We start from the raw sequence: 72,089 nt of genomic DNA, 5'->3' as shown, positions 1-72,089 counted from the left end.
CAGAAACTTGCATTGTTCTTCAAAGCCACTATCTTCCATGTCCTCTCTTCTATGCCTTCTCTCTTCCATTCATCCTTACTGAGTTGTTGGATTTTCAATCAGGAGGTGTCCAGACGTCCACGGCGTAGAGGGCTCCATAACTGACTGATCAGTTTCTTCGTTATAGTCGGGTAAGCTGTTTTCCCTTTTCTTCGCATGTTCTTGAGCTGGATCATGTGATTTGTACTGGTTGCATGTAACTAGTAGCGTTATTCCTATACTTTCTGTCAAACTCTAGCTCTAAGCTTTTTCTATCACCAATTTGGTGGTTTATAGGATTTGGTTGAGTTCATTTCTGTGTGAGGTATTGTTGGGGCATTCCTGTGAGTTGGGTTGTGTGACCTCCTAGGTAAGGGGAGCTAGAATATTTCTTTAAATTGGTTGCATGAGGTGTATGTATACTGAATTGGTGTACTATTTGGAGTTGTATTTTACATTTTTGAGTATATTGTGTGGTATGTGTTGAAATGTGAAATCTGTGAATTGTGCTGTGATGTTATGAACTGAGTGGATGAGTTTAATTTACTGTAATTGATTAAGTTGGGAGTGATTTGGGGTGTGAAATCTGTTACAACATTGTTTAGATAGAAAGCAGGGTGAATTGGTAGTGTTTTAAGTTATTTTGGAGGAAGTGAGATAGTGAATTTGAGAGTTAGGAGTCTAGGGCTCTTGTAGTCTGTTGGGACAGTATAGGGAGGTTATATGTGACTTGTTAGAGTCATCAAACTGGTCAAAAATAGGTGCAAAGTAGTAGAATTGGATTTGGGTCCCTAAGTTGTGGAAATTGGTGTTTTAGAGTTGAATTTGAGTCTTAATCACTCTAGATTTGTAGTAAGGAGGGTTGAGATCATCTAGATAAGTTTAATTAAGTATAAAACACGAACTAGGGGTGTTAGAAGTTGGAAAAAATGACTAGAAATGGTAAAGAGTGTGTGAGTTGCATAATTCTGCAGAATTTGCGTTCTGCAGATTATGCAGACTCGCTAAGCGAATTGTTTCGCACAGCGAGTCACCCTGGCGAGATGCTCTCTGTCAGGGCATTTGCACAACAACTTGTTGTGGTATGCGAATGACTAGAGAGGGTTGCTCTCTATTTGGTGATTCACATAGCGAATCTGAGCGTTGTGCGACTGGTGGTTGCTTGGGAAAATGCTAGTTTAATTCGAATAGCGAATTTGGGGCGCTAAGCGAGGGTTTAGGGTCTGATAATGTGTAGCAAAATTTTCAGTTTAGCATAGCGCACAGACTTGGTATGCTGAGCGAATGGACTTTAGCTGAGCGCACAAGCTTGGTGCGCTGAGCGAATGTGAGTGAGTAAAATCCATTGTTTCTGTTATTCGCACAGCGAGTTTGGTGCGCTGAGCGACTTGCCCATAACCTTTTTTTATTCTTTTTATTCTTGTTTTCTGATAACCTTGAACTATGTTTTGATTATTAGAATGGTGTAGAAGTATCTATGATAGTGTATGATCAGTGAGGTTATATGTTTGGATTCAATGTGATAGTATTATGGTACTTGGTTATTCATGTCTTGAGTTAAGTTTCAAAGTGACAGTATGGTAGATGGACATAATTCCATGGATCTCAACGGGAGGTTACATGGTGGTGCCCTATGTTATGGACGTAATTCCATGGATCTCAAAGGGAGGTTACATGGTGGTGCCCTATGCTATGGACGTAATTCCATGAACCTCACAGGGAGGTTACATGGTGGTGCCACAGTGAATTCTCTTGTTGAGATTCAAGTATGTTTAGAATGAATGCAAGAGCTCAGTCTTAGGGGTTATCCTGAAACTCCAATGGTCTTTCTTCTCATGTAGAGAGGATTGATCCATGTCGTGAGGAGTAGCAGGAGGTCTTAGTCTTGGAGGCTTCCAGTATGCTCCAAGGCACGGTACAGACTAACCTCGTGAGTGTGGTAGGGTGAAACCCATTGGCAATGGCTTTGCAAAGCAGTAGAAGCCACCACGAGTGCATGACCCGCCATAGCTCGGCAATCATTCTAAGTCCGAACGAGTCAAGTTTAAAGTATAACAAGTTATGATGTGTGATCTAGTTTACTTGATATAAGCATGTATGTTGTGTGTTATTGTAATAGTATGATTTCTTGTATATCTAGCTCACCCTTGCTTCTGTGTTTGTCTGTCTGTGTACTGTTTTCTCTTTTGCGATGATCACCTTAATGGTGTGAACTTAGGGATGCAATCTTTTCAGTCGGCTAAACGGGAAGTTAGATGAGAAGTTTGAAGTGTAGGTTGTGCTTTTGGTCCTTCAAGTGAAGAATTTTATTCTTTGCAAATCTATAGTTTATTGTATCATTATCTATGTAATGTTCATTTTAGTAGTTTCATATTACTAATTTGGGATGTTACATATATACAAAAAACTTCATTTAAATTTTAAATAATTATATTTATAAAAAATAAAATATTATCTTTAATAATTCATTTTAAAAGTTTAAAATATATATTTATAATAAAAAAATTACACTTTTTAATATTATAAATTTTGTTTTAAGTTCATTGAATTTATTTTTCATTACTTTCTAGTTCAAATTGACAGAGCTTATGACTTTAATTAGAGTAAAATAAAAAATAAAAAATATATTATTTTAAAATATATTTTTAATGTATTTTTTATTATTAGATGAGCCTACGAATGTATATTATGTCTATATTGATTAACAAAAATAACAACAAAACGAGTATAACAAAAAACCATGAATAGAAAAAATATATATAAAGTATTATATTTTTTATATCATTTTTTTCATTTTTAAATTCTATTCTTGTTTGCTTTTTAATTGCCTTTTCATTTAATAAAATAAAACATAGAAAAATATATTTAACTGTCTTAAAATAATATTATTTAGAAAATAATATAAACTTATTGATAATACAAATTGTTTACATTCATATAAAAAAATTGTCATATAATAATTTTGTTGTAACATCCCTTTAATACTATAAAACTATTAAATAAAAGTTATATAAGTAATAATAAATAAAGAGATTAGATAGAAATATAACTACTATATTACAGTCATTCATAAATCATGTACTACATATATCCAATTATATACACATATTACCAAGAAAACAAAATTTTCAAAAGAAAAAGGTTTATATGCAGTAGAACAACCTAATTATGTTGTTGCACCTCCCTCACCCTGCACTGAACCAACTAGAATATCTTCATCTGCTCACACTGTCAACACCCAATTTCGTCCGGATTGACCAATAAATTTATTTTTATCAAGTGTAAAATAAAAACAAAAATTAAAAAAAATAAATATAAAAACAAAAGAGAAGAGCGTTCGTCCTCGCCCTTGCGCGACCATTCGTCCTCTGCCGTTCAGACCGTTCGTCCTCGCCCTTGCCTTACCGTTCGTCCACTACTTTGCGCGACCGTTCGTCCTCACCCTTTCGCTGATCGTTCGTCCTCTATCCTAAGCAGACCATTCGTCCTTTACCGATCGTTCTTCATGACCAATATCACAGACGTTCGTCTCAGTCCTTTAGGACGTTCATCCTTGACCACAATCGTTCGGCAATTCTCAACCACAACCGTTCGGTTTCTCTACACTGAGCTACCGTTCGATTCCTTCCCCTGCATGCGAACGTTCGTTCTTTATTGAATAATAACACGGACGTTCGTCTCAGTTCATTGTACGTTCGTCCTCGACCTTAACCGTTCGGTCATGCTTAAGCGTTCACTATTCGCCCGTTCGGCAATTCGTTCATTTAGGGCGTTCAGTGTTTCCTAGCCTCAACGTTCGGTGTGTGCGTTCGGCCCAGCAGAAAACAACGTTCGGCAAATAGCTTATTCCGGCGCTCGTCCAAACAGTAATGTTTTTTTTTAAAACGCTCGCTCATCTACAGCTCGCTCGTGCAGATCACTCCTCTTTATTTACCGTTCGTCCAGGTCGCTCCCCTTCTCAACCGCTCGCTCATCCGGATGGTATTTTGTTTTAAAAACGTGTTCGTCCAATTTGAGTTTTGGGCGTTCGGTGCTGGCTTTGTTTTAAAGGGACCCTACCCTTAATTATTCCCATTATCTTTGTTTCCCACTTCACCAACCCTCCAACTAATGATTCCATTATCAACAGTCTGCCGACACCTATGAGCCAATGAAAGCTGCCGACAAAGTTTGCTCCTTCTGCCAATTTAAGGAGCCCATCAACTTCACTGCAAGGGGGGATACCCACGGCTACTTGAGGCCATCATCATCTGACTCTCATCATTTTCCAACTTCTATTCCCCTCCATCAACCTAACATCATCACCTTCACCTTACCTCATTGCCCTTCCCCTTCAACAACATTCACCTTCCTCGGCTCATCACTACCAACACCTCACGGACAACCAATACCCATCATCTTCATCCTAACCCCTTATCCCACAACCATCGGGAACACCCATCATTATCCATCCTCTACTGCACCTACCCAGATACTACGACCATTATCATTCACACACACCCAATCATCAATCTTCACCCTTACCTCACGGCCATTTCCCAGACCTTCATCTCCATTATCTCCAACCCATCATCCATATTCGTCTCCAACACCATCATCTTCACTTTACCTCACGGTCACTACCGACATCCTTCAACCACGTTTCTCATCACCGTCTCATTTTTTTCCATTACCAAGCCAAGTTCTCAAATTGAAACAAGAACCTCTTCTTTTTGTTTACCTCCGCAAACAGTTATCCTTTGGCTTCATCCATCCAAACTCTTGCAGCACCGAACCCTCTCTTACAGCTTATCACACATACCATAAAATACATACATCAATCAAAAATAAAAGTAAACACAATCAACTTCATCGTCTCCATTGCTAACACCAAGTCAGAGCAGAGAAGAGAAGATGGGAGGAAGCAGTGGTGGCTGGATCGGGGCTCGGCAGTGGCGTGGTGACCAGCTCTGGCTATGATGCGCGGTTATCGGACGGTTGGAAGTTTGGGCGTGCGTGGAGAACTAAAGGAGAGGACGAGCTGGAGCGACGGCTGACAACGATCCCAGCGGTGTACTACGATCCACGGCGGGCGGTTAGAAGGAGGAGGCTTGAATCCGTGACCAGAGAAGAGTTGATGGAAGGCGGTGGCGCGGCGGCCTATGTGCGGGAGCCGGCGGACGGCGACAGTTGTCCCTGGCAACGCCGTGGCTTGCGGTGGCCGGAATCGTGGTCTGGGATTGACGGAGGAGTACTCTGGATCAGAGAGGGAAGGAAACCGTGTCAGATAGTTGGATTGGAGAAATGCTGAACTCCAAGTTCTCCTGAGCAAGAACGAAAAAGGCCTTAGGGCCTGCTCTTTGTCCAACTCTCAGAAAAAATAAAAAAAATAATAACAAAAAAATATAAAATGAAATAGAAACAAAACAAAAAAGAAGGAACTTTTTCACGCACCCCTTTGCTTTCCATTCACACCTCCATTTCGTGTGGGCTTTAAAACCCAGCCTGTTTTTGCCAATAAAATAAAAAAAAAGAGAGAAAAGCGTGGGCCTCAGAACACGTTTCAGGATGTACTCCCAAATTTTATTTCTACACCACTCGGCCAGATACAAAGTTGAAGAAAAGGAGCTCCAATTTTATTCTGCACGCACCTCTGGTTTTTATCTTTGTACCCCTATACCTCTTAGGCTTTCTCTCATGCTTTATTTTTATGTTTTTCCTTTCTTTTATTGTTTTTTATTGCATGTAACCCCTTGTAAGATAACCCCCACCCCTTTGTTTTAGTGAATTTGTTCGTTTCGTTTTATTTCAAAAAAAAAAAGGACAAAAAAAAAATAAATAATAATAATAATAATAATAAATATATAAAAATTTAAAAAAACATTTAATGTAATAAATATCGGTATGAGTACTCGTGCGATCGTACGCATCAGCCTAGTACTTATTGCCCAAATATAAAATAAATAAAAAGTCGTGTGAGTGCTCGTGCGATCGTACGCATCAGCCTAGTACTCATTACGCAAAACAATAAGAGGAAAAAGTCGTGTGAGTGCTCGTGCGATCGTACGTATCAGCCTAGTACTCATTACGCAAAACAATAAGAGGAAAAAGCCGTGTGAGTGCTCATGCGATCGTACGCATCAGCCTTGTACTCATTACGCAAAAATCTAAATATTTTATAAAAATACCAAAAAAAATACAAAATCTTCCAAAACCCAAAAAGCATCTACCTTTCAAACTACAAACAATATCGCTCTGCCAGAACTACGTGATCCTTGATTCTCCATCAAAAGTGGAGATACGTAGGAGCAAGGCTAGTCCTTGTCAGGTTCACTTTCCCAAAAATCCAAATTTATCCATAATCATTTTCCAAGCAAAATTCTCAAACAATTTTCAAACAAATTTTCAAGCAGTTTTCTAAAAGAACTACGTACCCCTGATTTCTCACATGAGAATACGTAGGAGCAAGGTCAATCCTTGTCGGGTTTCCTAAAAAATAAAAAATATATTTTTCTTTGCATTGTCATGTAATCTTATTTTCGGGGAATAATAATCATTTTGAAAACCACATCGACTTTGCATATTTAATTAAAGGTACTGCCTTCAGGCAGGCGTTGTAGGGTGCTAATACCTTCCCTACGCGTAACCGACTCCCGAACCAAGAATCTGGTTCTAATAGACCATGCCTTATCATTTTATGGTTTTTCCGTAGTTTTCCAGAATAAACTATGGTGGCGACTCCAATCTCTTTTTCAAAATTCTTTATATTTTTCGGATCGTCGTCCCGTCGCGATTCCGGTTGCGACACACACCATTATGATGATTTGCAAATAAGAAGAAAAAAACAAACGACAAACACATATCAGAAATGGTAAGCTAATGTACCAAAAGAGTTTTCATAATTAAACATAAAATTTAAACATCATACAACAACCTTGTCACATGTAATAACTCATTCTAAACTCAATTATCTCGATACATGCCTTTGATATTAGGTTTCACTGTAGGCATGCACTTTTATAGTAATATTTATACTCTGCAAAGTCATAAACAAAGGGGTTATCACCCTACTACTTACGAAGTTAGTCCTATTCGCGCCTAGAACCTAACCAGTGTCCATAAAGACTAGGATCTCCTGCGAGTCTTACCACATAACTCATTCTACTATGTTTGTGTGTGAATAATTATTAGAGTTTATGATACCTCCTTGTTGACCCCCCACTGTCAAGCATACGCTAAATAACCATACTAATCATACATGGATGAATACCATACACACTCACAATCATGTTACCAACCCATGAAGCATTAGAATTTCCATGATAACATACATATAACTCATGATAAATTACTTCAAACAATTAAAGGATCAGAAATTCACCAAAAACATATATTGACGTTCAGAGTGATGCTCAATGCAAGACTTCTTGCAGAAGGCGACACTTAATGGTATAAACCTAATGCCTAGTGCCAAATCTCTCGCAAAAGGTGACGCTCAGTTACAGTTCTGGCGCTCCACTATTCTTCTCACAAAATGTCTCGCCTAACAACATAATTATGACTCTCAACAACTTGGAATTAAAAAGGTTTAATGTCTCGGTAGGTCCCTATTTTTGACGTGAATTTCAAATAGGTCCTTTTTCTTTTCGGCGTCTCAATTGGGTCCTTTTTTGTGTAAAATTGCAGCAATTAGGGGTCTGCCGTCAAATTGAACAAACGGCCGTTAAGTTTGGCCTACGTGGTATGGTGAGTGTATTCATCATTATTTGACGTGGCATTTAAAATGGATTGAGCAAACAGATATCTAAGGGCAAAAAAGGCAATTTCAATTGCTTATGTAGCATCGCATCACACTATTTACTCGTTTAAAATGAACAAAAAGATAAAACCTGTGAATGCCCTACTTCTTCTTTCTTTTAATCTTTCCATTACAGAACAGGGAACCAAATCCAAAAAATCTGGCTGTGGCTTTCGGAATATATGCTTGTGGTAGATTCAAAACAGGACTTATTCTAACACCATTACCCGAATATCCACCGTTTTTCTTTAACGAAGCTTTTTGAGACGAACTATAAAAGTAATATGTACTTGAACTCGAAGAGGAAGACGATGACCTTCTGCTTGAAACGGAGGATTGTTTCTGCAGTTTCTGCTTGTGAGTTTCCCTTGGAACCTCTGTTTGCTTCGGATTCAGGGCCGAACCGGTTGAGTGGCTTCGTTCTCTGCGGCCGGAGTAGGGATGGCAAATGGCGGGGCTGGCGGTGTGGATGAGGTCGGCGGCCGCGATGGGGCGCGTGGCGAAGACGGCGCGGCCGACGGACTCGGTGAGCGCGACTCGGATCGGAGGCGGAGATGGCGAAACTGTGGAGAATGAGAAATAGAAGGAGAAGAGGGGAAACTGTTTTCTGAATAAGCTGGCTAAGTGAGGCCATATTGCTAGAGGTTCGGGATCGGAAGCGGATCGGAGGTTCGTACCTGAAATCCGATTTGGTCTACTGCGATCCGAAGCTGGCTAAGGAGCGGATTTGCAACCTCGGTGAAGTGATAATCCAGAAGAACCCCGACAACCTCGAGTTGTCGAAGCGCATCAAAACCTTCTTCCATGGAACCGATGAACAGCTCCAGATGGATACGACGGTGTCGGAAGCAAGGTGGGAAATTTCCTCTTCCTGGGCACTCCCCATTACCATCTCCAACTGCTCAAGCTTCTGTGCGACGTCTCCCCATTACCTCTCCCTGCTGATGGCGATCTTCCTCCCACATCTTGACCTTGCCGTTGGGCATTGAGGAGCACTCTACAATTAAAGTTTTAGATTTTGCCCACTTTGCCCGTCTGAATTCACAGCAGTGCAGTCCAAATTTTTAATACAAAATTCGTTTTAAATGCCACGTCATATAATGAATACACTCACCATACCACGTAGGCCAAACTTAACGGCCGTTTGTTTAATTTGACGGCAGACCCCTAATTGCTGCAATTTTACACAAAAAAGGACCCAATTGAGACGCCGAAAAGAAAAAGGACCTATTTGAAATTCACGTCAAAAATAGGGACCTACCGAGACATTAAACCAATTAAAAAATTCCAAATCTGTAGTGGTAATTGGCACTCAGCGGTACCCGATCACCACTTAGTGCCAGACCATTCACACATTGGTCGTCCAATGGTGGAAATTGGTGTTGAGTGCCATACTAGAAACCTGCAACTGCATAAACTTTGATACAATAGATTAAAAACCTAATCAGATGACCAAATTGATATTCTTGACTCAGTGTTTTATTCAAAAACATGTTTCAATGTTATAATGAACACTAATTTTCTCAACTAGCTAGATATTCAGTCCATCAACTCAACATAAATTTCAACCATCACATAAACATATTATCCAAACAAATTTCAACACTAATTTGACCAACCAAAATAGAAATTCCATCAATCACAGATCATAAAAAACTAGTAAAATTCAACAAGCGATCACAACATGATTTCTACATACTAAACTACCAATTTTAGACCTATTCAAACACGCAACACAAATTATCAATGCATCAAAAACTTTGAAACATGGTAATTAGCTTCCCTTACCTAATATATGACCAAACTACTCTAGGAGACCTAAAATAGCTCCAAACACACAGGAAGTCATATATGCTCCTACGAACAACACAAATGTGATCAGGGTACAATTTTAGGACCACTGATCAGTAGAGAGTCTTATAAAATACTCAAATTCACATGAAAAGAACAAAGGGCTAGCAAGCAAGGAAAACGGAACTGACCAAAGACAGGAGCAGAAAACTAATTTACTCTATCTAAGAAACAGATCGGTTCAAATTGAAGAGCTCATCGTTAGAATCAATCCTACAATTTCGGTTTTTCAATTAGACGAATAGAGGATGAGAACTCCTAGTGAGAACTCAAAGAACTCTAGAAAAGTGATTTCTAGAGAGATAATGTGTTTTGAAATAATTAAACTCATTTATAGTGAAAGTATTTATATTAAAATTATTTAATATTAAAATAATTGAGTCTCACTATTTGTAAACCATTATCACTTCTAAAATACCATTTTCCACGTCTTTACATTTGTCTTACAAAATATTATTAACAAAAAATTACACTTATCTTTTTAATATTAAATTATAATTAAATATTTTTATTGTTGAAAAAGAAATTAAACGAGTTTATCGATTTTTTATTAGATAAGTTTAACAATATACATTAGACGAATCTGTCCATACAATCACTAGACGAGTATAGTAAACAACATTAGACGAATCATTTCACACATTGATTGGACGAGCACAAGAAAACCCATTAGATGTGTTTGTTTATACACTAATTAGATGAGTCTAGCAACAAATACTAGATGAGTTTGTCCATACATTGATTACATGAATATGACAATATACATTGCACAAGCCTATCCATACATAAATTATACAAATTTATTAATACACATTAGACGAGTTTGTCCATTCATTGATTAAACGAGTTTTGCAATATACATTAAATGAGTCTGCACATACATTGACTAGACGACTCTCTCCATACACTAGTTAAAAGAATCTAGCAACAAACATTACATGAGTATGCCTATAAATTGATTAAACAAGTTTATAATATACATTAAACAAGTTTATCCATATAAAAATTAGACGAGTCTATTAAAACACATTATACAAGTTTGTCCACTCACCGACTAGACGAGTCTTGCAATACACATTACACGAGTCTAGCAATACATGATATACGAGTATGTCCGATTAGACAAGTCTAACAATACATATTAGACAAGTCTATCGATGTATTGATTAAACGAATTTAGCATTACACATTAAACAAGTTTTTTTACACACTAATTAGACAAATATAGTAAAAAAAGTACATGAGTCTAACAATACACATTTCACAAGACTGTCTATATACTAATTAGACAAGTATAACAAAATCATATTCGACAACTAATTTCATACGTTGATTAGACGAGTATAACACAAACTATTAGACAAGTCAAGGAATACATTGATTAGATGAGTAAAGAAAAATCATCAAACAAGTCTCTCATATTAATTAGATAGGTCTCACAATACATATTAGATGGGTCATTCATATATTGATTAGACATTTCTAGCAATATACATTAGACAAGTTTTTTCATACACAAATTAAATGAGTCTATTAGTACACATTAGACAAGTTTATTCATTCACCAATTAAATGAATCTTACAATACACATTAGACGAGTTTGGTCGTACACTGATTAAATGAGTATAATGAAAAACAGTAGATGAGTCTAACAATACACACTATATGAGTCTATTCATACACTGATTAAATGAGTATAATTGAAAAACATTAGATGATTCATTCTATACATTGATTAAATGAGTATAATAATACACATTGGACAAGAATGTCCATAAACTGATAAGAAAAGTCTTGCAACACACATTAGATGAGTTTTTTCATACACTGATTAGATGATTCTTGTAATATACATTAGATGAATATGTTCATATACATATTAAATTAGTCTATTAATACACATTAGACGAATTTATTCATTCTATTATTAGATGAATCTTGTACTATATATTAGACGAATTTGTCCATATACAGAATAGAGGAGTCTAACAATACACATTAGACGAATGTATCCATATACTGATTACACGAGTTTGACAACACATATTAGACGTATTTGTCAATGCATTGATTAAATGAGTATAACAATACACATTATATCAATATGTTTATACACTCATTTGTATTTTTAGTGAGTACTTTACATAATTTTATATATCATTTTATTTTTAGATACCTTACTCTATATTTTTGTGTGTTTTTATCTTTTTACAAAGTCTACTGATATTTTGATAAACATATTAACTTTCTAAATTTATACATCATTTTTTTACATTAATTCTATTCAAAACTTAATTATAAACTTAAAAATATATTTTTTCTCAATCTCTACATATATTTTAATAAACACACAGACACATATTAACTCATGTAAATAAAAGTTTAAAACTACTATTTACGGAAACATTTTCACTGCAGATGCTGTCGCCTACTATTAGTCTCTTCTATTTTACGCTAATTTCCATATCTGTACTATTTATTTTAATAAAATGTATAGTTTATTATTTCAATATTTTTGCTTTAATTATTACACTATTCATATATTTGATTTGATTTTTTTTTGTTAACAAAAGTAATTTTTTTTACTTTTAAAAATTTAAGAGTTTCAAATTAAAATTATAAATAACTACAATTAGTTAAAAAACTTGGATTTTTATTAGCCAATACTACATGATCTCTTAAAAAAATTGATACGCAATAGACGACCAAGTCTTAAATTAAATATATAGATAAATTAAATATTATTATAATAATTCACACTTATTATGTATACCTTTTTTTTCAATTTTATCCTTAAGTAAATAATTAATCTTTAAATTAAAATAATTATGTTATTAATTTTATTTTTGAAATATAACTGTTTGTTAAATATTATCAATTTGACCATTTTCTAAATTAAAATAATTTTTTATAATGAAAAAATTACCTACAAAATAAATAAATTTTATATACAAATAATTTGTAAAAATGGTTTTTATGAATTTTCACTAATAATATACTAAAAAGAATTAATTATTTAAACTAATTTTGAATTTAAAAAAAAAAAAACTTACTAAGGGGGCTACTTGAGGAGGGAGAGAGCACACTGAGGGATTGAAAGCACCATTCCCACCCAGAGGCCAATGGCAGCCTGCAATGTTTCTACCTTTGTCTTCACTCTCTAAAATAACTGTATCATAATTGGGAGAATCTTTTGCCATGAATAGGTTAGTATTAGTTTACACTTACAGCATTTCCTATGTATAATCTGATTCATCATCTAAAGCACACCCAAACTAAAAGGCAAAGTGATGAACATAAACTAGACAAAAGGGAACATTAATTTCATTCTTGTAAACAAAGAAACATTGAACTAAATAAATGTTATCTTTGTGAATAAAAAGGGTAGGTGGAAGATTTGATCCAACTTCAATTGACAACAGTGACACCTCATATATGGCTTAATGATCTGATATTTGACTCACCCGTTTTAGTTCAAATTTCAAGGCTTCAAATACACTTAGTCCCTTTCTTGATGTTGAACAACTACATCTCACAATTATGAGATACCCTTTTCGGCTTCTGATCATGTGTGTGCTGAAAAGCTCAATTTACTCTCTTGCTTTGTGGTAATTTTTGCCATGAAAATGGTGCATAGCTTTATGCTTAAGTAGTCTTCTCAGGTTCATTTAGAAAGCAAAAGTTTCCGTGTGTCAAGGCCTCCAAGCCTTTCCTTATGTGCATCAAGATGCAATGACAGCTTTACATATTAAAAAATTTTCATTTTTTTTCTCATTCAAAGTGCCAGCAGAAGTTGCCATCTTCAGATAGATGATGTCATAGACTAAGAAGCTTCTTGTTCTTGTTACAGAATCACTTGCTTATGAAATGAAATGCAAGTAAACAGGCCATTCTTGCTGGCAAAATAATATTAATATTGCTTTTTCATGAGATTTATACTCAGATCATTTCATTCTTTGGATTCTTTCTGTTTACATGAAAGAGGTTTACCAAACTCATTTTGGTGTTACTAATGAGCTTTAGAGTAGAGTAAGATGAAACAAACAGGGCCATCTTTCAGGGTTGAGACAATCTTCAAAGAAGAAAAGGGCAAAATATAAACTATAGACAGTGCCTAAAAAATGAGAGTATAATTGCAAGGAGACAAAAACATCTTCACAGGTTATAAAAATGACTTAAAAATAATGCAGATATTGGAGAAGTATATCTTCATTCTTCGGTACTTGATTCCTACCTACCAAACAGCTTCCGTTCATTTTGTATGTAGGACATGGCTATTGATCACAACATGTAAAAGATTTTCAAACAATTGGTTGTTAGTGGAAAGAAATAGTCATTATCACCCCCATATTCTAAGACTAGGCCTATAGGAATAGGATTACCAAAGTTAGTTGTCTGCAATAACATTGTAAGGCCAATTTTCATATTAAAATTTAAAACTTCCACACGTTATTTCATTTACGTTCATGGAACAAAATCTAATCCACTTTGAGACATGTTGAACCAATTCTTTGTCAATCTCATATTTACCAAAATCTCTTTGTCAATATCTTGATACTAGTTTTCCAACTTGCACTTTCAAAGCGCATTGATATTTTGAGAAGCATAGTATATGTGTAAAGGTTATTAAAAATAGTTTCATGGAGATTTCTACCAACATTGTCTTTTATGACAATTGCGACCATGTAAAATTTGCACTCATTTATGTATTATGAAATTGTCTTATATCTGATTGATGTGGGATCTCCAACATACTCCTTCAAGCCAAAGCATATACATATTGAATGTGAGACTAGACATTAATAGGTGGTCCGATAACAAATGATAGGCCCTACAAACAACAAATTTCGCTAGAATAAATTCTAACTCATAACTCTGATACTATGTTACGAAGTGGACTTTAAGTCTAACTCAATCTTACAAAACTAATTTGTAAATTAAGATTTACATCCACTTATATATTATGAAATTGGTCTGTAATTTATTACCACATGAAGAACATAGTGGAATTGCATCGGCCATCACAAACTACAACCTTGTGTGTACTAGTTTTTCATTTTTATTGAATGAGTATTGACTCTTGGTTCTGGGAAACTAAGACCAACTCATGTGCAGTCACATGGAAGAGAGTTAAAGAAAGAGCAGGAAAAGTTTGAATGAAATCAATGTGGTTAATGCAGAATCTTGGCTCAAAGTGAAACAAAAATAGATGGGAAAGACACATGTCAAGAGAGCACAGAAAGAGGGGAGGATCCTTTTTCATTGGTCTATTTCTTTTGCTGTCATTCAGGAAAAGACAAATCCTAAGATGACTCATTACCTTCTCTACGTGTCTTTGTGGAAACTTCCTCTCCCTTCCACAATGGAAGTTTTTTCTGCACTTTCATTTTCATCTAGGACAGAGAGAGGGCTTGGAGAGGTAGGAGTGTCAATAAAAGAGAAAACAACACATGAAACAAACAAGTTACATTAGTCATTCTGCAAAGTTCCATAGAACTTTGGGCCACTGCAACCCTATGGAGAAGTTTGTCAGTGAGAAATAATGTTCATGCAAACAGGAAAAAATTATCATAAACCCTCTTCTGAAGGGTGTGGCTGTAATTTGACACCCTACACAAGGCTTCAAAATATTAAACTCTCCACATCCTTAACGTCAATGTTGGAGTGCTTTCCGGCAATGAAAACCACCTTAAGTACCCCATTCCACAAATCATTAAAGTAAGATGATGATTGATTTATGAGTGTCCATCTTCAACTATAAATGCTTCCTTGTCCCAAAAGAGCCACACCTTCATCTCTCTATCTCTTCTTTCTCTTCCTCTCTGATATACACTCACAAATTCAGACACATACACACTAATGTCAACACTGAACCATCTTTTTGATCTTCCTGAACAGATATGTTACGTACAATGTGGATTCTGCACCACTATATTAATGGTAATGGACTCTTTTGTCACTTCAACTGCACCTCTCAAGTTCATGTGGCTGTATTTTCTAACTTCACTTGTTGAGTTCATTTTCTTTATGTTTTCAATTCAACTGAGATGCAGGTAAGTGTCCCATGCAGCAGTTTGTCAATGGTGGTGACAGTAAGATGTGGGCACTGCACAAGCCTCCTTTCTGTTAACATGATGAAAGCTTCTTTTGTCCCTTTCCACCTTTTAGCATCTCTTAGTCATCTTGAGGTGATAGCTTACCTTTCCAATTCTATGTTTGTTTCCTTTGTGTGTTGCTGTAGTGAATCCAATGACCCACATACTCATCTTTAATTATTTGCATCATTTATTGGATTTTCTTTTCTGAAAAAACATTTGTGACTGTCTTCACTCTTCTCCAGCCAAAAGAAAGTAGTCCAGAACAAGATGCTAACAAGACTTTGAACAGCCACAGTGCATCCCTGATGACCTATTCTGATTGTGAGGAAGAGGATCTCATTCCAATGAGTAATATTGTGAATAAACGTACGTAAGATAGTTACTTCAATAGTAAGATGAGTTATTGAGTTTAAAGCAAGGTTTTTTGCACTCATACTTCACTGAAAATTGTTTTTTTTCTTCTTATCCATGGATTGTATGCAGCTCCGGAGAAGAGACAGCGAACGCCATCAGCTTATAACTGCTTCATCAAGTAATGATTCAATGAACAAAGTTGTATAGCAGTCATAGTTCAAACTTTGAATTCTAATGAGAGTACTAGTTTAATGCAGAGAAGAGATTAAAAGGCTAAAGGCTGAGAACCCTGACATGGCTCACAAAGAAGCATTTAGTACTGCTGCAAAAAATGTAAGGTCTAATTTCTTAAGCTGCTTTTTAGTTAAACTCGTTTGCAAATTTGGAAGTCTTATAAAGTTGGTGCTTTTGTTAAGCTTTATCTTGAAAATGTTCGTCATTTTCAGTGGGCCAATTTCCCCCCAACTCAGTGCAAAGGAGATGATCAAGAGAGCTGTAGCCAGACAGATCAACTTGTGGATCTTGACTCCCAAGTGGACCCTCCTGATGCTGAGGTAAAAGCATAACCGTTTTGAAAAACTCACCAATTTCTTCATTGAAAACAAATGCTTCTCTCATATCTGAAACAGATTGCTTTAGCTGATTAAAAGGAGTTATTAGGAGGAGATTCTTTGGTAGGACACTGCATCTATCTTTAGAAATTGCATGTCCCTTTCTTTCATATCACAGGAACAGTAGAAGTAGGCTCCATTCATTCAATACCAAAGACTTATCCTCATGGTGGTTGCCAATTTCTTTGACACTGATACATTGAACCGTTTACTAGAACTTTTTGTAGATTCTCTATAAATTATGATCAGTATAAGATGTTGATTAACATGGTATTCTAAAAGTATGCAGAATGCATTAAAACTTTAGCTAAATGGAGTTATTCTAGATGGCAATAACACTGAAGTAAATAAGACAACACAGTAACTTTAACAATGGAGTTATTATTCTAATGTGATGTCTGTAGCCAGTCAATTGCTGACACTGTCCTTGATATGTGTTAACTTTTCTAGAGTAATGCAGATGCAGTTCACTCCACATGCACCTTTAAGCCTACTTAATACTTCAACATTCTATGAAACTTTCAGGTGAACGAAGAAGATGGTCAAGGTTTCCGTGGAAGAAAGGTCCAAAGGAACTCCATCTTTGAAAGGACACCATTTGAGTGAAGAAAGTTCAGTTTTTATGACATGACAAGAGAGTTGTTTTGTGTCTTAACATTAAGGTTGCCTCTAAATCATTTTCCAAATGAAGAAAAGATGCTCTTTCTTGGTAATGAGAATGAATTAAGTAGGATTAAGAGCTCACAATTTGAAACTTTGAGAAGTGCTTAAATTGATAGTTTTATCTGACAGCAGCATACTGGTTCCATTAATTAGTCTTCTTGACCACAAATGTGTTGTTGTTTTTTGCTCAGGTAAATGTTCATTTGTTCAAGTGTTGTTTGAAAAGACCATTAACACTCTTTTTTAAATTATTAATTTTATTAAAAAGACTTTTTTTTAAATGCATAGCTGTTTATAATTTTTTTTTATAAAGGTTGTATATTTAAAAGTTTTATTATTCCTATACATAACGCTCTCCTTCTTAAAAAAATACAATTTCTTCTTATAAAATTCATATTCAAATCAAATTATGCAAAAAATAAATTATGAACTTGACAGTTACAATAAAACTAAAAATTAGAAATTGTATTCAAGACTTTTTTAATTCCAAACTCGTGTTAAACATAACTTTTTTTTAATATTTACCAGTTTTAGTATGTTTAGAAAAATCACACCATTCAGATGAAAAAGCCTCCCTTGTGCTACAGCAATGACAATTGGATTTTTAAAAATCATTATTCTGACTATATACAAATGCTTAACCATATAAAAATCCGCACATTATACCTGTTGTAAATTTCTAGATTTAATTAGTTTTAAATCTAATTTTGATTCCAACAACTTAAGAAAATCATTTTCTCCACAATAATTATTTTAATATCTTGTTTCTCATTTTATTTTTAGTCTAGAAAAATTATCTAAATTACTTCACTGCTTAAATGTTATCTAAAGTGCTTATTACATGACAGCAACACAATAAAAAAATACATAAATATCTATTAAGAAAATAATAAAAACAAAAAATTAAAATTCACTAATATATGAAGAAATCGACAACTACTTTATGTCATTTAATTGTTGATAAAAAAAATATTAATTATAACAAACTAACAAGAATAAGGAAAACACGGAACTTTATAATTAATATAGTTAGCTATAAAATCTCATTCAATTTTTGTTTTAATAATAAACAACAGTTTAAAATTTCAAGTAAATTTTTTTAGATCCAAGATGATTTTTTATAATAAAGAGAATTTAAAATATAATACTTTTTTTTATCATTATTGAGATATTGAAAATTCTTGTAGAAAATCTCATTCTCTATAATGAAAATCATATCTCTAGTGAAAAATCTTGAACATAATAGATTTTGTGCTTAAAATCTTTGTTGAAAATCTACAATATAGACGGTCTAACAAATTAGAAACTATCAATTTAAACATAATTGGTGTTAGTGCTTGTGTTAACAAGAGTCATTCTCATATTCTGTTATCATTTGGGTTGTTTCAAGGTTAGTTTTTACATAAACGCATTATATATATGCAGAGCAAGTCATGTGTAGCAATATTCATAAACATAAATTTAGGACATGCATTGGAATCCATTGCGACATTCTTCAATAATCAGATTTTTTAAAAATAAAGTGAATCTTCTAAAGTTTGGTCAGTCATGTCATTGTATGAACTATTAACATCAAAATACAGTTTTTCCTTACAGTGACTAAAAGCAAGTGCTTAACATAAGTAGCGGCCTATAATAGAACAGATAACCCTGAACAAGAACACAACCATGACTGGTTTGTAGCAAAACAATTAAAAAAAACTGATACATGGCCAGAGAAAATGGAGTGCAACTGAAACATCTTGTTCATCCGTTATTCCTCAAGTCTTCTTAACTGGGATCAGACTTGTCCAGAGCTACAAACAAATGTATGATCAATACAAACTGAATGATATAAGAAAATTAAAACACCAAAAAGATTAATCGAGGGAACAGGAATTACAGTTGTAATTTAGCAACTTCTCAATGAGATCAACATGGGTCATAAGCATGCGCCTACAACAATATCGAACCAGTCCCAATGCATCCAGTGCATCTCTGCAATACATCACTATTGAAACATCAAAAGCAATCTTTGTGGAGACACTAAAACTCCATTAAGGAATCAAGTATCCCAAAACTTCAGTAAGATAAATATTATACAATACAGTAATACTTTTTTATAAGTTATGCCAAATGCAAATACATTCTTAATGTATGACCTTTTCTTATCTTGAAAATAGGGCAATGAGAGCTGGGTCTACATCTGTGCTTATCACTTAAATTTCTTAACAGTTTCTTTTATTTTTGAGATGTGTACCACATACGACGTTATTTTTTGTGTATCTCTCTCATCATTGTGACATCTAATAAATGAAGCACGGGAGAGAGATAGATACACTAAAATATTGTTGGACATACAAATAACATTTCTCTAAATTTTTTGGGGGGAAGGGGTACGAGAATATGGAACATGAGCTATCAGCTCATTAAGAAGTCTCAACAAGTTTATTTGCAGCTAAGCCAGACATGTTACATGAATATAAATGCATGTTGAACTGGAAAAAAGATAGAAAAGAAAATGAAATGAGTATCAATTATGTCCTTTAAATACCCAGCAATTAAAGCTACGGCAACAGAATCAGAACCTACATATACAAAACATGTATTTACCCTCCAAGCCTACACTTTATTTGCATAAACACAAGGTGAAAAAGACATGTTTTTACACAGCACCAAGCTCATCCACAATTTTTACGGCACAAAGTGAAAATTTAAGGTACAATACCAACAATACAGATTATTTATGTTCATACTTCTTACCTACGACCTCGACCCAGAGACGAATCATGCTTCTATATAAAAATTCTTACCCAAATATTCCAGCCACAATGAAATTCAAAATACAAGATAGAAAACATAAATATTCACAAACACAGATTCTGAGAAACTAACAAGTTGAACAACAACTTCACAAGTAGCACAAGGTCTTAGCACACCTCTATCCATCCAACAGATACCAGATACAGAACAAATTTCAAAGAAGTATAATCCTTACAAATTAGATAAAACCATATAATCAGATAAGTAAACACATAAAAATTTGATAAAAAAATGAGAGCAATTAGGGTACTGACCCTTCACTGTAATCTGCCTGCAAAAGGTCCAAATAGGTGTCCCATTTGTTTCCAATGACCTAAATAGGAGAAAACGGTACAAATTGAGCATTAATAAACAAAAACCCTAAAACCTAAAGTCAATGTCAAGACATTTTGATTATAAAAAGTCGAGCTTTTGGGGTGAGAAGAGACCTTTCCGCAGGTGAAACAACGAACGGGGATAATCATCTTCCTTCTTCTGTGAGTGCTCTTCTCTACTATGTGTGCTCAAACCAAAACCAGGCTTAAACCCTTTTATCCATGTTTATACTGATTTTTAAGGTATGAAAAAAAAGATAAAACAATAAAGAAAAAAAAATGGTTTAGGGGAAATTTTCACTTTACATAAAATTCAATTTATTTTTGCACGAAATTTTTTTTTTCTTTCAATAGTCTAAGGAACAATATTTCACTATATATAATGTGAAATGGTATATCCTAAAAAAATTAAAAGGATTTTATAAGTTATAATTAAGTACTTATTTAACTAAAACTCATTACATATGAGTTTATACTTATTTTTTTTTATGAAATTTCACTCACAATTAAAACTTATTAAGATAAATTAAAAAGAAACTAGAAGTGATAAGAAAAATTTAAATAAAATAAAAATAAAGCAAAAGTGATTTAATAATTTGTTAAATAATTAGTACTTAAGCAAAAAAAAATTATCCGTGTTACACTGGATCATGTTCTTTAAAATACTTATTCTAACAAACATATACTATTATTATAAATCTAGAACCCCAATCCAAAAGTTATGGTTAGGGTTTATGTTAGACCGGTTGAGTATTAATAATTTTAAAGTAGTTTGATTTCTAATTTTTTTCTCTCTTCATCTGTAAATCATTTGTTCTTTTCGGTTTAATGTAGTCTTCATTCACTACATAACTCTTGAGATGTGGTACCTACAAAAAGTACTATAACACTTAAGTCAAAAAGGGTTTGGTCACTCAAGTATTAAATGCAACAGTCAATTATCACAACTACCTCATGCTTCGCTTGTAAATCCTCTCAATTTGATTTAATGTAATATTAACTCGTTTCACAACTGTTTGGAAGGTACTTGCAAAAGCTATTCTAATACTTAAGTAAAAAATGGTTTGATTATTCCAGTATTAAATGCAACAATCAATCATCATAACTACTTTACATGTGTCACCTCTAAATCCTCTTCTCCATTCGGTTTAATGCAGTCTTTGATTAGTTCACAACAGTTTGGATGATACCTACAAAAGATACTATGATGCTTATGTCATAAAGGGTTTGGTCACTCTAGTATTAAATGCAACAATGAATGATCATAATTACCTCACATGGATTCTCTATTTATATAAATTATAATTGGCTTTTATTTACCATCCACCTAATTAGACCCAATCACCTCGTAATCGCAATTATCATACTGATTTATGTTAATCTTTGCAAATGTTCTTAATTACGTTAGACGTACATTCTACAGTAACTCAAATGATCAATTAGATTATTTGTTATAAGACAATATGACTTTATTTGTTTCACTAATCATTTTGTTAAATCGAATTGATAACTCTATGTTGACATTAACCTAACCGATCTACATTGAACCAGTCGAACTCATACTATACAAATAACAATTTGATAACTATGAATAAAACTCTTATAGAACATGTGTTATGTAATTGGTGATTAATTTTGAATTACAAATTCTAAAATTTGTCATATTTATGTTTTCATTATAAAAAGACCCTTTTAAAACACTAAGTTATGGATTATCTATTTTAGAAGAGTACTATGATTGTTTTTATTGTAATATGTAATATCTTGTTTTATAGAACTATAATGAGTAAGGGATCTGGGAGAAATTTATCACAAAAAATGAGTATATTTTTTTGTATGATAATGTTGATGGAGGTGAACGTTATGTAAATTATGATTCAGTCTAGGATTGAAAAATAAAAAGGAGATTATAGTAATATCTTTCTTATGATGTGATAAAATATATTTGTTTTTCATTGTTTTCATACTTAAAAAAATCATATAATTATGTTGAAATGTATCTTTGAAAATTTGTGTACTGACTCCACCCTTGCCCGTGCTAGGTTATAATTGGGCTCTTCATGAAGCAGGACTTTATCTTCCCTACTTTTGCACCAGTTTGTATTTGGAGGGGGTTCAAGGATCGAGTGCATTTAGTGGCGAGGGTTGACGATATTGTGTGCTTTAACTTGGCCATTTGCAAAAGGAATGAGCGTGCTTGCCATGGAAGGGAGGGCTATGCCACTCACTTTTTCAACGCGTACTCTACCCTTTCGCGTGACTTGGGCGTTAGGTTACCCTTTTCAAACTTTCAAATGGGCGTTCTACGGGAACTGAACATAGCTCCCACCCAACTTCATCCGAACGGTTGGACATTTATACGAGTATTTACTGTTGTCTGCACGGTCCTTGCTCTTACCTTGACACCCGCCTTTTTCTTGTATTTTTTTCGCGCAAAGCTGCACCTGAACAAGTCATGGGTATTGGTAGTTTCGATGAAAGACTGACAATTACTTACTTTATTGGTTTAATTGCTTGCATTGTCCACAGTTTGGCTGCAACGTGTCAAGTTAGTCCATCTTTTTAAAAAAGTTTCAATTACGTCCAGACTTGGTTTAAAAGTGTCAATTTTGTCCAAACGTATGTAAAATTTGCTTCAATCAAGTCCCTTCCGTTAAATCCACATAAACGGACGTTAATTTTTTTTCTCTCTCCTCTGCTTCTCTGCTTCCCACTACAGGAACTGATCTCAGGAATATGTCCTCCAAACCCATTATACGATAAATTGAGATAGGTAAGATTTTGCATTTCAAGGACACTGAACGGTGCCAAATCAGTGAACCTATTACTTCCAAAATCCAAATGTTCCAGACTTTGGCATGAGGAAATGAGCTCCTGCACGCTCCCTGACAAGGCATTGTTTCTCAGCGACACATAAGACAACCTTGGAATGCCACAAAGCTCGGAAGGGACAACCCCACTAAGGTTGTTGAAGGAGAAATCAAACCCTTCAAGGTTAAAGCAGTTCACCAAGGAGGCAGGTATTGAACCGGCGAGGTTGTTATGAGAAAGAGAAACGAACCTTGTTTTGTAGCAGTACCGAAACAAAACCGAAGGTATCTCCCAGTGAAGCCATTCTTGGATAAATCTAGAAACCGAATGCTAGGCAAATCACCAATGAACTCGGGGATAGAACCAGATAAAGCATTGGAACTCAAATTGATCTTCCACAATGAGTGAAGCAGAGGAGCAGAGGAGCAGAGGAGAGAGAACTAAAAAATTAACGTCCGTTTATGTGGATTTAACGGAAGGGACTTGATTGAAGCAAATTTTACATACGTTTGGACAAAATTGACACTTTTAAACCAAGTTTGGACGTAATTGAAACTTTTTTAAAAAGATGGACTAACTTGACACGTTGCAGCCAAACTGTGGACAATGCAAGCAATTAAACCTACTTTATTTAACACGTCATACAAAGACTTCAAAAAGAACTTCTTTAAAGTAACAATGACTTAGGCTAGTCGGTCACGGTTTTATACGAATGACGCTCAACCCAAATTTCCATTTTATTGGACTGAACATCCTAAGAGAGTAATCTCCTAGGAAAAATCTACGATGACTCCGTTGTAAATAGAGACGATCAGCCAAATCAATCAGCTACCCCGAAAGGCTTCCTCTTGCTCACTCATCGGTTACCTGAGCTTTGACGCTCTATGTACTAGGGTGTTCGGTAAGCTTTTTGTTACATTCTATGTAGAAATGCCCTTTGTAACTTATCTAAATTTCATTTTGCATTGCAGATCTCTTAGCTAAAATGGACAAGAGGAAGTCAAGCGTCTTTTCCATGATGATTGCTCGACGCAAGGAAGAATTGAAGAAATCTGGCGAAGGCAGCTCGACCCGTCCTCCTCTTCCCAAATCCACCACTCCTTCTCGAATGGTCCCTACTCCCCGAACAGTCTAAGAGTCTTGACCCATTTAACCTTCTCCCTGTGATTCCGAGCCAATTCCCCTTTCAGTGGTTCCTAAACCACCAAAGGATAAGTGAAAAAGAAAATCTTCGAAGGAAAAGTCAGTGTCTTCTCACAAGAGGAGTAGCAGGAGTGCTCCGGAGGGACCCCTACGTACTGGACCGCTCGATTTGAACGTTCGGATCGCTCACTACACTCAATTCAACCTTTCCCCCGAGGAGAAAAAATACTTCAACGTGATGACTTTTGAAGAGGCTACAGATATAGCCTATGAACTGAGCATTCGACCGAATGTGTGCATGACATATGTAGTAGGTACGCCCAAAGGTGCAGCCTCAATTGAAGAGCTACAAACTGCTCATCCGGACCTAGAGGTGGCCTTAAAGGAAAATGAGGAGCTTAATCGTCATCTAGAGGAGGCCCAAGAAGTTTCGATCAGCCATTCGGGTTATGATGTGATGAAGATGGTGGTCGATGGTCAGCTTCTTGATGTTCCCTTGTCGCTTGCCCCAGTAGAAGAAGTCTCGCCCGTCCTTGCTAAAGAGCCTCAATGCATTGAGGTAGTTGTGGAAGATATTGAAGAGGAAGCATAGATGGGGGATGAATGAAGGGTTTTATTGTGCTATTTGTATTTTTCTTCTTTAGACAATGTGATGGGTCGTTCAGAAAATATGTCTTTTGATGTTAGGCTTATCTTGTTCTTTATGCAGCCTCTTTTATATATGTCACAACTTTAATGAAATAGTTACCTCTATGTTCCTCCATGCACGCTTTACATTTTGTCTTTTTATGCCTTTAAGCATGGTACTTCAATGAAACAAGAGTTTGTTCATCATCGTTCAATCGTTTCTAGAAGCTCACTAAGAAAATTTCTTAGGCTCGAAGAAGTTGCGATACGATGAGAATTCATGGGGAACGTTCCTCACCAATTGGCCAACGCTAGGAGTTCACTTAGAACGGTTCCTAGGCTGAAGAGGTTGTGATACAATGAGAGTTCACGTAAAACGTTCCTCACCAATCGATCAGAGCTAGAGGTTCACATAGAACGTTCTTGTCAATACCAAATTTCATTCGGGTAGATAAATAAAAGGTTTCAGACTAATAAAGAAAATATATAACAAAGATAAAGTAGTAGAAACACAAAATAAACATATACGAAATGGATAGACCTTTTGATTTTAAGAAAAGAAGTCTATTTGTTTTAACTTTTCTTTTGTTGCATTTTCTATTTTTATATTTATTTTTATTTTTATTTATTTATTTTTATTGTTATTTTTATTTTCAGTTACCTTTTATTGGATTTCATTTTATTAACTTCTTTTCTTAATTGTTTTTGCGTTAAAAAGAAAAAAAAAGGAAAAAAGGAAAAATGGGAAATATAGGTCAACTATGCTTTTTAGAGTCTTTTCTCAATATAGCAGCTAGGTGCTTTCTCTCGATTCAGTCTAGGTAAGCACTATCTTATCATTCACCCTACAACTTGTACCAGTCATGCTTACAACGATAATGCCTATACGCAATCATCTTTGTTCGTATTGCCTTTGTTCCTCCTCCTATGCATATAGGTGCTCATACATCAAAGGAAAAATGGTTTTGACAATGAATAGGATTTGACCAAATTGATCTAAGCTGATCCTGGCAGGGCAAAGTCACGAGATAATGCACAAAAGGAAAAAGACAGATAAAAAAGAGGGGGAAGATCTTAAGTCAAAGGTATTGCTTCTTTTCCTTGATCTTCCCCAAGCATAGCTTTAGAGAAGGGCCTTTTCTTTGCATCAAATCCCTTCATCACCATCCGGTCTTTTTCTTCCATCTACTAGACCCCATAACCATGGCTTAACCACACCACTCTTGACTTCCCCTCACCTTCAACACCAACCATCATTTGTCCTGCAACAATTTATCATTTACAACAAAAACATCCACATTTTCAAACAAACAAACAATCTTTCAGCCAAAACTACGTGATCCTTGATTCTCCATCAAGAGTGGAGATACGTAGGAGTAAGGCTAGTCCTTGTTAGGTTCACTTCCTAAAGAATCCAAAATTATTCATAACCATTTCCAAACAAATTTTCCAAGCAATTTCTCAAACAAACTTTCCAAACAGATTTTCAAAAAGAACTACGTAAGATTGATTTCTCATTTTGAATCAGAACATGTAGGAGCAAGGTCAATCCTTGTCGGATCCAAAAAACTTAAAAATATCTTTTGCTTCTTTAGAGTGTCATTTTTGGGGACAATCAAATATCTTTTGCACGACAGTTCCCTGAGTTGAAGAAGTTGCGATACGATGAGAGTTCACATAGAACCTTCCTCACCAAATGGTCAACGCTAGGAGTTCACTTAGAACGTTTCCTAGGCTGAAGAATTTGTGATACGATGAGAGTTCATGTAGAATATTCCTTCCCGTTCAGTCAGTACTAGGAGTTCACTTAGAACATTTTCTAGGCTGAAGAAGTTGTGATACAATGAGAGTTCATGTAGAATAATCTTATCCAATCGGTCAACATTAGGAGTTCACTTAAAACGTTCTCTTGGCTAAAGAGTTTCTCTAAAATTGCTATGTTGTTTCAAGCAATTGATTTGTACAAATTCTTGTGTCTGAAAACTCCTGATTTTATTAATTATCAAAAGGTATTACATAAGATATTCAACTGAAATTAAACATTGAGATGTGATGCATTCTACGTGTTCAGGATGACTTTTCTATCTGGATACTCAAGTCGTATGCGCGGTTCTTAAAGTCTTCAACAATTCTGAACGGACCTTTCCAATTTAGTGCTAACTTTTCGTGGACACAATTTTTCCGAACATTGCAAGTCTTTTGCCAAACTAAATTTACTGCTAACCTTTGAAGAATTGTAGAAGTTTTACCTTTGTTATACCCACTACCCTTTTTTGATCTTCAACTTGCATGGCGACCGCTTCTCTTCTCTCGGATATATGCATGAAGAAAAGCTTTTACAAACTCTAATTTTACAACTTCAGAAAAGATTGACAAGGACCCTTTTGCATTAATTACGTTGATAAATGTGTCCTTAACCACATACATATATACTCTTAAATTTGATTAAGTTAAAGTTTATGATTCATCAAAGAATACAAAATAGTCATTTACTAGATAAAATTCGCTTTTTAACATGTAGTTTCAATTTTGATAATTTATCCCTTTTAAATTGACAATAACTATATTCACATGTAAATTTTGACCAGATTTGTACAAAATTTTCAACCAATCAACTTTCATGATTCCAATTTAAAACAAAATAAATAAATCAAAATTCAAACCTAACCGATTAGGAACAAATTGATTTTGATTCAGTTTAGATTAATTGAATTCAATAAGAAAACACATGTTTCACTTCTTTTTATAATAATAAAACATTTTTAATTTATTTCGTAAGTAATTTTTTTTATTATAAATGATTATTTACTTTTAAGAAAATAATTAAGTTAAAAAAAGACAACAGATAAATTTAAAAAAAATCACTTGAAAGAAAAGTTAATTATTTTATTTTAAACTAATTATTTATTAAAAGATCAAATTGGAAAACCAACATATGAAGACAAAAAAAACGGTAAACTTTCTTTATATGATAGTATAGAATAATATATATATATATATATATATATATATATATATATATATATATATATATATATTTGTGTTTGAAGTATATCTTTTTTAATATACGAAGATATTTTTGTTAATTAAATTTTAGTATATTTTAAGAAGTTACTAAATTAAAAAATTCATATATATATATATATATATATATATATATATATATATATATATATATATATATATATATTAACAATTAATGAAAAGTTCAAAATTATTGATATGATAAAAAATTTGGTAAAATTTAAAACGTTTTATTAACATTGAAAAATATAATAAAATGTGACAATCATAAAATAAATGTATAATGCAATGTATGTATAAGAGAGTACCAAAATGTAACATATTCAACCGTAATTCCCTATTACTAGATAATAAATTTTTAGAATATTATATATATATATATATATATATATATATATATATATATATATATATATATATATATATATATATATATATATATATATATATATATATATATATATATATATATATATATAAAGTAACAATCTAGAGTAGCTTTCCAAATTATCTAATTTGTAATAAGGTTTTGCAAATATCCAAAACTTTCAGGTTTTTCTATCCTTATCCGAATAGACACATTTGAAATACATTTTAATGATTTTTTTTTCTCACATAACATAGTTTTCTTTTCTTTTTTTTACGAGCATAGCACAGTATAATAATATTTATGGTTTTATAAGTTAGAATTTGATTCCTAGAAAATTAAATTTTAACTTTTTTTTCAATACATATACACACACAAAATTTGTTTTATACACACAATTTGTTTAACATAGCACAATATATATACACACTCACAAAATTTGTTTAATAAAAAAGAAAAAAAAAACTATAAATTTAATAAAAAAATTCGAAACAGAAAGATTAATCAGGCCTTTTTTTTTATTTAATTGACATAAATAAACTAAATCTTATAATTTTTTTTATAACTGTACTACACAACTTCACATATAATAATTAATAACAAGTAAAATATATCGTTGGTTTATTAGGGTTAACTGAATTTTTACATGATAAATAGATATTCGAACCAAAGATCATTGGATTTAATTGGTTTGGTTGAGTATAGGATTGGTTAGATCGATCTAAACTACTGAACACCCTAACCGGCAAACATCACAGTTAGAGTTATTTACATTACATATACATCGAACTGTAGACTAAGACTGGGTAAGAGGGCTTCTTTACAAATGACAATTAATTTGACCTAAATGAACATTAGTTTGGTACGATAAGCATTTTATAACTTAACGCTGCCGCCTTGATACAACCATGACCAGAAGAATGAAAGAGAACTACTTTTATTTACATTGTTGCCAACAATATCACTACCTTCAGAATAATTGGTTTAGAAATTACAAGTGCGTATATACATCTGCAGTCAGGGCATTGTGGAATTCCAAACCATACATTATTTCAGCTGCTTAGAAGCCTTAAAGGTAGCATCAGGTTCTGGAAACAGGAGATACAATGTGAAAAAAAAAAACCTAAAGTAACTGTAATTGAATTTGTCTAGCATGCACATGTTTTCAGTAGTTGAGATCTTTTTGTTTGACAGAAAGAACCTTGAAGAATTGAAAATTCTTCGGATTCACCAAATGCGAATGAAAATTGCATTGCAGCTACTATGATGTTCCAATCATGTACTGATAATCATATGTCAGAGTTGCAATTTCAGAGCTAAGGGAAGCTGCTTTGGCATGATTATGATTTAAATTGAGAGCTTAAAGACATACATCAAAACAAGCAGTTGTATACTAATACCTAGGTCAGTTAAAGAAAAAATTTGGGTTCTACCTGTCTTACTGAGAATAGCAATAAAAATTACCTGATTAATTACACAGTGAAATAACACCCAATAAATACTGGGGTTACCGCCAATATTGAGCCCAACGATGGATAGTCTCAACCATCTGAGGGAATAATGCACTCACACTCTCATTGATAAGGTCCTGGAAGAAATGTATACTAGCTTCGTCGTCCAAGTCCAACCGAAACTTCTCCTGAAGCTGTACATCCATAATGTCATCGAATAAGAGCAAGTTAACAGATTATTTACATGATTATTAAAACATAAGGGGTCTCACCTTAAGAATCCCCTTTTCAGGATCAGAGGCTATGTCAGGAATATTGGAACCCGCCATTAAGTAAAATAGATTTAAAATTAGGTTACTGGATTTGCGAAGAATGTTGTATGCTTCACAACAATAGGACTTGAACCTTGTATAATATTGGCTGCATGGGAGACAAAGAAATGAATCACTATCTCAAAATTTAAGCTACAAATCACAACTACCTTGAATCTAAAGTGAATCATCAATGGAACTGTACCTTTCAGCTCCACCCATAGCCTCAACCATTTCCTTGCAAAGCTTCATTGGTGGTGGAAATGGCTTAGGATCTCGCCCAAGAATAAAACCAAAATCAACATGGAAAAGACCTCCATCATTTCTAAGGAGGAGATTGTCCAAATGCCTGCCCAAAAAATTAAAGTTCAGTCAAAATAGGGACAAAATATAAATTCAGTGAACAATGCAACAAACTTAAAATTTAGAATAATGTGATGTTAATGTATCTTATCCTTCTTCACTTGAAAATGGGGAAACAATCTTGGAATCATTTGTGAGTTATGTATAAAGATAGACAAATGGCAGCAGCACTTGAGAGCCTGGTTCATTTATTTTCAACCTCTTTTCTCCATTTTAGACTCCATCTTCTTTAATTGATAGAATGAGTGTGGCCGTTGTTTAGATTGTCAAAAAGCCAATTGAAAGAAAAATAAATAGAAAAGATTCTGAAAACGATTGTATGAAGTGAGTTCATCTTATAAAGTTGATTACAATAAATAAAAATAATTATAGGATATTTTATTCTTATATACACCTCTAGATATTTATTATGTTTCTAACAAAGCCAAAGCAACCTATCTGGTGTAAGGGCAAAAGACAAGGACCTCTTGTATATGTTAAAGTCATAGAACCAAGAGAAGCAGATAATTTCATAATAACACGTTCAGCCTTTCCAAATCCTAGTTGTGAACTTTCTGATAGCTAACAGAACATGAAACACCCAAAAGAACAACTATCCTTGTTCACATTCACACCCACCCAACTCTATCAACCAATTACCCCATTTTATTGGAGGTGAGGGCCGTGGGGAGGTTGCATACGTGATCTCATCGGCACATCACAGTAACAAAATTAGAAGTATCGAAACAACATATCAATGCTTAAATAGTTGGATGGAAAATGGTGTGTGATGAATAAAATTAGGGATCACCTATCTCCGATACCAAGTATATATGTGATAACAGAGTAGCCAGCACAGCTTTTTATAAAAGTTTCAAGGCAGGTGGCTGTGATTCCAAAAGGTCCATGGTCATCAGGATGAAATTTCTGCAAATAGCTTATGATGCTACGATGCTCCGATAAAATCTAGTCACAAAAAGATTATATATTAGTATAGCAATTGCAAGATTGTGCAACCTAAAACAACCATGATCATTTATTAAATATCAAAAACTAAAGAGCTAAGCGTATATATGTAATTAATACATTTCAATATCCAATATCAATTAGTAATTAACAACCTGACAGGTACTTGAATTCCTATTCCCAAAGTGATCTTTTTTAGAACACTATAAAATAAAATCTTTCACGGAAATATTACCAAGTAAACATATAAACTTATACATAGATCAAGTGACCAGGCTAAAACACAGCTACAAAAATTCCAGATATTTTTAATATTTTCTGCAATGTCATAATGTCTAAGTCAATGAATCATTTTCAACTCCTTGAATTGATAATATCAAATAATTCAGTGTAGAGGCAGATATGAAAATAAAGACAAGATTCATAAAACTTAGACCAAAAGCATTAAATTAACAAGCCTTTTTCTTATAACTTGAATTTGAACATACCTCAACACTATAAAAGTGACTTAAAAGGAAATTGACATTCCACTTATACATTTTATTTTAGGCAAGTCACTAGTCAGTGTAAAATCTCCAACATCTCTGTTAGTCAAAAAAAGGTAAATATGCTACAAATTACTACTAAGTGTTAGGAAATTAACACTTAACTATCAAACTTAAACCCTATATATTTCAATGCAAGAAATCTTCAGTTACAAAAAGAAGCAGTGACTACATTGCTAATATAAGAAACAACTTTTAAAATGTATAAATCGCCATACCAGGGCCAATGAACGAGAAGGAATAAATTCCAACATGCCTTCATCTTGTCCAGTTGCTAGCACCTTGTATGGTGTTAGATGCAAGTCAAGATTTTCTAGCTTAAGCAATCGGTCCATTAGTGATACCATTTGAACAACCTACATAAAACCAACATTTATACAATTGAACTCGTGTTTTCTAAATATCTATCATGTGAGCATAGGGAAAAACATGTATATTTGGTGAGTCAACACACACATGATTGCATTTGCATACATAACAGGGAGACAGAAAAAGGATAAGTAGGAATACCAACTGGTCCTGCCGAATATCATCTCCCTTTTTGAATATAATTTTACTAGTTCCACCATTTGTTGTTCTAAAAGTAAGGCGCAGAGGATGCAGTGCACTTTTAAATATTGATGACTCTGAAGGTACAATGCCAATGATGAGGACACCAGGTGCCAAAGGTGATCGTATTGGCTACAAGTGAAACATAGCAACAATAAACATACATTTTAACGACTTTAACAAATTCACTATATACAACTATTGGAAATAAAATAAATAGTGGAAATTAATAGTTTGTTCAACATTCATGATTAATTAATGTAAGAAAGTAAAAAAGATGAAAACAATAAACGATCATATAGCTTCATGTTAGATTATTTATACCTACCTCATCAAAATAGGTAAGTTCACTGAGAAGACCTGTAAGTAGTTGTCTAAGCTTTTCAATCTTCTTTTGTGTATTACCACGAACATTCCTTAGATCTCTAGTGACCGTACACAACTGAGCAGTCAACTCAGTCTGGCGTACCAAACTCTGCCACTGTTTAAACCCATCTTCCTCCCCATTCACACCAGCTGCCTTCTAAGACAAATGAGAATAATTGTCATGTTTGAGAATGAATTACTCCAAAATTAAGCCACACAAATGAAATTATGATGACATATTTAAGAAATCTATTTATTCATAGAGTGATACAAATTTCAAATGTGGTCAAATATGAAAATATTTTCTGATGTAGGTATTAGAAAATGGGCTTATAGCACAACCCAACAAAACCAACTTGTAAGACACACCCCTTCATACCAAGGACTTAACATCTCGAGCGTCCAACAAACTTCATTTAGATAAGCATACTATAATATCATAACAGAAAGAAAGTTTAGGCTTAATTCAATCCTACATACCGATTTATAAGGTGAGATTTTACCTACTTATATACTGTAATTTGACCATATCTCTAGTCAATGTGAAACTCCAATAATGAGTTCAGATGAAGAAATAATGGATTAGATATTCTAAATTTGCAATGGTAAAGCAATGTGCAACATGTAATCTTTAAAAGTAATATATTCCTAATGTAGACAAGAGGAAAAATGATTCATCATTATAACAAGTGCATCAGAAACAAAACTTTGTAAAAGTAAATGGTACATATTAAGAAAATTGAGTTCAAACCTTCATCATATTCTCCTCCAGAATCTCATAAGTGCAGTAAAATCGTTTAGCATATGCAGGATCATATAGTTCAACAGCCACATACCAGCGAAGAAAGCTTGCCAATTCAATATTGCACAATGCTGACAAAATTCAGGTTTCTTTCAGAAAATAATTGAATATAACTAGAATCAGCACCTCAAATAGCATTTAAATTCTCAAGCACCTACCACGTTGAACAAGGAAATGAGAAAGACGAGATTTGTCAGAACGCTCAAACCGAAGAGCCTGAACCAATTGAAGCAAGTAACACTGAAGCTCTTCATCATCAGCTCTTTCAAGAACACTAACTGCATAAGCACGGACCTGAAATGAAGCAGTTGAGAAATGGCCACATTTGGTTGTACAAATTTCTGCTCTTTGAATGAAAACGAAGTTGCACTATTAAGTCATGCATCTATAACAACAGTAAGGCAGGGAGTGGAATGTCATGTTTGCTCCTACACTTGGTTTGGAATGATATGTTTATGGCAAATTACACTAAGGTACAGAGAGATTGGGCTGATTTAATACATTCCTTTACTTTTTGTGATTCCAGTTTTCAGTTATGGAAGATACATTATTCTCCCCCATCATCCCTAGTTGTAACAGTCTTCTCTGCTATCTGGTAAAATTTCTTTTTCAAACTAATAATAACATGTGAGAAAACTAAAGGAAACTTTCTTGGTTCTTGCCACTATGTCTGTTGATACCGACATATTGATAGTTAAGTGTATCCCGCTATTAATGGGTTGAGGGCATTACATTCATTATTAATGCTTCGATTTTTTCTCTGTACTAGTACAACATCAAACTGCAAACCTAATTAATATGAACACAAGATATACAACCATATTGGCTACAATTTTCCCTATGGTCACTCTTAAAAAGTACCTCTTCACTTTCAAAAACAGGAGACAAAAGTTCCAGTGCATCAGAAACATCAATCATTTCCCACTTGCCCATCAATTCTAAAGCTTGTTTTGCTTCCTGGATAAAAACAGCATCATCAAATGAAAAATTACACAACTTATTTAGCAATAAGAATTCAAGGGAAAAAAAGAAAAAAAGAATAGAGATAGGAAGGTAAGATACAGACAAATTCAAACTTAAGATTGAAACTGTAAAATAATTCTAGAGGGCTTGATTGATCCCTCTCACAATCTTCTATTTATAAGAATAAATTGATACACAAATACATGATAAATAGGGTAATCCTAGACATAATATAATCATGATAAATAGGGTAACCCTTGACACACTATAATGATGATAAAATAGGATAAATATCCTAACACTCCCCCTCAAGCTGGAGCATACAAATTGTATGTACCAAGCTTGGAACAAATAAACTCAATCCGAGGACCCCTTAATGACTTGGTCAATACATCTGCGAATTGATCGTTTGACCCAATAAACTCAGTACATATTTCTTTGGTCAACAACTTTTCACGAACAAAATGACAATCAATTTCTATATGTTTAGTCCTCTCGTGAAACACTGGATTTGATGCAATGTGGAGAGCAGCTTGATTGTCGCAATACATCTTCATAGTATGGATGTCACAAAATTTAACCTCTTGAAGGAATTGTTTCACCCATATAAGTTCACATGTTAGTGATGCCATTGCCCTATACTCGGCTTCCGCGGTTGATCGAGCTACTACATTTTGTTTCTTACTTTTCCATGAAATAATGTTTCCTCCCAGAAAAACACAATATCCTGTTGTAGACCGTCTATCAATAGGTGAACCTGCCCAATCTGCATCACAATACCCAGAGACATGAATGCTTCCTTTATCTTCATATAACAATCCTTGCCCGGGAGCCTTCTTTACATACCTTAGAATGCGAATGAGAGCATTCCAATGGTCAATACATGGAGCCTGCATGAACTGACTAACCACTCCAACTGCAAAGGATAGATCTGGCCTTGTAATAGTGAGATAAATCAGTTTGCCAACCAGCCTCCTATACCTCTCTGGATCGGAGAATAATTCACCTTCTTCTGTCCTTAATTTCTGGTTTGGGTCCATGGGACTGTCTACCGGTCTACAATCAATCATGCCTGTTTCTTGTAATATATCAAGAGCATACTTCCTTTGGGAGATTACAACTCCATCTTTTGATTGCGCTACTTCAATGCCTAAGAAATATTTGAGACTTCCAAGATCCTTGGTTTGAAAATGTCTACACAAGTACTCTTTTAGTTGAGATATTCCAACAGCATCATTTCCTGTAATGACAATATCATCAACATATACTATTAAGTAAACACATTTCCCGAGAGAAGAATGACAATAAAAAACTGAATGGTCTGCTTCACTGCGTTTTAGCCCAAATTTTTGAACAATGGAGCTAAACTTTCCAAACCAAGCACGTGGGGATTGCTTGAGGCCATATAGAGATCGATGCAATTTGCATACCATACCAGACTCCCCCTGAGCAACAAACCCTGGAGGTTGCTCCATATAAACTTCTTCCTCAAGATCACCATGTAGGAAGGCATTCTTGATATCCAATTGATGAAGTGGCCAGTGACGAATGGCTGCCATGGCAAAGAAGAGACGAATAGTAGTCATCTTGGCTACAGGAGAGAAAGTGTCACAATAATCAAGACCATAAACCTGAGTGTAACCTTTTGCAACAAGCCGAGCTTTGAGCCGATCAATTTCACCATCAGGGCCAACTTTAACTGCATACACCCATCGACAACCAACCGCCTTTTTTCCTGGGGGAAGGGGCACCAGCTCCCAAGTATTACTGTGGTCAAGAGCCTGCATTTCTGCAATCATAGCTTGTCGCCATCCAGGATGATCAAGTGCTTCTTTCACATTCTTGGGTATAACAACAGAGGACACTGAGGATAAAAGAGAAAAATAGGAGGGCGACAATCGATGATAGCTTAGAAAATTATAAATGGGATGAGGGTTCCGAGTGGAACGAGTACCTTTTCTGAGGGCAATAGGCCATGCTGAATCATTTGCACCAGGAGGCGTGGGAGGAGGTGACGAGGGAGAAGAATCTGAAGTAGGAGATTCACCATTGTCTTGGGGAGGTGGACTATCCATTGGGGCCCTGTGTGGGATGATCTCAGTATGTGGAGAAACAGGTGTAGAAGGATTGTGATCATGACTGGGAATGACAGAGACAGTGGAGCTATTTGACTCAACCATTGGAATAGGAAGGACCTGCTGGAGGATAGAAACATCCTGAACAGATGGAGAGAAGTAAGGAGTCTGTTCAAAGAATGTGACATTGGCAGACATGTAATACTTCTTAGTTTCAGGAGAGTAACACCGATATCCTTTTTGAAGTCGAGAATAGCCTAAGAAGACACATTTGAGAGCGCGAGCGGAGAGTTTGTCTAGACCTGGAGACATGTCATGAACAAAACATACACAGCCAAACACTCGGGGAGATGTATGAAAGAGAGGATCATTAGGAAACAAAATGGAGAAAGGGACTTTATTATCAAGAGAGGAGGAGGGCATCCTATTAATAAGATAACATGCAGTTAAGATGGCATCCCCCCAGTGATGGACAGGAATATGGGCACCAAGCAAAAGGGTACGAGCAGTTTCAACCAAGTGTCTATTTTTTCGTTCTGCTATACCATTTTGCTGTGGTGTATGAGGACAAGTAGACTGATGTAAGATACCATGGGAACTCAAGATGGCAGAAAAGGAGGATGAAAAATACTCTTTGGCATTATCACTTCTTAATATTTTGATTACTTGACCAAATTGATTCTTGATTTCATTCAAAAAGGATGTAAAGATAGCTAACAATTCAGAACGATTTTTCATAAGATAAACCCAAGTACATCTTGAATATTCATCAATAAAGGTAACAAAATATCTATAACCAAAGGAGGAGATACGACTAGGTCCCCATATATCAGAATGGATGATGGAAAAACTAGAATTACATATTGATTGAGACCTTTTAGGAAAGGAAGATCTAACATGTTTTCCTAATTGACATGACTCACATTCTAAGGTTTGGAGACCACTAAGTTCAGGACACATCTTTTTTAATTTGGACAAATGAGGATGGCCAAGTCGATCATGTAGCACTTTAGGATTAAGAGCAGCAACACAAGACACCCTTGGACGAGATCCAAAATGGTATAATCCGCCAGCTTCATATCCTTCTCCAATCTGTCTCCCCGAACCACGCTCCTGTATAACAAAAGATTTATGATCAAAGGTTATTGAACAATTTAACATTTTAGTCAACTGGCTTAAGGAAATTAAATTAAAAGGACAATTAGGGACAAAAAGGACTGAGTTGAGATTGAGGGAGGGAGACAAAGAAACATGACCGACTCCTTTGGAAGAAGTTTTAGATCCATTTGCAAGGGTTATGAAATGAGGTTTTTCTCGAAAGGAAATAGATGAGAACAAAGAGGTATTACCAGAAATGTGATCAGAAGCACCTGAGTCAATTACCCATGAATTTTGACATTCCATAGATTGAGAAACGCAGGCTGTTGATGTATTGGGAGATTGAGATGGTTGTGCCAAGCTGGTAGACTTTAACCTTAAATACTCTTGATATTCATCCTCAGAAAACATAGAAGTAGAGGTTTCAGTTTTCAAAGTGGAAGTTTCAGTCTTCGAAATATTGGCGGTTTTGGAAGGGAAACCATGTAAGGAGTAGCAATTCTCTTGAGTATGACCCATCCTTTTACAATATGTGCATTGAGTACGTCCCCGACCTCCTCGTCCTCCTCCTCTAGTGCCACGTCCTCCTCTTCCTCGTGTGGCAACCATGACAGATGGTTCCACTAGTTCATGCGCTTCTTGAGTTTGAGATACCGGGACACGCAGAAGGCGAGTGGTCAATGTTTCCATAGAGGGGACCTCATGACTAGTTAGAAGTTGATCTCTGAGATGATCAAAATCGGGATGTAGGGCACGAAGGATCAACACCATGTAGAATTTGTCTAGTTTCTTTTTTATATCCTCTAATGGATCTACTTCCAAAAACATCCTAAGTTCTTCGACAGCAGATTGGGCTTCAGTCATGAAGGACACCATATCATGGTCTGCCATTTTAAGAGATGCAAGTTTATTCGTAGTGTCATAGAGACGTTGAATATCGTTGGCATAAATGCTTTGGGCTTTCTTCCAAAAGGAGTGACAAGTTTTGAAAGCCCTCAAAGATACAAAAAGTTTGGGTTCCACTGATTGCCATAACAGGGAACACAACTGGAAATCTGCTTGTTTCCACTGATCAGCTTTTTCAGTAGGCACATGGCTTCCATCTCGCTCAAGGTGGTCATAATGCCCTTGGCCAAGGAACCACATTTCAACGGCAGCAGACCATGATAGATAATTTTTTCCATTTAGCTTCTCGGAGGTAATTGATGGACTTCCAGAGAAGGAAAGAGTACTGCCAGACGCCATTTCTGAAGAAGACGAATAGTACTAACGAAGAACAAGAAAACCCTAAGGGTTTAGACGAAGGAAACTTTGACAGTGATGGACGACGGTGGCCGGCAATGGCGGGCGGTGGCCGGCGGTGACGGTGGCCGGACGGTGGCTGGAGACGGTGGCCGGACGGTGGCCGGCGACGGCCGACGGTGGCCGACGGTTGACGGTGGCCGGCGGCGGGCAGCGGCGGGCGACAAAGAACTGTGGCGCCGGACAAATATATATTACGAGACAGAAACCAGAGCGGGATCGACCCGCTCTGATACCAACTTAAGATTGAAACTGTAAAATAATTCTAGAGGGCTTGATTGATCCCTCTCACAATCTTCTATTTATAAGAATAAATTGATACACAAATACATGATAAATAGGGTAATCCTAGACATAATATAATCATGATAAATAGGGTAACCCTTGACACACTATAATGATGATAAAATAGGATAAATATCCTAACAAACAGCATCATCAAATGAAAAATTACACAACTTATTTAGCAATAAGAATTCAAGGGAAAAAAAGAAAAAAAGAATAGAGATAGGAAGGTAAGATACAGACAAATTCAAGAAAAAAAAAAAGCAACGACGTCGTTGTGTACATCAAGAGCCACTACAGCAAGGCCATTTGGATCTAGATTCTTATTAGAGTTTGACTTAGAATTTTTCTTGATTTAAGTGGTATTTTACCCCACGTTTGGTAATTAGAGCAAATGGTCGTCACACTAATACCCTTGCGGAAGAGTTTTCTAAAGGAAAGATGCACTGATCTTTCTAATTCATTAAAAAAACATAGCCAATAGTGAGGTATGATCAGAGCTGCTACATGTGGAGAATGAGTGCAGAATGTACTATTAACTACTTGAGAAAACCTAATATATACCGCTCCTACAAAATAACAAAGACCATTTATAATGATTTTTTTCTCTTTCTGATCAGCAATCATTTACCATGATATCTGTTACTAATTCCCATGATAGTAAAGGCTGACCTGAACATCACTCCATTCAACACAACGCAAGAACTTTGTAAGAGCCCTCTTTTCAGACATCAAAGAGAAGCGGAATTTCCACAAGAGCTGTCTCTCATCTCCACTCAAAGTCCTTGTTGGTGGATATTTTAGTATTCTCTGAATTGACCTTGACATAAATGATCAAATAAAAAGGTTAAACAATGATCTATATAATAAAGATGATAAAGTACAATATTATAGAGGGAAAAAAACGCTGTTCATAACAGAAACCATTAGAGAAATGAAAAAGGTTTGTCAGAACTACTAATACTTGACAAAAAAAATTCCCAGAATTTACAGCTAAGACAATTAGACAAATAAGAAGGGAATCCTAATAATTAAATTTTCAGTTATTGCACATAAATATGATCTAGATCCCTTCAAAATGGAACAGCCACATAGTCCTGGATAGAAATGTATTATTTCAATTCTTTCACATAAATACATTTTAGTTTTTAATTGCAAATTCTGTAAGACAAATCTGACTATAATTGTATTACTGAAATTAAATTATTAAATAAATCCCAGTTAAATCTGAAATCATTTAGTTTAGAACCACCCACCACTAAAATGTGGTAATATAAGTATTATGGTCATTGACACTAACATTATTACACAGCAAAATGTCCATGTGTATTTGAACCGTTGCGTCAAATCTGCTATGAACATATCCTCTTTCTTTATCATAGTGTTTGGGTGGAAGGAAATGGAGGGGAAGTCAGGATGCTTTAAACCTTTTTTGTTTAGTTCATTATTTAAGAGAAAGGGAAGGGAAATGGAAGGAGCAAAATCCATTCTAATCTAATTTTGGCTTTCCTCCAATATTGGCATCTATTTTAAACCTGCAGTCCCTTGTAATGGTTTGAATTTCTCCTTTGGCCTTCGATACTTTTCATGGCAAATATTAGGACTACTCACTCATTCCTTTTGCCTTTGTATTATCTGTTTTATTCATGATTGATTGATTAATAATTTAATGTTTGCATAATGTTCTTTGTAAACTGATAGATGTTGCAATAATGTACTAATGTGAACTCTATATAAGTTTCATTCTATTTTAATTTTGTGCATGTTTGATTGTGTTAGATGGATCATCAAGATTGCAAATTAGCAGTTACTATGGTTTGACTTGCGCCAAAGGGCTATAACTTAACTTTTATCTGTTGTTTATTATTATGTTAATAGGATGTCTTGTAAGAGAAAAGTTAGTTATTGTACAAGCTCAGAGAGAGAGGGGGGTGTGAAGAAATAATGAGTCTACCATATGTGTGTGTCTCACTGAACAAATTAACCATTACAAATACTGAGGAGGTGAATCATTTCCAACATTAATCTGATTGATATAACAGGGAAATTATATTTCTATAAAATTTTAAGCTTACTTCCTCTCATTTGAGCTTGGCTTCAGATCCCTGTCTATGACACCACGGGTCAAACTCCTAGCTAGCTTTAACTGTTTGTGCTCGGATGGATTTATCTTTCCAACTTCTTGATCCCAAACAATAACAATATCATTAGTTGAAGCTATAGGAGATGGCAACAGAAAATTTGAACCAGATTCCTACATTTTGAAACAAATAAGAGTTAATGCATGTGTAAGATAAGTATCAGCATTTATAATTCTTGAAGAAAAAAAACAACTGCATCAATAACTTCAGGGGTTCCTTGGTAAACTGATAACTTTACAACAGTATGCATGGTAGGATACCATGTATGCACTTAGCTACACAAGACAAGGGGATCATAAATACAGAACCATTTTTGTACAGGAGTATTTCAAATAAGGGAGGGAGGACCAGTACACCATGTTGATATTTTACCCAAAAGAAAAAAAAAAGAGAATATATATATATATATATATGTTTGTTCTTTGCCCAAGAATACCTGAAAAACAACTCGATGCTCAAAACTACAGAAGTCAACAACAAGGTAATGAGAACTTCCATTTTTCAAGCTTTCACGTTCCTTGATTTTCTCCATAGCTTTAAATGTGAGGCGGTCCAACCAGTCTACTCGTTGAATTTGACCTCGTTCATACTTGTTCACAAGCTTTTCCAATCGTTCCAATTCTCCACGTTCAAGCTTAGGGACCTAATGAGAACAAACGAAAGTATGTTTTGTAAGACTGAAAGATTTCAACAAATTAAACAAAAAAAGAAAATGAAACTTATGCTTGTTTAAAACATTCACTACCTTTCCAGGTGTAGTAGTAGGAGATGTCCCATCTGCCTCTTTTCCCGCCCAAAGCCTAAGTTTTTGCTTCCCAGTTTTGAGCTGCTTTTTGTTATTGAAGAGAAGAATTGTAGCTCCACCAATCAATCCTTCACCATGTGAAAGATCCCAAACCTATTATTCATACAACAACGTTAGCAAAATAATGAAGCTCACACTTCACAAATTACAAAGAAAAATTTTGGTATATCGGAAGCTGATAAATTCAGACATAACAAGAATTTAGTTCTTGCAACACTTGAGTTGAAACTGTAAAATAATTCTAGAGGGCTTGATTGATCTCTCTCATAATCTTCTATTTATAAAAATAAATTAATACAAGAATACATGATAATTAGGGTAACCCTAGACACAATATAATCATGATAATTAGAGTAACTCTACACACAATATAATCATGATAAATAGGGTAACCCTAGACACAATATAATCATGATAAATAGGGTAACCCTAGACACAATATAATCATGATAAATAGGATAAATATCCTGATACTCCCCCCTCAAGCTGGAGCATACAAATTGTATGAATCAAGCTTGGAATAAATAAACTTAATCTAATATCTTTTTAGGAACTTAGGAACTTCGACTTAGAACAAGATGCACGTATGCTTCAAATCATCCAAAGAGTATAAACCAAATTGCACTCACAATCCAGCATAGCCAAAGAGACTCTTCTTGAAATATAGGACTCGTCTTCAAGAGTGTGCAGTAAACCGATGACAATGGTCAACGGATAGCAAAAATGCAAAAACACAATTGACAAACAACTCACAACAGCTTATGGAGAATAATATTGGGCATTAGTGGACAACCACAAAACTTCAACTAACACCATGAAACTTCAACAAGGATGACTTTGATAAATGAGATTTCCATTAAAAGTGGATGACAACCAACAATGGTAGACAACGACAAACTGTAGGGACTAAATTGTCATCACTAACTGATGGGGCCTGAAGTGGCTGGAAGCAACAAAACTACAGGAATTGTCATCACTGACTAACAAGGTGATGGGAGCCTGCAGTGTGTGAAAGGACAAAACTACAGGGACTGCCATCACTGACTGATGGGGCATGCAATGACTGGAAACATATTGCAGTGGCTGGAAACGTACTCCCCTCACGGAAAACGATGGAAATGATGATGCGCCGATGACAAATCGTGAAGGTGGAAGATCATAATGGTCTCCTTTATTCATCAAAGGATCCAAAAACAGATCTGACAAGGGACTGGTGAAATTGTTTGACTAAGATTCTGAATCTTGCCAGAAATAGAGTCTCCCTCATGCCATGAGGAACCTTCAACCTATGACTTTGGTGTTGAAATCCCTTGGTGTTAACCAGCTAATAGCACTAAGTCTCCTTGGAGACTTGTAAATAAATGACACAAGCCATCACGAACATCACAGCTGCTACAATATGCAAAGCTAAACACACATTATGAAAGAGGCTAAGGAACAATGCTGAAACAGAGGTATAATGCTGAAATAGAGAGTTTTTTTTATTTGGTCGAGCGAGACGAGTGACAGTGACGCGGTGTGATTTCGACACCGGAAAGGTGGCGTGTGACAAACACGCGCCGGAAGCTTATCGGAGAGAAGTCATGCGTGACAGCGCGTGTGGATGAGAATGAGGCAACGACTAGGGATGGGTCGTGCTCCTCGAGGCACACAAAACCCCTAACTTCGCCAGAGAAAATGTAACAACATCGGAGACAGACGTCGGACAGATGTGGCGCGCGTGGCGGCGCCTGGATGAGAACTAGCCCTTGACACAGGCGGGGTTGACTGTCGCTTAAGGAGGCAATCCAGATCCATTGGTTGTCGGACTAAATTGTGCAGTGATCGACGATGGACAGTGGCGGACGACATCGAAATGGCAAGGAACAACAGCGAACGGTGGTCGGTAGCGGACAGAGGCAGACGGTGGGCGGACAATGGCAAACGGCGTTGGGAACAGAGGTTGATGGTGACAAAATTTTGTGGACAGCTCCTCACGGTGACAAAACAGTGCTAGATGGACAACGACAAATGGCACCAAACGACGCCGAACAGCAGCAAACAATGCTTGACAGTTGCGGACAACAACTAAGGTTTGGAGACTAGACAAAAATCAGAACGGAACTGCTCATTGAGGTATTTCAGAAAAGATGAAATTTTTAAGGCCGCCGGTGGCAGCGGCCATTGGCCACCAACGGCAACAAAGATAGAGTAGGAAGAGACTCAGAGAACCTGCTATGATACCAACTTCGGTAAAATAATTCTAGAGAGCTTGATTGATCCCTCTCATAATCTTCTATTTATAAAAATAAATTGATAAAGAGTGGTAGCCCTAGACACAATATAATCATGATAAATAGGATAAATATCCTAACAGCAACAATTCACAGTTGGGAATAAAACAAGTTTTGTGCTACTTGAAAGAAGCATAAATAAGCTTTTAAGCTAAATGTGCAACTTACAGTGAAGGTGAGTTGTGACTGAGCAGTTAAGTCTCGATATTTAGTTGTTAACGTGATGAGCTCATTCCAACAAAATGGTGGTCCTGCGGATTCCAACCTTCACCAGATGATTTAAAAATATTAAAATTCTCAAATACCTTGAAATTTCAGTAATATCATCACTGTTAACACATTGCTGATTGGGTAAAACATTCCAAAAATTGGTTAAAAGATCCCACCCAGTCGAAATCAAAAAGTTCCTAACACAACACCTCACCTACCAAAATAGAGGAACATGCATATGAAAACAAAAAGAGTTATAGAAGAGATAAATCAGCAAAAAAACAAATCTCATCGGATAAAATTAATTCCTCAAGTACATAGTAGCAAGGTTATGCGATCAACACTTTTAGGAGAGTGCTGGGAACACACTCTATAACACTAGCTCTCTAACACACTCTCTCCCTTTGATTAAAGTTTATTGGAAGTATCATCCTAGCATTCTTTAAACTTTGATACCAAAGTTGCATCACGTGTGAAATATATACAGGAACCAAAATAGCTCAATTAAAAAAAAAAAACCTCGTTCTGGTTGGAAGGCCAAACGGCGCACCATCAATGAACAACGCACACTCCACATATATCTCCGAGATTCTATTCTCCGCGGGAGCATTGTTTTCTGCAGTAAGCAAATAAAACTTAATTGATGAACATTTGAGATTGCACAAGGGCTTAAACTGAGACCAGATAATTGGTGAATTGAATCATGACATGAGGAATTAGAAAAAGAGTGGAAAAGAACCTGAATTGGGGAATTTGGAAATGGGGAAACTGCCTTCGAGACGCTCAATGCGGAAAGTGACGGGAAGATTGATGTCGCATGACAAGAAGAAGCGAAACTCGTTACCGGTCATTGGAACTACTTGTTTGTGCTGAACCAGTGTTCGATGAATCACTTCCACGATAACAGAAACAGAGTCCAATCGGATCGGAATTTCTATTCTTCACCTTCATGCCAGAAACAAAGAGAGAATCACCTTCTTTTGCATTATTTATATGTTCTCCTTTCGGCCCATTATTTTATTATTTTGCGTTTCGCACCCCTCGTTTTTTAAATCCTTACCGTGTATTTAAATGATAGGTTTCAATAATTTTAATAAAATGGAAATGTATTATATTTGAATTAGTTGTATTTAGATTCTCTGTTAATATTTTGTTTAGATGGATTATTACATTTCAATTTTCTTATTTGATAAAGCAGTTGAATTTCTTTTTTAAGATAAAATTTAATTTCAAAAATATATTTTTTTTAATTAAAATTTATAAAAAAAATATGTCAAATTTAAATATTCAAATAATAGTTAAGGGTTAAATATGTTTTTAGTCCCTATACTATCACGCGATTTTGGTTTTAGTCCCTCTTTCAAACTAAGGTACATTTTAGTCCTCCTCCTTAAGGAAACTTTGATTTTAGTCCTCCAAAATTAACACCGTTAAAAACCAGTTGACGTGGCTAACGGTAGACTGACATGATTTTCTTTTCTTGCGCTGAGTTAGTGTTTCTCACCTTTTCTCCCTCTCTCTCCCTCGTCTCTTCCTTCCATCTTCTACCCAACCTCCCCACCCTCTCGAAAAAGGTCATTGACGCTGTGCAACTTGGGTGGTCTACGGTGGAACAAACAAATTAGGCTGTTGAGGTTGCTGGGGTGGAGTAGGAGCACCATAACCGTATTGTCCATTAGTATGTCCCTGGTTCACTTTAGAACAAATTCTACGTCGAGTTGTTAATCACTATATAAAGTAATTAACCTTTTCACTATAACTCAGTTTCATATTACAATCAAAGTAATACAGAGATTAGGAAAAGAAAACACCTTCCTTCGACACACGATGGAAAGAAACCAGGTCAATCAACTTGAAGAGAACTGCTTGGACCTTAGACGCACTAAACAAAAGTTTCTCCTCTTCATAAGACTTCATTGAACTTACACTTAAACTCAAAGAACTTCCTTAAAACTGATATGTGCTCTCAAGTAGTTTAGGTAACCTCTTAAAGGTTTAGAAGGGTTGTATATATAGGTCAGGGGTCAGAAAATGAAAATTCTACTCCCAAATGTGATAATCGATCACCATAAGTGATAATCAATTATTTCAGGCCGTTATAGGATTTTAGAAAACGTGATAATTGATATAATTGATTATTGTCACACCCTGGACAATATCAAAACTAGCAGTGATAATCGATTATCCCATGTGATAATCGATTATTGTCGTGAGCAACCATTTTCTGTTTTAGCTTGTGATAATCGATTATCCTTTTGATAATCGATTATTGTTGTAAAGACTCATTAGTTTATGAAACTTCTAAGTGTTTTTACGATTGCAAAATGATTTCTATACAATGATTTCTACATTGAATACTTTTAAGGTTTAATAGTCAACTTTGTCCCTAGTTTTGTTGGCAAATCTCAATTTAGTCTCTCTTCAGAAAAGCGTTTGAAATTGGTCCTTACTTTTAAATTTTTGAGTCAAAATAGTCCCTTCCGTTAAGTATAACCAAACGGAGTTAATGGGTTAATGATGTGGCACTACTTATTGATTACGTGTGAAAATATATTTTTGTGTGTGCTTACGTGTTAGTTAATTAGAGAAGAAAGAATTTTATTCAGAAATTGGGTTTTCATACTCGGTCCATAACCCCAATCTATCTTCATCCTCTTTTCCCCTCTACACCACCCATGTCAACACAGAACCATCATCATTTTCATACCACTTCTAACGCTGCCACCAACCATCACACTCTTCATCTTTACGTACCTTCACATACCAGTGCTGACAGCAATCCAGAACTCCCCTGTCAATAACTACATCCATACATACTCCACATCTTTCCCCTTCAATAGCTACATCATCCTGTTCATTAAGAAATACCGAGTGTTCCAGTGAAAGAAATACCATAAGAAACCAACCAGTTGTTATACACGACTCTATCTTAGGCAAACATGTGAATCACCAAACAACATAAATGAAATTAAATTTTAAGATAACTTGAGATTATCAAAACCACAAAACAAGCGTACGCAAGGGTTTAAGCAATACTTCATATAAAAAGCGAAAACCTACAACAATACAGTAACTACTGGTGCAAGCGAAAATCGACAAGCTTACATTATCGTTGGCATCAAAAGCATCGTGTGTGAGTGCGAGCATATCATTGGTCACGAAATCCGCCCCCATTGAGAAGCTGATTCAAAGACAGAAAATATTACATTGTGAGCTTGGCGCCAATTAGAGATACGGCCACGAGACTTTGGCACCAAACTTCTGCACAATTCAATTTGTGAAAGTTGCAGGACCTTGAAGAAGCGCCAACAGGATATAGGCACGAAAATTGAAGGCGTAAAAGGAAAAAGAATGCAATGAGAAGAACTAATCACACGATAAGATAGTAGGGTGCTAAAGCGCCAAATGACTTAATCAATTGCCCGTGAAAACCCCAATCTATCTTCATCCTCTTCTCCCCTCTACGCCACCCATGTCAACACAGAACCATCATCATTTTCATACCTCTTCTTACGCTGCCACCAACCATCACACTCTTCATCTTTACGTACCTTCATTCACCAACATCTCTTTAACTTACACCCAGAAAGCAAAGCAATATCCAGAGAAGAAAAACATTAAGTGGAGAAGACTAGCCAATAAACATCACACTCCCCAAAAATCAAATTCAATCTGCTTCATTTTCTTAATCCAATAAAAAATGAGGCAGAATCTACTCCCATCATCTTCATCAAATTTTAACCCAGGAATTCATTCCTCATTTCCCCAATTTCTTTTTGGTAAGCAAAACCCTAATCCACACCCTTTAGTGAAGAAATCCGCTGTCCAACGATATCAGAGACCGATCCTTATTAGATGATTAGTGTGTTCATTCGCGTCATCGGTGTCGAGGTTGTTGCACCGAGTTCCCTCGCCTAGAAGATTGGTTCCTTCTCCGTTATCAATCGCGGCGGCGTCGGCGACAGTTCGACGGGTAGTATAGTGGTGCTCTTGGTGGCGGCGTCAGCGTGAGTGGTTGGCTGCTGCAACCGGTGCAGGTCTCAACCAACCGGAGGAGATGCAGCGGATCAAAGCGGAGAATCGCGGCGGTGGCAATCCTGGTTCATGCCGTTGGCGTCGCAGGAATAGACGAGACTCCTCTCACGTGCAAAAAATGGGGACGAAGGTTTCGAGCTGCTGCATTCAGCGTAGGTGGCATCGTCGGTGATGCTCTTGGCCGGCAGAAAAAAGGTGCGACGCCGCGAGTGGGAGAGAAGATGGCTGCTCAATTAAAAAACCCAATTTCTAAATAAAATCATTTTTTCTCTAATTAACCAACACGTAAGCACATTTTTTTGACACATAATCAATAAGTAGTGCCACATCATTAACCCATTAACTCCGTTTGGTTATACTTAACGGAAGGAACTATTTTGACTCAAAAATTTAAAAGTAAGGTCCAATTTCAAACACTTTTATAAAGAGGGACTAAATTGATATTTGTCAACCAAACTAGGAACAAAATTGGCTATTAAACTTACTTTTAACAATTACAATATAGACTCTTCAAGTGTATCATCGTCAAAATCACTTCAAGACATCAATACTCTTCCTTATTAACATAATGAACAATTCACCATATAAAGTTTCTTCTATAGATTCTTCTTTTCAATCAAGCAATTATATGTAGAATTAAATTTATTCTATACTCTAGTCAACCTTTATTGAGATTTTCTTCCATATTCATAATCTCTTTAAGCTATAACCTTTAAGAAATAAAATAATTATAATAACAATTACAAACACACTAATTCAACCAAACAACAATGTAATCACTTCACCATAAAATCACCAGAATTCACTCTCATTTAGTAAATGTTATTGTAAGTCAAAACTCCTGTAACACTTTCATACAAACTTTATAAAATTATCAGCAACAATCATAAATTAACTTATTAATTTCAACCCCAATTCAACATGTCAGAATCCATATCATAATTTACTTTCTCAATAAAGTTCTTAACTTACTTTGTATTGAAAATACTACAACTACCAACGTAATACATCAAACTCACACATATAGTAAGATTTTTATATCTATTGGAACGTTCAACTAAAAGTTTTAAATGCAGGTTCCTAAAATGGATAATCTTTTACACAATTTCTCCTCTTTGATTTGCTCTTTTTATACATATAAAATATTCAAACAAAGATCAAAGCGTGATTTTAAGATTGCAAAAGAATTGAATAACATCTAGAAGGTAGAAAAATAATATGTAACTAAAAAAAGAACTAAATACAATGTGGAGAACGAATTTATTCAAAAAAAAATGGTAAAAATTAAATTTATGCTATTTCATAATCCAATTGATTCAAAATACTTATTAACTCTTCAATTTCACTCTGCTACAATTCGAATTTGAAAATGAAAATGGAGAATGAAATTGAAGTATAATGAAAAGGATGGAGGGCTCAAAGTTGAAGGAAAAATATAAGCAGTGTTGTTTCTTTCTCTCTCTCTATGATTATTTATATATTTATTTATTAAGTTTTATCTTTTAGACTTGTAGAGTTTATGGAATGGGAAAGTCTCTATAGATAAAAGAGTATTACTGTCACGTCCCATTTAATTCAGTGATGATTCACCTCTTTGCTTCCATTAATGCTTCGAGCCACGCGTCCAGCACATTGAAAATCCACCAACGAGCCATGCATGCGCGCCACTTGTCAAAGTGGAAACTTCTGAAATCAGTGGTGGAGCGCAGGTGTCGTGTAGAGGGACGCTCGTCCGTCTGACAGTGGGTTTTGAACAAAAACAAATTTTCTGGAAAATCTCCCACTCTCTACGCGCACCTTCTTCTCTTCCAAACTCAGACTTTTCCTCTTCTCCTCCATCTCTCTAGAACCTCCCAAACTTCTCTCTATTGTAACTCACCAAGCTCTTCTCCGAATTCCATTTCAGAACCGTAGGAACGTTCGTCCAGCTGTGATCTTCCTTTTGGACCGAACAGAATTGGAATCTAAGCTGGTAAGTTCCCTTCTCTAGTAGTTGTCCAGTTAGGGTTTCATACGAAACCATGCTCTCGGTTCATGAATGGACTGTATCTGAGTAATCTCTGATTTTGGTATCTAGATCAAGTGAAAGTGTCTAGTGAAACTGAGGGTAGAACGCTGTAAGAGACAAACCCAACTTTTGCATTAGGGCGTACACTGCTATCCAGGTAAGGGAAGCTTATTAAATTTAATTCGTATGTTTGTCTTGTACTGTATGAACATTATGTGTGTCGCATGAAGTATGAACTGTGTTATTTGATTGTTGGTATATGATCATAAGTATGAGTTGATATGAGTATTTGAAAATATGAAATATATATATATATATATATATATGCTGAGAAATGAGTGAATGTAAGTGAAACTTGAATATGAACTTCTCTATGATAACGTACGTCCGACATTAAACGGTTCTTGACCATTTGGTGTTCTAGTAAAATTCTTTGAATTGGAATACTTTCATTTGGGAAGATTTCTGGTCGAGGTTGAGCTGTGTCGGTCTTTTACTTAGAGCTCATAATGAGCAGTGTCGAGCACCCTTGATAATACAGATCATCCATCTGTGTCGACTGACCATGTCGAGCACCCTTCTTAAGACAGGTCGTCCATCTGTGTCGATCAACCTTGATAATACAGATCATCCATCTGTGTCGACCGACAGTGTCGAGCACCTTTGATAATACAGATCATCCATCTGTGTCGACTGACCATGTCGAGCACCCTTCTTAAGACAGGTCGTCCATCTGTGTCGATCAACCTTGATAATACAGATCATCCATCTGTGTCGACCGACAGTGTCAAGCACCCATGATAATACAGATCATCCATCTGTGTCGACTGACCATGTCGATCACCCTTGTTAATACAGGTCGTTCATCTGTGTCGACCGACCATATCGATCACCCATGATAATATTGGTCGTCCATCTATCTCGTAGTCGGTCCTATTCTGTTTTGGAACGGGGGAAATTCTTAGGTCTCGTTCCTCACGTTTGTCCTCGTTATAAAGAGGGCTGAACTGTTGTGGTTTTATGTACGTGTACTGGAAGACAAAAACAAAAATAAAGTGAGAGATTATAAATGATGAACAGTATATGTGATGAATAAACGGTTGTGGAATTGGAACGAGCGTTCGAGGGAGGAACGACTCTAGAATGAAAGTTGTGAATTGTAAGTATGAACGTGGTAAGCTTAGATGGTGATCCATCCTGATATTCTGTGAATGCTCGTTCTCAAGTAGAGAGGAGCATGTCATGCGTGGGAATGGCAGGAGGTCTAGTCCATAACTGTAACTTGGACAGAACAGACTAACCTTAGGTGGCTACTGATGAGCATTCCAGTTACCCCACCTGAGTGCACGGACGCCTTAGCTACACAGGATTCATACAGTCCGGACGGTCGGTCTAGTATCAGGATTTGGATTGAGTTATGGTTGAATTGAATGTACGTGTTATGATGCATTTGATATATTTGATATGTATGAAATGTATGTTCTGGCTTGAATTAAATTCAATAAGCTTACCTTGTGTTATTTCCTTGTGTTGTCGTTCGTCAATGAACTTTCGTCTTGTCTATGCAATGATCATCCGTGTGGATGTGAGCAGACGGAGAGGCGTTACTTGAAGAAACACTGGAAGAAGAAAATTTGGAGGACGCCAATCTCGTAGAAGTAGAAGTGAAGGCCGAACAGTAAGGGCGTTCGGTTTTTAGTTATAGTAGTTAGAATAGCGAGCGGCTGTGAGCGAGCGCTTCTTTTGATTGTGTAAATATTAGGACGTTCGGTAGATGTTTTTGTAAACCGTTCGTCCTCTTTTATTTTGTGAACGCTCGTTGAATTATGTACATGAAAGGCCGTTCGGCCACTTTCGTTATTGTCGTTCCCTTCGCTTTAAAACTGTTTTGAATTATTAATATATGTGATTATTCTAAGTATATAGTTGATGACTGTATAATTTTGGGATGTTACATTATTGGTATCAGAGCAGTTTTGTTCTCTTAAAGGACACTGTAGGTTATGAGTACACTGTGTTTTTGCTGTGTGCTTAATATGTGTTTAAATGAGTTATTTCTCTCAACTCTTTGCACGTTACTAACGTTCGTTTTCCTCTGTGTCCAGAGAACGAATGGCACCTAGACTCCCTCCTCCACCCCAACCTACGGAACCTGATGCGTCCAACAACGCTAGGTTGTTGGAGACGGTGATAGACCGCTTACAGCAACAAAACACGACGCTGATGGAACAAAATGCCACCCTGATGCAACAAAATCAGAGTGCCATGCAAAGTTTGGAAGCTTCACGTGCCAACTCTGAAACTACACAAAGACAACTGATGGAGATTTTAGCAGCGACCAGGCATAATTCAGGGGCGTCTTCTTCCAACGCTGCCCCGCCTACTGCTGAATGGAGCTTGGAGAGTTTCCTCCAACACCATCCGGCTAAGTTCAGTGGGAAAGGTCTCCCAGACGAAACGGACCAGTGGTTAAGGGACATGGAGAAGATATTCAATGCCAAACGATGCCCTGATGAAAATAGATTAGCGTACGCTGAATATTTATTGACTGGAGAAGCGAGCCATTGGTGGTCGAGCGCGAGAGCTATTCTCATAGACGCACAACAACCGATCACCTGGGAAGTGTTTAGAAACAAGTTTTATGAAGAATACTTCCCTGACAGCGTGCGGTTTGTAAAGGAGGTGGAATTTCTACAACTGGTTCAGGGGAGTATGTCCGTCTCAGAATACACCAATAAGTTCAAACACCTCGTTAGATTCAATACTATGGCCACAAGTGAAGTGTGGCAGTGTAGAAAGTTTGAGAACGGATTGAGGAGCGATCTCAAAGTATTAATCTCCAGCCTGTGTATCCGGACGTTCCCAGCCATGGTTGGGAGGGCTAAAGTATTAGAGAAAAATATGGCTGAGGCGGAACAACAGAAGAAACAACAGGCGTCAAGAGGACAAATTCTGTCGAGACCTAATGTGAATCGGAACAGGACCCCATACGCTCGTCCAGCTCAGTCGAGTGGTTCACAAGCTATGGTAGTTGCTGGACAAGCAAATCAACCGGGGCCGGTCAGATGTTTTCAGTGCGGAGGACCCCACTTTAGATCATCATGCCCTCAGTTGGTTGGAGGGAAATATTGCACTCGATGTAAAAGAAACGGTCATCTGGAGAACGAGTGTAATATGGGCGGACGTGTAGTGATGAGACCGCCGAACGCTGGAAGGACTCAGCAAGGAAGAGGTGGTCGAGCCCAAGCTGTTGGGCGTGTATATGCAATTACGGGTGCGGAAGCAGCGAGTTCAGGTACACTTATTACCAGCACGTGCTTGCTATATGGAATGAAATGTTGTGTACTGTTTGACTCGGGGGCGACACACTCCTTCATCTCGAAGGCGTGCGTTGATAAGCTCGGATTAGCTGAGAGTGAGATGCAGTTCGACTTGGTGGTGTCAACCCCAGCGGCTGGAGAGGTTAGGACATCTACCGTGTGCGTTAGATGTCCTATTGAGGTAGAAGGGCGTAGATACAAGGTGAATTTGATATGTTTGCCTCTCAAAGACTTAGAAGTAATTTTGGGAATGGATTGGCTGAATACCAACCGCATTCTCATAGATTGTGGGGCTAAGGAATTAATTTTTCCTGAGGAATATGAAGAAGAGTTAGGTGTGACGCTCAGTCAAATTAAGGAAGATATAATGGAAGGCGCCAGTTGCTTCTTGATTATGATGCATGAAGACAGAGAGGTTGCGGATAAGAGCTTTGAACGTTTGTCCAATAAGTACACTGAAGGACGAACGGTTGTGGGCGAATTCTCGGACGTCTTCCCGGATGAGGTGCCTGGATTGCCTCCCGTTCGTGAAGTTGAGTTTACCATTGATTTGGTAACTACCGCGGCTCCCATATTCGTTCAACCATATAGAATGGCACCCGCTGAATTGGTTGAGCTTAAAAAGCAGATTGAAGAACTGATGGACAAGAGGTTCATCCGTCCAAGCGTGTCACCTTGGGGAGCGCCTGTGTTATTGGTGAAGAAGAAGGATGGCAGCTCTCGACTGTGCATTGACTATCGTCAATTGAATAAACTGACCATCAAGAACAAATACCCACTGCCTCGCATTGACGATCTGCTGGATCAATTGCATGGAGCGAGCGTCTTCTCCAAGATAGATTTGAGATCGGGCTACCACCAGATTCGGGTTAAGGAAGGAGATATTCAGAAGACGGCCTTTAGATCTCGGTATGGACATTATGAGTACGTAGTCATGCCGTTCGGTGTGACGAACGCTCCAGCAGTCTTCATGGACTACATGAATAGGATCTTCAGGCCGTACTTGGACAGATTTGTGGTGGTGTTCATTGACGATATTCTCATCTACTCCAAGAGTTGTGAAGAGCATGAAGAGCACTTGAGATTAGTACTTGGAGTGTTGAGGGAAAAGGAGTTGTACGCTAAGTTTACCAAGTGCGAATTCTGGATGAAGGAAGTGCAATTCTTGGGTCACGTCGTATCTGCTGGTGGAATTTCAGTCGACCCAGCCAAAGTACGAGCGGTCTTGGAATGGGAAAGCCCACGTTCGGTAACAGAAGTTAGAAGCTTTGTGGGACTGGCGGGCTACTATAGGCGTTTCATAGAGGGATTCTCTAAGATAGTAGCACCGTTAACACAACTGACCAGGAAGGATCACCCGTTCGCCTGGACCGATCGGTGTGAATCTAGTTTTCAAGAGCTGAAGCGGAAGTTGACAAGCGCTCCAGTTTTGGTAATTCCGGACACTGCCAAACCTTTCGAAGTTTACTGTGACGCATCTCACCAAGGTTTGGGGTGTGTTCTTATGCAAGAGAAACGAGCAGTGGCGTACGCCTCTCGGCAATTGAAGATACATGAGAAGAATTATCCAACGCACGACCTAGAGCTGGCAGCGGTCGTCTTTGCTCTGAAGATTTGGAGGCACTACTTGTATGGATCCGTTTTCCAAGTCTTTAGTGATCATAAGAGTCTCAAGTATCTCTTCGATCAAAAGGAGTTGAATATGAGGCAGCGGAGGTGGCTGGAATTCCTAAAGGATTATGACTTCGAGTTGCTGTATCACCCTGGAAAAGCGAACGTTGTGGCAGATGCGTTGAGCAGGAAGGTGGTGCATGTCTCGTCCATGATGGTTAGAGAATTGAGATTGGTGGAGAATTTTAGAGACCTAAGGTTGCAGTTCGAGTTGGAGCCGAACAGCATTAGATGTTGCAACCTCAGAATAGCAAGTAACGTATTCGACCGAATTAGGTTGAAGCAAAGGGAGGATGAAGATTTGGTGCTGATCTTAAACGCGCTCGGTACAGATAAGGCTAAGCATTTCAACACCGAGACGGATGGTCTTCTACGTTATATGGATAGGACGTGCGTCCCGAATGATGGCGAGCTAAAGAGGATTATCCTGGAGGAAGGACATCACAGCCGTCTTAGCATGCACCCTGGCATGACTAAGATGTATCAAGACCTCAGGAAGTCGTTTTGGTGGCCTGGGATGAAGAGTGACGTCGCTCGCTTTGTGGCGTCCTGCCTAACTTGTCAACGAGCGAAAGCTGATTACCAAAGACCGGGCGGCCTACTACAACCTTTGGAGATTCCCGAGTGGAAGTGGGACAGCATTTCAATGGACTTCGTGACTCACTTGCCTCGCACAGTCAAGAATCACGATTCCATTTGGGTGATAGTGGATCGTCTAACAAAGAGTGCTCACTTCCTAGCCATCAACCTGAAGATGTCATTGACCAACTTGGCAAAGCTCTACATCAAGTATTACTGTCACGTCCCATTTAATTCAGTGATGATTCACCTCTTTGCTTCCATTAATGCTTCGAGCCACGCGTCCAGCACATTGAAAATCCACCAACGAGCCATGCATGTGCGCCACTTGTCAAAGTGGAAACTTCTGAAATCAGTGGTGGAGCGCAGGTGTCGTGTAGAGGGACGCTCGTCCGTCTGACAGTGGGTTTTGAACAAAAACAAATTTTCTGGAAAATCTCCCACTCTCTACGCGCACCTTCTTCTCTTCCAAACTCAGACTTTTCCTCTTCTCCTCCATCTCTCTAGAACCTCCCAAACTTCTCTCTACTGTAACTCACCAAGCTCTTCTCCGAATTCCATTTCAGAACCGTAGGAACGTTCGTCCAGCTGTGATCTTCCTTTTGGACCGAACAGAATTGGAATCTAAGCTGGTAAGTTCCCTTCTCTAGTAGTTGTCCAATTAGGGTTTCATACGAAACCATGCTCTCGGTTCATGCATGGACTGTATCTGAGTAATCTCTGATTTTGGTATCTAGATCAAGTGAAAGTGTCTAGTGAAACTGAGGGTAGAACGCTGTAAGAGACAAACCCAACTTTTGCATTAGGGCGTACACTGCTATCCAGGTAAGGGAAGCTTATTAAATTTAATTCGTATGTTTGTCTTGTACTGTATGAACATTATGTGTGTCGCATGAAGTATGAACTGTGTTATTTGATTGTTGGTATATGATCATAAGTATGAGTTGATATGAGTATTTGAAAATATGAAATATATATATATATGCTGAGAAATGAGTGAATGTAAGTGAAACTTGAATATGAACTTCTCTATGATAACGTACGTCCGACATTAAACGGTTCTTGACCGTTTGGTGTTCTAGTAAAATTCTTTGAATTGGAATACTTTCATTTGGGAAGATTTCTGGTCGAGGTTGAGCTGTGTCGGTCTTTTACTTAGAGCTCATAATGAGCAGTGTCGAGCACCCTTGATAATACAGATCATCCATCTGTGTCGACTGACCATGTCGAGCACCCTTCTTAAGACAGGTCGTCCATCTGTGTCGATCAACCTTGATAATACAGATCATCCATCTGTGTCGACCGACAGTGTCGAGCACCTTTGATAATACAGATCATCCATCTGTGTCGACTGACCATGTCGAGCACCCTTCTTAAGACAGGTCGTCCATCTGTGTCGATCAACCTTGATAATACAGATCATCCATCTGTGTCGACCGACAGTGTCAAGCACCCATGATAATACAAATCATCCATCTGTGTCGACTGACCATGTCGATCACCCTTGTTAATACAGGTCGTTCATCTGTGTCGACCGACCATATCGATCACCCATGATAATATTGGTCGTTCATCTATCTCGTAGTCGGTCCTATTCTGTTTTGGAACGGGGGAAATTCTTAGGTCTCGTTCCTCACGTTTGTCCTCGTTATAAAGAGGGCTGAACTGTTGTGGTTTTATGTACATGTACTGGAAGACAAAAACAAAAATAAAGTGAGAGATTATAAATGATGAACAGTATATGTGATGAATAAACGGTTGTGGAATTGGAACGAGCGTTCGAGGGAGGAACGACTCTAGAATGAAAGTTGTGAATTGTAAGTATGAACGTGGTAAGCTTAGATGGTGATTCATCCTGATATTCCGTGAATGCTCGTTCTCAAGTAGAGAGGAGCATGTCATGCGTGGGAATGGCAGGAGGTCTAGTCCATAACTGTAACTTGGACAGAACAGACTAACCTTAGGTGGCTACTGATGAGCATTCCAGTTACCCCACCTGAGTGCACGGACGCCTTAGCTACACAGGATTCATACAGTCCGGACGGTCGGTCTAGTATCAGAATTTGGATTAAGTTATGGTTGAATTGAATGTACGTGTTATGATGCATTTGATATATTTGATATGTATGAAATGTATGTTCTGGCTTGAATTAAATTCAATAAGCTTACCCTGTGTTATTTCCTTGTGTTGTCGTTCGTCAATGAACTTCCGTCTTGTTTATGCAATGATCATCCGTGCGGATGTGAGCAGACGGAGAGGCGTTACTTGAAGAAACACTGGAAGAAGAAAATTTGGAGGACGCCAATCTCGTAGAAGTAGAAGTGAAGGCCGAACAGTAAGGGCGTTCGGTTTTTAGTTATAGTAGTTAGAATAGCGAGCGGCTGTGAGCGAGCGCTTCTTTTGATTGTGTAAATATTAGGACGTTCGGTAGATGTTTTTGTAAACCGTTCGTCCTCTTTTATTTTGTGAACGCTCGTTGAATTATGTACATGAAAGGCCGTTCGGCCACTTTCGTTATTGTCGTTCCCTTCGCTTTAAAACTGTTTTGAATTATTAATATATGTGATTATTCTAAGTATATAGTTGATGACTGTATAATTTTGGAATGTTACAATTACACGTTGTGATTTCAATTGACGATAATAACTTAATTGAAAGTATAAAGATCTTGAACACTTAATAAATATTTTTTTAATAAAAACACAATTGAAATTAAATATACTTATATTTATAATTGACTTAAAATTTAATTACAATTTTTTATTTTCAATTTAAAAAAATACATTGACCATGTAAAATTACAATAACGTCACTTCATTTTATAACAGAAACAAACATCAAAATCTCAATTGAAAACATAAAAGTTTTGAATATTTAATAAAACAACAAAATTATTAAAAACAATCAAATCTTAAAAAAAACTTAAATTTAATTATACTCTTAAAAAGTAAATATTTTTTTTTAAGAAATAACTTTAGAGTGTCACGTGAAATTACTCTAATAAATTAGTTATTTAAACAATTCAAAATATTTCTTAAACATCCCTATAAATGCTCTTAAAATATATATTGGCATTCATCTTGAAACTATTTCACGACATCGAACTTACTTTTTCTATTATATCTATTTTAAATAAAATATTAAAATAATTTGCATAAGAATCAAAAGTTTATATTAATAAAGACAAAATAAATTTATGCATTTTGAAATGGTATGATCATATATAGCAACAAAGAATTTATTGTTTTTTAAGAAAATAATTCTTCTACGGAAATCATTACCATAGAATGCATGATTATTACTTTTTCTGACCTTAATTTCAATACAAACGAGAAAAATATGAAATTAAGATTATAAAAATTCCACCTGTCTGTTGCCACATGCCACAAGAAGTCAAATGTTAGTGGACCACTTTCGCAATTGAAGATGTTTACGATCGAAAGGTATCACTCGTAATCAACAAAGGTATACTATACACATTATATTCGATTAAGTAATCATCAATACATAATAATAATAATAATAATAATAATAATAATAATAATAATAATAATAATAATAATATTATTATTATTATTATTATTATTATTATTATTATTATTAGTAATACATGATCAATGTTTGGCAAGTCATAATAACATTAATTTAATATATAAGGTAGTTTGACTTTTAAAACTAAAACGGCTCAAGTTGATTTATTCTCAAAATGTTAAATTTGATTACATGACTAAAAAAAATTAAAATAAAAACCTTTTATTTACTAATAAAATAATTTATGTTGTTGACTATAAATAATATTTTATTATTTTTAGCTTTGAAATATTCTTTTAGGTTGAAAAAGAAAACTGATACTGTTAGAATTATTTTATAAATGATATATATTTAGAAAATTGTCTATTATTTTATATAAATAAAAATATTAATTAGTTTATCACTTTTCAATCATATAATTTTTTAAAGATATTTAATTTTTAAAATAAATTAAATTCATCAAAATCTAAGAAATTATCATGTTCTTAAGATTTTTCAAGGTTTTAGCATTTTTCTTTCAAAAATACATTATTTAGTGACTTTAATTTTTTAATGCTAAATAAAAAAAATAAAAAAAATATCTTCATATATTTTAAATTATTCAAATATAATTTGAAGCATGATTTATCTATAATGTATAGAAAGTAATTAATTCTAAATTATTATTGAAGATATTTTGGAATTTTATTCTCAATCAAGGATCACAACTGGTCGGGTCAAGCACGGATAGTGCTTACCGCAATTCAATCCGACAAAAAAAAATTCACCCCGATATGCTACTCGCACGGATTCCCGCTTAAAAAATACGTGCAGATATTTTAAAACTTGCAGATACCGTAAATATTTAAAAATATACATATATTTTAAATTATTAAAATAAAATTTAAATAAAATTATAAAAAATATATAAAATATAATATAAATTAAATTAAATATAAATTAAAATTTAATTTTAATTTTAATTAAATTTAACTTTATAAAATATAAATTAATGTTAATTTTAATTGTAACATCCCAATTATATAATAATCAATATTATATAATAAAGACGTTAACATCCAAATATAGAGAACAGTCGGAGTATGACGTGTAATTAAATATGAAATTACAGTCATTCAGAAATAAAAGAAACTGAAAATTTAAACTTAACAGTTTAAATTATTGAACACCACAAGTGTTCGAATAGGAAAAAAATCCTAACAGACTAAACTGCAACCTTGGGATCCTCTAGCTCTTGCTCCAAGGGAAACTCCTCGACAACATCTGCTCCCATCCAAGTGGATGATTATCGCCAAAGAAACATACCCAAACAGCACACAACACAAACAATGCAAGGGTGAGCATGTTATACATATAGCACTGTTAATTCATGTTATCATACTTAGATTCGTATAAAAGAACAATTAGAGCATACTCATTAAACCACAATTCACCCACTCACACGACATGCAAAAGTCATCCAAGCATGGTAAACTGATATCACAAGACCTGTTACTTTATACCGACTTGTTGCTTTATAGACCGACTCATCCGGACCAGAATGATTACCGAGCTATGGCGGGTCTTGCACTCGTGGTGGCTTTATGAAACTTGGGCACTACCGCCCGGTGGAACTTTGGGCACTACCGCCCGGTGGAACTTTGGGCACTACCGCCCGGCCACAATCACGAGGTTAATTTGTTATCACTCACCTTGGATCATATGGAAGCACCCAAGACTAGGACCTCCTGCTACTCCTCACCACATGGTTCAATCCTCTCTACATGAGAAGAAAGACCATTGGAGTTTCAGGATGACCCCCAAAACTAAGCTACCATGTAATCATTCTATACAACCCCAAAACACCACCATGTATCCTCTCCTTGAGGATCATGGAATTACGTCCATGAATTATAATGTTATTTTGAAACTTAACCCAAGTCATGAATAACTAGATACCATCATATTATCACAGTGAATCCAACATTCCTCATACATTCACCTACTTCCCACAATAATCACATCATGTTCAGACGCATAAATTCAAATCCAATACAATAAAATACAATCCTTACAGAAATCATACAATATGAATATCACAAAATAAATTAACAATACATAATCTGTTCAATAAGATTTAAGTTAAAAACTTGTCGAGTAGACTTCTAGGAAAGAGAGGTGCGTCACAATGGACAACTTAAGTACCAAGTCTTTCCTTAGCCAAAGTGTTTTTCAACTAGTTTTTAACAAATTTCTTATTTACAGATTCAAAACAACAACATATAATATTTACACCGAATTTCAACATAGATAGATATACAGTAAGCATTAACAGTATTCACACATAATTTCAAGATATTGATAGTAATAAAACAATACTAAATCATAATATAAAAGCATAGAAAGGTTAGCTCCCCTTACCTCTATTCCAGACTTCTCTTACTCCGAATTTGTTTTCCCCGAAAACTCTTCAGAACCTCTACTCTAAAATTTCTTCCTACTCCAAAAACTTCCCAATTCCTTCTTTTCTCATAATTCTCTCTACTTCTTGGTGCAAAAACTCTATTCCTCTTACTTCTATTTATAGGCCAAAAATTTTGGCACTATTTAGTTTTTTTTTTTTTCAAAATCTTCTAAAATAAATTCTCAAAATTTTAAACTCCTTCCTCTGAAATTATTATAATTATCTATCATAAATTTTAATTTTTCTTGCCATAATTTTATTAAATCTAAATATTTTTCATGGGTCTTACATTAATTAAATTTAACATAATAAAATATAAATTAAATTTTTTTTTTGCGAATAGCGGATATCGTACGAATAATATAATACTCGTATCCGATCCGTTTATAAGCGGGTATTAAAATATCTACTACCGTGGATATTATCTGTGGATTTTTTTCATTCTTATTATCAATTTCTTCATCAAATTGGTTAAAAGAATAAAATTAGATTTTGGTTGTTAACAAAATAAATTTGACAGTAGACCTGTAGTATCTTGAAGTCTCAAGTAGCCTCTTTCGTATCTTTAAAAAGTATTTAAATTTAATTTTCTAAATTTCAACTTTTTCATAAAATAACATGATTTATTTTAAGATTAATCATTAATAAAGCAATTAAAAGAGTTATCTTGAAGATCAATCATGATAAGAATTTGGGGTAGAAGTTAATAATATATGTAAAAATTATATATACAATGAAAATTCATCATGGTATTAGATTTAAGTTTACTAAATTAACACTTTTTAATATAAAAAATACAATTATAAGTTAATAAAGGAAATTGCAACAAACAAATTAAGTGAATAACAATAAAACTATTTTTAAATTTTGGTTTTTAGCCTTTTACTTGATATGATGCATTGCCGCATTTTAAAAGAATAAATGTCAATTAGTTATTTCTATCACTTGAAATAGATACAAATAGATTCATGCACAACATAACATGAGAATAAACTAATGGATATTAACTAATGTGTTAAGTTGCTTAAGCAATGTTCAAGAAGAAAGTAAGAAGTCAATTAGTAGGATTCATATAGTATAGGATTCATATAGATGAGAAGTCACACAAAGAAAGAGAAAATAATAATATAGAAACGATAAATAATTTTAATTAATCAAAATTAAGTTTATTGAAAAAAGTTGTTAGGTCATTAAACATCATTTTTAGTATCAATAGAAGTTAACCATCACTCAAAATATTTTATTTAAATTTTATTCTCAAACATAATTTTACAATTAATTTAATGAAGATATATTAGTACTAAACAAATTTTGGAATTTTTTTGGAGGCATAAAGCAAGATATTTACATGCTTATGCCTCAAGTGGACTATAGTGATTCTATCTTGAAATATTAAATAATTAAGGTTTGAATTTTGAACTTAATTTTTTCTTAATCTCTAAATTTGAAAGTCATGAAATAAGTTTTCTAATAATATTAAATTTGAACATTAATTTTTATATAATTTTAAAGATTAAATATATCTTTAATTTCTAAACTTTCACATAAAATTAAAATTTACTTTGTCTCAAACGTTAATACAATATAGCCTCCCGACTTTAAAAACGAACAGAGATAATTCTATTAGTCATGTTAAATATTTTTATGTATAAAAAGACATTTTAGGTTGATATTTGATCACTTTCAAATCTAAATATTAGTGTCAGATCTCATTAAAAACGCATTCAAAATCACTCTGAGCGGACGTCAGGTGTCAAGCAAAGAAAGTCTAAGATTCAGAAAGTGGAAGACAGGTGTGTGTCGCAAATTGGACGAACGTTTTGACGGTAGAGTAAAACTGAAATTTTCTAAGTTTCGTGCCACTTCTCTGCATGCACCAGCCATCTTCAACCTTTTGAAATATCCTCCTTCCCTCTAAAAACTCTTCCTTCTCTCTACAAAATCTCACCCTTTCTCTTCTCCGATCACCACTCAGGCACCGCTGAAGCACTCCCGACGTCAAGAGCTTCCGTGTAAACCGATTGGTTTATGATTCTGAGCCGGTGAGTCTCTTTTTCTCTAGTACGTTCGGTTACGTCTTGCATGCAACTATTTGGTTCTGGTCGTCTGAGTGGGTGGTAGTAGTTTGAGTGTTTGTAGTTTTTCTCTGTCGTTCAGTATCCCTAACAACGTGATCGTCGAACGTTAGTTCTGTGGTAGAGGGAAGTTTTATTCTGATTCGTTTGAGCGTTCGTCTACGTGTCGAGGTAAGGAAAGCTTATATAATTTAATTGTATGTTCGTTTTTACGTTCGTTGCTAATGAATGCATGTTTGTTGAGTGGCTAAATGTATATGAAGTATGATTGTTGATATGTTTTGACTATATGAAGTATGATTATTTACTATGATATGGATGTTTGATTTTATGAAAATAGATGTTGAGAGATGAATTAATATAAAGAATTCTAGTATGAAATTTCCCTATGAAAGTGTACGTTCGTCACTGAACAGTCCTTGACCGTTTGGTTTTTCTAGTGAACTTGGTTGGAATTGGATTCTTTCATTTGGGAAGAATCCTAGTTGAGGACAAGCGTCTTCGTTTCGTAATACTGTGCATGAGCGTTCGGCCAAGCGTAGTTGTTCCTTGGTATTCGGTTATAAACTTAAGTATATCTATATGTATTTGTATATTTTCATTTGTTCTTAAACACTACTCAAAAATGGTATCTTATTATATTTATCAAGCCTTTCTCCTATAAGTTTAGTAGTGCTCGGTCTTACACCAGGTACTCATTCTCCTTTCTGAAATATATATATATATATATATATATATATATATATATATATATATATATATATATATATATATATATATATATATATATATATATATATATATATATATATATAAGAACGTTCGTTCAAACTCAATAGGGTTTGCCCTTTTCGGTGCTCGGTCTTCGACTGACATTCTGATTGTTCTTGATGTTTAACTCATTCAAAAGCTAAATATATTTATTGACGTTCGGTTTATTCACCTGATTGAATTATTTACCCTTATTTGAGGTTTTCACAGTGTCTGTCTTAAATTGGTTTCAGCATAGAGTCTTGGTATTCGGCTTAGGCCTATTAGCGTTCGGTCTAACTTGGGAGTTAGTTCATTCAATTGGCTCACCTAGTAAATAAACGTTTGATTCCTAATCGTTCTTGAGAACTATTATGTTAATCACTCCCTTTCTTAAAACCAATTATTCCATCTCTCGGTTTTGATCCGTTTGGAACTGGAGACCTTTGGTCTCACTCCAAGCGTTCGGTCTGGTTCAGGGTTGATGTTTAACGTTCGGTATTTGGTATCCTTAGGGATCTTTGTACGAAGGGTTCAATTGAGATTATTAATAATGAAAGATGAATAGAATATGATATGGATGAAATGTTTTGGATTATGAACGAGCGTTCCGGGGAGGAATAACTCATGAATGTATATTGGAAAGTGGTAAAGTATGAATGTGGGCATGCTAAGCTGGCGGTTCATCCTGATATTCCATGATTACTCGTTTCTCACGTAGAGAAGGGTAAGTCATGCGTGGGAATGACAGGAGGTCCTAGTCCTTATGGTTAATTTGGACAGATAGGACTAACTTCGGGTGGCAACTGTTGAGGGTATCCCATTTACTACATCACCCGGGTTCACGTACGTCGTAGCTACACAGAATTCATACAGTCCGGACAATCAGAGTCTAATATTAGGCTTTGCATGTAAGAGTGAATGAAATAATCTTGTTTATGTGAATTGTGTGAAATACATGTTGATGATTAAATTGAATTACATAAGCTTACCCTATTTTCCTGTCTTGTCTGTTTTGTACGTTCGGTATGTGTCCTTATGTGGCAATGATCATCCGTGTGGATGTGAGCAGAAGGAGAAGCGTTGCTGGAAGAAGCGCTGGAAGAAGAAGAAAATTTGATAGAAGTGGAAGTTAAGGCCGAACAGTAGAAGTGTTCGATCAGTTATTGATTTTCTTGGAATGACCGTTCGGTCATCTTTTGTCCTTTTCTTTTGTAGGACCGTTCGGTATAGGTCTGTTGTAAACCGTTCGGCCTAGTTGTATCTAGGGTGCTGTTTTAACTTAGTTATGTTGTAAGGCCGTTCGACCACAACCGTACGTTCTACTCTTTTGTAAGACTGATTTGTAATATTATTAAATTGTGATGTTCCCATTATATGGTTTTGATCCTGTATTTTTGGGATGTTACAATTAGTCTAAAACATCTTGTTACACGTAAAAGAAACAACATTTTTGGATTAAAAGCAATTAATTTTTAAAATTTAAAAATCAAAATATATAAAAATTTTAAATAAAAATAAATTTCAATTTCAGGTATAAATTTAAATATTACAAATATATTTAAACTTAATTTTAAATAAGGCGTGATATGTTTTCCACTGAAAAATAATCACTCAATAAATTTTTAAAGCAACAAATAATATAATTGACCTAGTTCCAAAACTCCAAGTAATATATAACTCGATTTAATAGAGCGGTTTTGATTGGATAGTAATTTTAGCATGATGATTATTTAATAGAGCGGTCAACAGAAATTACCTATGCACGGTTAATGAATCAACACATTCAAGGAACTATAAACAATATATATTTATCTGTTATATATGGTGGATCATTTTTATAATTTAGTGGGAGATTAATTTTTCATTGATTATGATTAAAAAACATTAATTTAAAATAATTTCATATGTTGTTTACCCAAATCAAAATTATATGTATATTTTTCAAAGTATACTAAAATTAATATTTTTATAATTTTGTTATTATTGTTCAATTTGAATCAAATAATAATATGAATAATTATTATAATTTGATAATTTACTTGATAAAAATTTATTTTCTTATATACAAACCCAAGAAAATTAAAGAGATGCTAAATTGGATAGAGATGAAGTTTTTGAAAAAGAAAATGAGAATAAAATAATTTTTGAAATGCTAAAATTAGTTAAACATAAATTTCTTTACAGAAAAAGGTTTATTTTAATTATTTTATCATTTTAGTCTATGATTAAACTAATTTTATTTTAAAATAAAATATTTCACTCTTTTGTTTTTATTTTTTTAGAAAGTTTATGTAGAAATTTATGTTAAATAATAACCGATCTTTTTTAATGTGTCAAAATTAATATATAAATTTTTTAGGATACCACTATGAACTATATTAAAATTAAAATAAAATATTATTATTTATATATTAATTCATATATTTTAAAAAAATTGGAAGACCAAAACAACTTATAAGAAAAAGCTCTGTCACTAATGTTAGATAAGAATTAAATAAGATGTAAAAACTCGTGTAAATAACAGATTGATATTATAACATGATTTTAATTTTTATAATGGAAGTAGAAATTGTTATTATTATTATTATTATATATAGTGCACAGTAGTAATTCACATCGAGTGATAAGAATATACATAATATGTGTAAATTATATCAAGTACAACAAAAATCCTTATAATAATACGATATTCTATTATGAGATATAATGTATATGCAATATAACAGTAGTTCATCTTTCTGTCTATCTTTGGAATTGATAAATGTTTTTCTCACTTTGTTCTCATATGCAACAAAATATTACTTCATGAACAAAATATATTACTTCATGAACAAAATTCTATTAGAAAAATCTTCAGAAAAAGGTAGAAATAGACTTAGATATACTACTTCACATATATAATTAGTTAGAATTCCTCCTTCCTTTATCATCTTATTGCTACTTCTTCCGGATCTAAAAACCAACACAATTAAAATATATTTGTATCATAAAAAATAATAATAAAGAGATAAAAGTTGTGTAAAAATAAAATACCTAACTATCTTATTTATATATTTTAAAAAGTATTTAAATAATAATATAATATCTTTATATTATATACATTTCATACGTTACAGTTTTGCATCAAATTTAGAGTGCATTCAACACTCCTCCCTCTGACGTCAGAATGTAGTAATATAAAACTCAATCAATTTGAAGGCATGTAACTTAGATATACGTGTACGTATATGATTGTAATTAATTAAAAGGGAAATATTCAATAATAAAAAGTTGTATATTTTATTTATTTTAAATATCTTTTGGATATTTCAGCTTAAATTCAAAAGCCTATAAATATATATTAATTATACAAATAATAATTATTTAATTATTTCTATACTATACTCATATATCTATAATATAGGAAAATCTTATTGTGGATTTTTCTTCATTTTTCATCAAGAACTTATTATTAATATTCAATTTCCAAATACTTATTATTGATACTCGATTTCCAAAAGTACTACCATTTCCACCTCATAATTGTCGTGCTTTCTAATCAAAACAATACTAAAATGTGAAAAAAAGAAAAAAAAAAGAGAGTCTAATTAACCAAATTTAAATACGAATTTGTTGATATATAAACGATGTTGCGTCTATAAGATAGACTGTGTAAAGTTTCATCCGAAAGTTTTCATGAATCTTTTGTATATTTTTCTAGTGGATTTAAGGAGACGAACATATGTTCTAAAATGATTAATATTTTATTCTTTGTATTACACAATATTTTCAAGCAAAATAATTAAGACTTGCCCAAGGAAAAAAGAACATTGTAGTATGACATTATCGAGAAATCTTAGCCTAAACTCAATGTTATCTGTTTGTACCAAACTTAACTTTGAAATACTTATTGTTTCACCCTATCACACTCACATGTTTAGTCACGCTTTGGATCATACTAGAAGCACTCAAGACTAAAATCTTTTGATATTCTCACCACATGTGTCAAACCTCTCTATTTGAGAAGTATAACCATTAGAGTGTTAGGAAAACCTCTAAGACGGAGCTACCTGCATTCATTCTAACACAATTGAACCAAACTAAGAAGTTCCACCTTAGAATCAACTTTCCAAACATTGAAATCATTTGAAACCATTGAAATCACTTCACATTCACATAGTATACCAATACATGAGACTGTTGATCATACATTAAAGGATTAGAAACACACTCACAAGTCAGCATAAATCACAAAATAACACAATTTCTTCATGGCATCTTGATACTCATAATTAGGTAAGGAAAATAGCTTTGAAACTCTCACCAACAGTTCCGAAAGGGTCTAAAACCCCTAAAAAAACCTAAAGAACGTCCATAATTGGTATCCAGAATTCCAAATTTGAGATCTTGAAAACTAAAAAACAAAAAAACAAAAGTTGTAGAGTGGCACTCAGTCCCCCAAAAAGGGCGCTCGGGCGCCAGACCCCTTGAACAGGGATGCCCAAGCCCCATGTCAACACCCAAAACACTTCAAAAATGAATTTTTATGCTCCCATAACTTGTTCTATTGATCAAGTTGGTTCCTTAAACATTAGAATTGATAGGAAAACACATTTATAAGTGAAAATAAGTATTCATTTGATCATTAGACTCAATATTAGTTGCATCAAACCGTTTTTGACACTCCGAAGCACCTAAACTCATATTTACACCTTATACACCAAATTTCTGCAACCTAACCACTTGAGCAAGTCCTAATATACCCAATAACAGATTACAAATCATTACATATAGCCCATAACTTCTAATATTAAATTTCACTAGTTAAAACTCCTAAAATTGAATCTAAAACCATACAAAACTCAACATTTCCAGTACTAATTCATTTTAACTTATATTTCTCTTAACCAAGAGTTTAGACAAGTCATAATAGTTCTCTTAATCAATTCCCAATTGTCCAAAATAGTACACACCTCTTACTCCTAAATACCATTACTTCAAACCTCATTTTTCACACTAAACACACTTCAAAACCTCAACAAGGAACCACTTAAGTGCTACATATAAGTTGTTAATCAAAACACACCTGTCACAAGTCCCAAATAACCTCACATTAGTGCTAAACAAGTTTCCTTCTCACTCCAATACCTATTTCTCAAACTCACTCATCAAAGCTCACTTTTTAAGCTTAAAACATAAGTAATTGACTCTTACTTACTCCAAATGCTTTAAAATCATATTCAAACCACAATAACACTACAATGCAACAGTACAATATTCTTCTAAAAACAGATTAGGAATGAGAGAAGAAAAAAGAGTCGAAATTTATTTGCTTTATTCTTGAAATTATCGGCTAGATGTGGAGATAACTCAAATGTGATCTCCTAGAAACTTCTTGATCATCAAACAAATGATCAGAGGATGAGAAATCTTAGAGAGATGTGAGAGAAAGTAAAGAGAAAGAGTTTTAGAGAGATAAACGGTAATTTAAGTAATAAGACGAGTTTAGAAAATTCTATTTATATTATTGAATTATTTTAAAATAAAATACTCAGTCTTATTATTTTAATACACCTACCAACTCTAATAATCTATTTTTTAGGTTCTTACATTTAAACCCTTTTAAATTTAACTATTTTTTAAATTAAAATAACTTTCTACAATAGAATTATTTATATTTAAATTTATAATTATAGTAATAATAATTTAACTATATTTTATTATTTTAAAAAAAAACATTTCATGACCCGTGTACTTGTACATATGTACATAAAATTATATAATTTTACATTAATTTAAAATTATATATTATATATAAAATATGTGATCTTAAATTACTGCAAAATTATTTTGTATCTTATTTATTTAAATTAAAATTAATGTAAAATATATATTTTAAAATATATTAAAATATCAATAATTTAATTATATTATGATTATTTAATTTTAGCAAAGATTACTATATAAACAATTATAAGGACATTAAATTATTATTCAGCAATTAAATTTATTAAAATATTTATCCTATTTATCAAGATTATATTATATCTAGGGTTATCCCATTTATTATGATTATATTGTGTTTAGGATTATCCTATTTATCATGATTATATTGTGTATAGGTTATCTTATTTATCATGATTATATTGTGTCTAAGTTACCCTATCATGATTATATTGTGCCTAAGGTTACCCTAATTATCATGTACTCTTGTATAATTTTATTTTTATAAATAGAAGATTATGAGAGGATCAATCAAGCCCTCAAGAATTATTTTACAGTTTCAATCTCAAGTTGGTATAGAGCAGGTTGTTTGAGTCTCTTCCTACTTTTTCTTTGTTGCTACTGGTGGCCTGTAGCTGCCGCCACCGACGGCCTTAAAATTTTCATCTTTTATGAAATACTTCAATGAGCAGTCTTGCTCTGGTTTCTGTCTAGTCTCCAAACCCTAGTTGTTGTCCGCAACTTGCCACTGTCTGGTGTTGTTTGTCGCTGTCTGGTGTTGTTTGCCGCTATTCGGTGCTCTTTGTCCGCTGTCGTTTGTCGCTGTCTAGATCCATTTGTCGTTGCCCAATTGGCACTGTTTTGCCACTGTGAGGAGCTTTCCACATAAGTTTGTCACCATCAACCTCTGTTCCCTGCCATTCCGATGCCGTCTGCTACTATCCATCGACGGCTACCGCCACAGTTTAGTCTGGCGACCAATGAATCTGGATCGCCTCCTTGAGCGACAGTCAACCCCACCTGTG

General features: G+C 35.0%; 4 protein-coding genes across 6 annotated transcripts; 2 read left to right on the top strand and 2 right to left on the bottom strand.

Annotated features, from left to right (window-relative positions):
* The first annotated feature begins 15,185 nt into the window (after positions 1-15,185).
* On the top strand, positions 15,186-17,598 carry LOC108335570 (axial regulator YABBY 4). 2 transcript variants are annotated; one of them, XM_052869687.1, is made up of 7 exons: positions 15,186-15,587; positions 15,701-15,835; positions 15,988-16,111; positions 16,229-16,277; positions 16,357-16,437; positions 16,546-16,653; positions 17,236-17,598. In XM_052869687.1, exons 1-7 carry the CDS (start codon positions 15,507-15,509, stop codon positions 17,237-17,239), a joined length of 582 nt encoding a protein of 193 aa, XP_052725647.1. In that variant the 5' UTR covers positions 15,186-15,506; the 3' UTR covers positions 17,240-17,598. The 2 variants fall into 2 exon arrangements, with proteins under 2 accessions (XP_052725647.1, XP_017427094.1); XM_017571605.2 differs by having other exon boundaries at positions 15,336-15,587; positions 16,357-16,432; positions 17,236-17,594.
* A 1,258-nt stretch (positions 17,599-18,856) lies between these two features.
* On the bottom strand, positions 18,857-20,748 carry LOC108335441 (DNA-directed RNA polymerase subunit 10-like protein). Its single transcript, XM_017571461.2, has 4 exons — positions 20,604-20,748; positions 20,430-20,488; positions 19,256-19,350; positions 18,857-19,169 (listed from the first exon to the last, which is right to left on the bottom strand). The coding sequence occupies exons 1-4, from the start codon at positions 20,637-20,639 to the stop codon at positions 19,144-19,146; spliced, it is 216 nt and encodes a 71-aa protein (XP_017426950.1). The 5' UTR covers positions 20,640-20,748; the 3' UTR covers positions 18,857-19,143.
* Positions 20,749-29,264: 8,516 nt separating this feature from the next.
* Positions 29,265-45,902, bottom strand: LOC108335910 (phosphatidylinositol 3-kinase, root isoform). Of its 2 annotated transcripts, none has more exons than XM_017572115.2 (18): positions 45,685-45,902; positions 45,465-45,561; positions 44,904-45,000; positions 42,403-42,555; positions 42,094-42,300; positions 41,592-41,770; positions 40,189-40,336; positions 34,655-34,750; positions 33,952-34,087; positions 33,743-33,864; positions 32,954-33,148; positions 32,587-32,757; positions 32,295-32,432; positions 31,377-31,531; positions 30,429-30,572; positions 30,185-30,332; positions 29,926-30,106; positions 29,265-29,549 (listed from the first exon to the last, which is right to left on the bottom strand). In XM_017572115.2, the coding sequence occupies exons 1-17, from the start codon at positions 45,794-45,796 to the stop codon at positions 29,969-29,971; spliced, it is 2,436 nt and encodes an 811-aa protein (XP_017427604.1). In that variant the 5' UTR covers positions 45,797-45,902; the 3' UTR covers positions 29,265-29,549; positions 29,926-29,968. The 2 variants fall into 2 exon arrangements, with proteins under 2 accessions (XP_017427604.1, XP_017427605.1); XM_017572116.2 differs by having other exon boundaries at positions 32,954-33,145.
* A 7,198-nt stretch (positions 45,903-53,100) lies between these two features.
* LOC108323416 (uncharacterized) lies at positions 53,101-54,161 on the top strand. The gene is made up of 2 exons (XM_052870023.1): positions 53,101-54,048; positions 54,135-54,161. Exons 1-2 carry the CDS (start codon positions 53,101-53,103, stop codon positions 54,159-54,161), a joined length of 975 nt encoding a protein of 324 aa, XP_052725983.1.
* Positions 54,162-72,089: the final 17,928 nt, after the last annotated feature.

Source organism: Vigna angularis, chromosome 10 (assembly GCF_016808095.1).
Source record: "Vigna angularis cultivar LongXiaoDou No.4 chromosome 10, ASM1680809v1, whole genome shotgun sequence".
Lineage (NCBI taxonomy): Eukaryota > Viridiplantae > Streptophyta > Magnoliopsida > Fabales > Fabaceae > Vigna > Vigna angularis.
This window is presented reverse-complemented; position numbering and strand designations above follow the sequence as displayed.

Coding starts and splice junctions, on each gene's coding strand:
- LOC108323416 (XM_052870023.1), top strand. CDS start 53,101: ATGGCACCTAGACTCCCTCCTCCACCCCAACCTACGGAACCTGATGCG. Junction 54,049..54,134: donor AAGCAAATCAACCGGGGCCG/GTCAGATGTTTT, acceptor TCGATGTAAAAG/AAACGGTCATCTGGAGAACG.
- LOC108335570 (XM_017571605.2), top strand. CDS start 15,507: ATGTCAACACTGAACCATCTTTTTGATCTTCCTGAACAGATATGTTAC. Junction 16,112..16,228: donor GAGTAATATTGTGAATAAAC/GTACGTAAGATA, acceptor GATTGTATGCAG/CTCCGGAGAAGAGACAGCGA. Junction 16,433..16,545: donor TTAGTACTGCTGCAAAAAAT/GTAAGGTCTAAT, acceptor CGTCATTTTCAG/TGGGCCAATTTCCCCCCAAC.
- LOC108335441 (XM_017571461.2), bottom strand. CDS start 20,639: ATGATTATCCCCGTTCGTTGTTTCACCTGCGGAAAG. Junction 19,351..20,429: donor CAGGCAGATTACAGTGAAGG/GTCAGTACCCTA, acceptor GATGTATTGCAG/AGATGCACTGGATGCATTGG. Junction 19,170..19,255: donor GAAGTTGCTAAATTACAACT/GTAATTCCTGTT, acceptor ATTTGTTTGTAG/CTCTGGACAAGTCTGATCCC.
- LOC108335910 (XM_017572115.2), bottom strand. CDS start 45,796: ATGACCGGTAACGAGTTTCGCTTCTTCTTGTCATGCGACATCAATCTT. Junction 42,301..42,402: donor CTACTACTACACCTGGAAAG/GTAGTGAATGTT, acceptor TGTTCTCATTAG/GTCCCTAAGCTTGAACGTGG. Junction 32,758..32,953: donor AACTTACCTATTTTGATGAG/GTAGGTATAAAT, acceptor TTTCACTTGTAG/CCAATACGATCACCTTTGGC.